The sequence below is a fragment of the Oncorhynchus nerka genome, linkage group LG24, assembly GCF_034236695.1.
Source record: "Oncorhynchus nerka isolate Pitt River linkage group LG24, Oner_Uvic_2.0, whole genome shotgun sequence".
Taxonomy (NCBI): domain Eukaryota; kingdom Metazoa; phylum Chordata; class Actinopteri; order Salmoniformes; family Salmonidae; genus Oncorhynchus; species Oncorhynchus nerka.
In genome coordinates, this window is record NC_088419.1 from 72505249 (window position 1) to 72577337 (window position 72089).

A 72089-nucleotide genomic window follows, 5' to 3' on the forward strand; every position below is an offset into this window, starting at 1 on the left:
TGATTTCAACAAGGATTGAACCTTCCCCTGGTGACAAAGTGTTAATCTGTTTTTGAGTTTTGTATATCTGGAACTCTGATAATAATTAACTGGTTTAACCCTTCACTTTGACTGGTTGTGTGTGTTTTTGTATGTGTAAACCCTGCCTTACAAAGATCTTGTTGCCGAAACCGTCGCATACTGTATAGTTAATCAATTTTGAGTTAAGGCTGTAACACAACAAAATGTTGAATAAATCAAGTGGTATGAATACTTTCTGAAGGCACTGTATGCCCTTTCTTCCTCCATTTATATCTCCTTCCCATTGCCCTTTTTCTATTGTTCTCCTCCCCACCCATTATAAAAGCAACATTTACCATTACACAGTAGTTAATTTTTTTATTTCACCTTTATTTAACCAGGTAGGCTAGTTGAGAACAAGTTCTCATTTACAACTGCGACCTGGCCAAGATGATAAAGAATAGCAGTGTGAACAGACAACAACACAGAGTTACACATGGAGTTAACAATAAACAAGTCAATAACACAGAGTTACACATGGAGTAAACAATAAACAAGTCAATAACACAGTCGAAAAAAATGGTCTATATACATTGTGTGCTAAAGGCATGAGGAGGTAGGTGAATAATTACAATTTTGCAGATTAACACTGGAGTGATAAATGATCAGATGGTCATATGCTGGTAGAGATACTGGTGTGCAATATAGCAGAAAAGTAAATAAATAAAATGAGTATGGGGATGAGGTAGGTAAATTGGGTGGGCTATTTACCGAGTAGTAGGGGCACCGATAACAGTAATCAGTTCTGTCAATGTCAAAATGCAAGTATATATGATTATTTAGAACGAATCTGTCTGCCAAATCAACCCTTTATATGTATCTTTTGTAAAGGGACGAAAAAAAATATCCATTGTTCATTATCCAGTATCAGTAAAAAGAGGTGGAAAGACACAGGTCAGAGAGCTGGAAAGTGCATAGAAAAGGTATCATCTTCCCAGCATGACCCCAGTGCACAGCTTGAGGACATAGCTCCAATGTTCACGAACACATACACACGTACATTAGAGGTCTACTTTGCCAAACACACACAACTACCTCAGAGTGAGCAGTGTGGAGTGGCATGAAACTCAAGTCCACAAGAATAATATCCCAGGTGTTGTGGAGGGGGAACTGTGGCACAGGGACTTCATCTACCTCTTAAAGGGGAAATTATGTACATGTCTATGATCATATTGCCTTTCACAGGACCAGCTGGTAATATTTGGATAGAAGACATAATGATGAAATATCTACGAGAAGATTAAAAAGTAATAATTTTCCTTTGGAAGAACATAGTGGCCTCAGGAATCTCTGCCTTAAGCAGGCAGAAATCTATAAGGGAGATCTGATGTGGAACAATTTACAGACGACACATCACTCATCACTTTGATATTGGAAAACATATCACCAGATCCTCCTCTCCAGTGAGATCGGCCTCCCTGACAAGAGTAATGTGGCATAATGTTTTATAGATTTGATGGGGGAAGCTGAACTCTGAAGAAATGTAATCAGAGAACATCAATAGCTAACTTTTAATATAAACTTTAAGCATTCAGAGCTTGGAGAGAAGAGGGAAGAAAAGAAGCCTTTATTTCCTCCGGTATTTGTAATATTGATTCGCCAATAGTTTTCATCCAGCCTCCTCCCTCCATTAATTCATTTGCCTCTCTGTTTGACTTTAGTTTATTTAATATCTGTACAACCAAATCCCACACTCCCACACAGCCAGAGAGCGAGAGAGAGAACCAAAAGATTTAGGGGAGGAGATAGAAAGAGCGTGTGAGTGGGAGAGAAGGAGAGCGAAATAGAAAGGGTGAAGGGACATTAATATTCACACTTCCAAAGACAGATTTAAGAAATCCCATTTTATAGGCATTAGATTTTGAAAGACATCTGCTAAATGGGTATTTCTGTCCGCTTCAGCGTTAAAATAGTGCTAATGTCAACGAACAAAGGCCTGCTGTGATTGGAGAAACTGCTCTAAAGGCTTTGAATGCATAAACAGCTTTTCCGCCTCACCGCAGACTTTGTGTTGCTGTCAATGCTCCTTACAGGCTATAGCTTCCTTTTCAATATGTTTAACAAAACGATAAGAAACGAGTCAAAAAGACCTCAATTATGGTAAATGTCAGAGTACAGAGTTGTGTTAATCACAAGACAATTGATATGCATTTCCTACATCCATTATCATGGAAATATTTTTATTTTTAATTAAAATGTAAAATTGCTTTCCTCACAACTTCACCCTTTGAATTGGTGGTGAATGCAATCAGATTTCACAGCTTTTCTATGGAAGGGGACGGGGTTGTGTGAGGCTGGAGTTGAGTTAGCTAACTTCACCATGAGCTCTCTCAGCTTTCATTATGTAGACAACTTCCAAGGCTATATTTGGATAAATTAGTTGTACAATGCTTCATGTGACATTTGGTGGCCCTGTTCTAAGTCTGACAGGTGAATTTTTTTGAAATACATTAAATTACAGATAGGTACAGTAGCTAAGAGGACATTGATTTGAAAGTTTGCCATTGTCAAAATGAAAGACCTTCCCAGGTAAAGAAATTATAAATTACAAACACTGGAAAAAGGCAGCAATCCTCTCCAGAAAAAAATGTATTACCTTTTACACTACAATAACATCTAGTCTCATTAAACTACAGTACTTTCAATTATCACATTCACTGTAAGGCTGTGACTCTTGCAGATGGTAGAATCCAGAATAAAATAATATGTACTGCAGCAGTATTCCTTCGTGAATACCATACTGAGAAGAATCTGTTTACTCTAAGAACTCTTTCAGCTTTAATTAGATTCAGTTAAAAAACATCCAAACTATTGTCTTCATGAACTTAGTGGTAGGTGAGGAGTCAGGGGAGGGTAGGTGCTATAGATGTTCTCATCAGAACAAACGCGTCTAAGTCTATAACTTGCTACACACAGTAACCTCAAAGAAGGTGGTCCTCCCTGGCGAATACACTGTTTTCCTGCTCCAGCTCTACTCAGCATCCTCAGCTCCCGCTCCTCAAAACAAAACAAAGCACACTCACTGACTCCCCACTCCATCCGCTAGCTCCCCGTCCTCCTCCCCCTGCAGACAGACAGACAGGCCCAGGTAGCGGTTGTGGGGTGCGGAAACTAGCGGTCGCGGTAAACAAGCTTGACAGATATTCCTACTTGGCCAGTCTAGGAGTGGGCAGCACGCCCACAGCACCTGCTACGGAGTGGGGTGTTAAGTCACAGTGTGTGTCACCTGTAATAAAATTCCCTGACTGAGGAGAGGGAGGGTTGCTGTGTTTGGGAGAGAGGGTGGAAATAGCAAGAGGGGGGATGAGGGCTATCTCAGCAGGTTTCAAGTAGTTTACCATACAACGAGATCATCACTCCCACAATGCATTTTTAACCAGAGGAATTCACACATCTGACAGCAGCTTCTGAGGGGCATGGGCACATAACGTATCTGAATGAAGAACGATGAGAATGTTTTTCTCACTAATTCACTTGTTCTCTGCATCAACTGTCTGTCTCTCTGCCATTGCTGAAAATTCACACTGGAGACTAAAATTATTCCATTGTTTTGAAGATCCAAAAACAGTTCACCATGAGCATCTGCGGTGAAAGGTGACAGAGCTAGAGAGGTGTTTGTCAGACCACGAGACATCCAGAAAATCTGTATTTTCACAAAATGTTCTGTTGCGTCCGAACAGTTTGGGCAATGACCCTTCTGTGGAAAGGTAAGACTCTCACGAACATGTCAGTTGTTTTACTGACATGTACGTTATTTTGCTCTAGGACACCCACAGGCCTGACAAGACTCGTCTGAAGGTCCCCTGGTACCATTTGAATATGTTTTTATTAAGTACTGCAGTGCATCTCCTCCTCATGGACTGCACCAGATTTGCCAGTTCTTGCTGTGAGATGTTACCCCACTCTTCCACAAAGGCACCTGCAAGTTCCCAGACATTTCTGGGGTGAATGACCCTAGCCCTCAACCTCCGATCCAACAGGTCCCAGACATGCTCAATTGAATTGAGATCCGGGCTCTTTGCTGGCCATGGCAGAACACTGACATTCCGGTCTTGCAGGAATTCAAGCAAAGAACGAGCAGTATGGCTGGTGGCATTGTCATGCTGGAGGGACATGTCAGGATGAGCCTGTAGGAAGGTTACCACATGAGGGAGGAGGATGTCTTCCCTGTAACACATAGTGTTGAGATTGCCTGCAATTACAACAAGCTCAGTCTGATGATGCTGTGCAACACCGCCCCAGACCATGACAGACCCTCCACCTCCAAATATTTTTAGCCCTTTTTTCTTCCCAATGGTAGTTACAGTCTTGTTTCATCTCTGCAACTCCCGTACGGACTCGGGAGAAGCTAAGGTGGAGAGCATTGTGTCCTCCGAAACACGATCCAACCAAGCTGCTCTGCTTCATCACACAATGCCCACTTATCCCAGAAGCCAGCCACACCAATGTGTAGAAGGAAACACCATACACCTGGCAACTGTGTCAGTGTGCATGCGCCTGGCCCACCACAGGAGCCGCTAGAGTGCAGTGGGAAAAAGTGGGTTAAATACATGTTTAAAAAATATATAGAATGTTTCCTGATCTTTGATATATCTCATGTTTTTGTATACTTCAAGGGGTCTGAAAACTCCAAATAAAATAGGAAAATGATCCTTGGTATGACCTTCTTAAAACAATTGCATATAGCTTAGGACCCCCCCCCCCGTCTTAGACTCTTATGGGTTAAGGAAAGTAACTTTGGAGACAAAGTGTCAAGGACACCATAAGGTTCTGAGGATCCCCACCCCATTGGGACTGACAGACAATTAAATCCAAACTTCATCAGGGTGAGTCAATAGACAGGGATTTCGAGGGAATGGGGAGGACAGTAAAGCCACAGTGCATATTACTGCTTCTCATCAGGATCACATCACACTACCCTGATTACTGCTGACAGCGCAGGCCTAGAATAAAGAGCAACTTCACTGTCCCCTGACTGTGTGTGTGTGTTCTACTATCCTTCTACCATGGTGTGGATGGCTGTGTCTGTCTCTAGAGAACATAGTTTGGGCAGAATGAAGGGAGAGGAGCGATAATAAAGATTCATCACTGCAGTTTGTCCTCAAGGCACCACAACTCATCTCAGGAGGGAGTAGGACATGATTCCTGTGGTGTGGATGACTTGCTGATGTTCAGTGTATCTCGGTAGACTCTCTAAGAGCTTTTCAATGGAACCCCACAGCATGTATGATTAGCTTCCTCTTTGCAATACTGTGATATGGTTTTCTGTGGAGCAAATCTATTTCCTGAGGCAAATCATTTGGAAGGCAAAGCAGTGATTTAATTTAATTCATTAAAAAAATATAGAAATCAACAGTCTAGTCAATAAAATCATTACACCACACAAAATAAATCATGTGATCTGTGATTTGGCAAGCCTTTAACACAATGGGGTTGAATAACAAAGGTTGCACTGATTCTTTGCTGTATACATTGTCATGACTTTACTTTCTTTAATCTGATGACTTATTTATTTAATCAACTAACTATGTTTAATTGTTACCTGATTTAAATTAATAATGTAACAATTAACTCATTAGGATTTGGGGCACCACGGAAGAATTTGTTTAACCTTTTGTGACTAGGGGGCAGTATTTTCATTTTTAGATAAAAAACGTTCCCGTTTTAACCTGTTAGTCCTATAGGGGCAGTATTTTATTTTTGGATAAAAAGACGTGCCCGTTTTAAGCGCAATATTTTGTCACGAAAAGATGCTCGAATATGCTTGGAATTGATAGCTTTGGAAAGAAGACAGTCTTACGTTTCCAGAAATGCAAAGATTTTCACTGTGAGTCCCTTAGAACAAATGTTTCGGGCAAAACCAAGATGTATGACCGACCAGGAAATGCACAGGATTTCTGAGGCTACGTTTTCCATGATCGCCTTATATGGCTGTGAATGCGACAGGAATGAACGGACTCTTTCTCTTGTTTCCCCAAGGTCTCTGCAGCATTGTGACGTATTTGTAGGCATATCATTGGAAGATTGACCATAAGAGACTACATTTACCAGGTGTCCCGCTAGGTGTCTGCGTGGCAATTGGTGCGCAAAAGTCAGGTCCCGGTATTTTTCCATTCAAATCTCAGAACAAACCAGGCTACAAGGACGGTGCTTTCAATGGAGAGAAATATGACAAACCACCTTCAGGATTGATTCAAACAACGTTTTCCATGTTTCAGTCGATATTATGAAGTTAATTCGGAAAAAAGTTCGACATGTAGGTGACTGAATTTTCGGTTATTTTCGGTAGCCATATGCATAGTAACAAAAGGGAACGATGTGTCCTACACAAGAATATTTCAGGAAAAACTGGACATCTGCTATGTAACTGAGAGTCTCCTCATTGAAACATCTGAAGTTCTTCAAAGGTAAATTATTTTATTTGATTCCTTGGCTGGTTTTTGTGAATATGTTGCGTGCTAAATGCTAATGCTAACGCTAAGCTAGCTATCACCACTCTAAGAGGTTAAACGGGATATTTTGTCACGACAAGATGCTCGACTATGCATATAATTGACAGCTTTGGATAGAAAACACTGACGTTTCCAAAACTGCAAAGATATTGTCTGTGAGTGCAACAGAACTGATGTTACAGGCGAAACACAGATAAAAATCCAATCAGGAAGTGCCCCATTTTTCAAAAGCGCTGCATGCCAATGACTCCTTATATGGCTGTGAATGGGCTACGAATGAGCTTACGCTTTCTACGTATTCCCCAAGGTGTCTACAGCATTGTGACGTCTTTTTATGCATTTATGTTGAAGAATAGCTGTAAGGGACCACATTGAGCAAGTGGTCACATGATGGCTCCCACAGAAAATCTTGCTTAAAGTACAGAAGTAGCCATTTTTCCAATCGCTTCTAATGAGAAACCAATTGTCCCGGCAGATATACAGTGGGGCAAAAAAGTATTTAGTCAGCCACCAATTGTGCAAGTTCTCCCACTTAAAAAGATGAGAGAGGCCTGCAATTTTCATCATGGGTACACTTCAACTATGACAGACAAAATGAGAAAAAAAATCCAGAAAATCACATTGTAGGATTTTTAATGAATTTATTTGCAAATGATGGTGGAAAATAAGTATTTGGTCAATAACTGTCACACCCTGGTCGAAGTATGTATGTTTGTCTTCATTTATTTGGTCAGGCCAGGGTGTGACATGGGTTATTGTGGTGCGTTTTTGTCATGGGGTTTTTGTGGGGTGTCTAGCATAGTCTATGGCTGCCTGAGGCGGTTCTCAATCAGAGTCAGGTGATTATCGTTGTCTCTGATTGGGAACCATATTTAGGCAGCCATATTCTTTGAGTATTTCGTGGGTGATTGTTCCTGTCTCAGTGTTTTGTATTTTCACCAGATAGGCTGTATAGGTTTTCACGTTCCATTTGTTATTTTGTATTTTCGTGTGTCATCTTCATTAAAGATGTATCGTAATAACCACGCTGCATTTTGGTCCGACTCTCCTTCAACGGAAGAAAGCCGTTACAGAATCACCCACCACACCAGGACCAAGCAGCGTGGTGACAGGCAGCGACAGCAGAAGCAGCGAAAGGAGGAATGGACATGGGAAGACGTTTTGGATAGCAAGGGTTGTTACACTTGGGAGGAGATACTGGCTGGAAGAGATCGCCTCCCATGGGAACAGGTGGAGGCACTTAGGAGTGCAGAGGCAGCCGGAGAGAGGAGCCGACGATACGAGGGAACACGGTTGGCAAGGAAGCCCGAAAGTCAGCCCCAAAAATGTATTGGGGGGGCTCACAGGGAGTATGGCTACGCCAGGTAGGAGACCTGCGCAAACTTCCTGTGCTTACCGGGGGGCTAAAGAGACCGGGCAGGCACCGTGTTATGCTATGGAGCGCACAGTGTCTCCAGTGCGGGTGCATAGCCCGGTGCGGTACATACCAGCTCTTCGTATTGGTCGGGCTAGAGTGGGCATCGAGCCAGGTAAGGTTGGGCAGGCTCGGTGCTCAAGAGCTCCAGTGCGCCTGCACGGTCTGGTCTATCCAGTGCCACCTCCACACACCAGTCCTCCGGTGGCAGCTCCCCGCACCAGGCTTCCTGTGCGTGTCCTCGGTCCAGTACCACCAGTGCCAGCACCACGCACCAGGCCTTCAGTGCGCCTCGCCTGTCTAGCGCTATCAGAGCCTTCCTCCTCTACAGCGCTACTGGAGTCTCCCGCCTGTTTAGCGCAGCCAGAGCCTTCCTCCTCTCCTGTGCTGCCGGAGTCTCCCGCCTGTTCAGCGCTGCCAGAGCGTTCCTCCTCTACAGCGCTGCTGGAGTCTCCTGCCTGTTCAGCGCAGCCAGAGCTTCCAGCCTGCATGGAGCAGCCTGAGCTGTCAGTCTGCATGGAGCAGCCAGAGCTGCCAGTCTGAATGGAGCAGCCAGAGCAGCTAGATCCGCCAGTCAGCCAGGATCCGCCAGTCAGCCATGATCTTCCAGATCTGCCAGTCAGCCAGACTCTTCCAGATCTGCCAGTCAGCCAGACTCTTCCAGATCTGCCAGTCAGCCAGACTCTTCCAGATCCGCCAGTCAACCAGACACTTCCAGATCCGCCAGTCAACCAGACTCTTCCAGATCCGCCAGCCAGCCAGGATCTGCCGGAGCCAACTACCTGCCTGAGCTCCCTCTCAGTGCTGAGCTTCCTCTCAGTGCTGGGCTTCCTCTCAGTGCTGAGCTTCCTCTCAGTGCCGAGCTTCCCCTCAGTGCCGAGCTTCCCCTCAGTCCCGAGCTTCCCCTCAATCCCGAGCTGCCCCTCAGTCCCGAGCTGCCCCTCAGTCCAGTGGGGTTCTGAGTGAGGACTACTAGGCCATGGTCGGCGGGGCGAGGGTGGACTATCCTAGGACGCGAGGGGGAGGAACTAAGACATTGATGGTGTGGGGTCCCGCCACCATGGCCAGACGCCCACCCGGACCCTCCCTATTGTTTTGATGTGCGTCCGGGAGTCCGCACCTTAGGGGGGGTTCTGTCACGCCCTGGTCAAAGTATGTATGTTTGTCTTCATTTATTTGGTCAGGCCAGGGTGTGACATGGGTTATTGTGGTGCGTTTTTGTCATGGGGTTTTTGTGGGGTGTCTAGCATAGTCTATGGCTGCCTGAGGCGGTTCTCAATCAGAGTCAGGTGATTATCGTTGTCTCTGATTGGGAACCATATTTAGGCAGCCATATTCTTTGAGTATTTCGTGGGTGATTGTTAGTGTCTCAGTGTTTTGTATTTTCACCAGATAGGCTGTATAGGTTTTCACGTTCCGTTTGTTGTTTTGTATTTTCATGTGTCATCTTCATTAAAGATGTATCATAATAACCACGCTGCATTTTGGTCCGACTCTCCTTCAACGGAAGAAAGCCGTTACAATAACAAAAGTTTATCTCAATACTTTGTTATATACCCTTTGTTGGCAATGACAGAGGTCAAACGTTTTCTGTAAGTCTTCACAAGGTTTTCACACACTGTTGCTGGTATTTTGGCCCATTCCTCCATGCATATCTCCTCTAGAAAAGTGATGTTTTGGGGCTGTTGCTGGGCAACACGGACTTTCAACTCCCTCCAAAGATTTTCTATGGGGTTGAGATCTGGAGACTGGCTAGGCCACTCCAGGACCTTGAAATGCTTCTTACGAAGCCACTCCTTCGTTGCCCGGGCGGTGTGTTTGGGATCATTGTCATGCTGAAAGACCCAGCTACGTTTCATCTTCAATGCCCTTGCTGATGGAAGGAGGTTTTCACTCAAAATCTCACGATACATGGCCCCATTCATTCTTTCCTTTACACGGATCAGTCGTCCTGGTCTCTTTGCAGAAAAACAGCCCCAAAGCATGATGTTTCCACCCCCATGCTTCACAGTAGGTATGGTGTTCTTTGGATGCAACTCGGCATTCTTTGTCCTCCAAACACGAAGAGTTTTTACCAAAAAGTTATATTTTGGTTTCATCTAACCATATGACATTCTCCCAATCTTCTTCTGGATCATCCAAATGCTCTCTAGCAAACTTCAGACGGGCCTGGACATGTACTGGCTTAAGCAGGGGGACACATCTGGCACTGCGGGATTTGAGTCCCTGGCGGCATAGTGTGTTACTGATGGTAGGCTTTGTTACTTTGGTCCCAGCTCTCTGCAGGTCATTCACTAGGTCCCCCCGTGTGGTTCTGGGATTTTTGCTATCCGTTCTTGTGATAATCTTGACCCCACGGGGTGAGACCTTGCGTGGAGCCCCAGATCGAGGGAGATTATCAGTGGTCTTGTATGTCTTCCATTTCCTAATAATTGCTCCCACAGTTGATTTCTTCAAACTAAGCTGCTTACTTATTGCAGATTCAGTCTTCCCAGCCTGGTGCAGGTCTACAATTTTGTTTCTGGTGTCCTTTGACAGCTCTTTGGTCTTGGCCATAGTGGAGTTTGGAGTGTGCCTGTTTGAGGTTGTGGACAGGTGTCTTTTATACTGATAACAAGTTCAAACCGGTGCCATTAACACAGGTAACGAATGGAGGATAGAGGAGCCTCTTAAAGATGAAGTTACAGGTCTGTGAGAGCCAGAAATCTTGCTTGTTTGTAGGTGACCAAATACTTATTTTCCACCATAATTTGCAAATAAATTCATAAAAAATACTACAATGTGATTTTCTGGAAAAAAAACATTTTGTCTGTCATAGTTGCAGTGTACCTATGATGAAAATTACAGATCTCTCTCATCTTTTTAAGTGGGAGAAATTGCACAATTGGTGGCTGACTAAGTACTTTTTTGCCCCACTGTATTATCGAATAGATACAGTGCCTTGCGAAAGTATTCGGCCCCCTTGAACTTTGCGACCTTTTGCCACATTTCAGGCTTCAAACATAAAGATATAAAACTGTATTTTTTTTGTGAAGAATCAACAACAAGTGGGACACAATCATGAAGTGGAAGGACACTTATTGGATTTTTCTAACTTTTTTAACAAATCAAAAACTGAAAAATTGGGCGTGCTAAATTATTCAGCCCCCTTAAGTTAATACTTTGTAGCGCCACCTTTTGCTGCGATTACAGCTGTAAGTCGCTTGGGGTATGTCTCTATCAGTTTTGCACATCGAGAGACTGACATTTTTTCCCATTCCTCCTTGCAAAACAGCTCGAGCTCAGTGAGGTTGGATGGAGAGCATGTGTGAACAGCAGTTTTCAGTTCTTTCCACAGATTCTCGATTGGATTCAGGTCTGGACTTTGACTTGGCCATTCTAACACCTGGATATGTTTATTTTTGAACCATTCCATTGTAGATTTTGCTTTATGTTTTGGATCATTGTCTTGTTGGAAGACAAATCTCCGTCCCAGTCTCAGGTCTGTTGCAGACTCCATCAGGTTTTCTTCCAGAATGGTCCTGTATTTGGCTCCATCCATCTTCCCATCAATTTTAACCATCTTCCCTGTCCCTGCTGAAGAAAAGCAGGCCCAAACCATGATGCTGCCACCACCATGTTTGACAGTGGGGATGGTGTGTTCAGGGTGATGAGCTGTGTTGCTTTTATGCCAAACATAACATTTTGCATTGTTGCCAAAAAGTTCAATTTTGGTTTCATCTGACCAGAGCACCTTCTTCCACATGTTTGGTGTGTCTCCCAGGTGGCTTGTGGCAAACTTTAAACGACACTTTTTATGGATATCTTTAAGAAATGGCTTTCTTCTTGCCACTCTTCCATAAAGGCCAGATTTGTGCAATATACGACTGATTGTTGTCCTATGGACAGAGTGTCCCACCTCAGCTGTAGATCTCTGCAGTTCATCCAGAGTGATCATGGGCCTCTTGGCTGCATCTCTGATCAGTCTTCTCCTTGTATGAGCTGAAAGTTTAGAGGGACGGCCAGGTCTTGGTAGATTTGCAGTGGTCTGATACTCCTTCCATTTCAATATTATCGCTTGCACAGTGCTCCTTGGGATGTTTAAAGCTTGGTAAATCTTTTTGTATCCAAATCCAGCTTTAAACTTCTTCACAACAGTATCTCGGACCTGCCTGGTGTGTTCCTTGTTCTTCATGATGCTCTCTGCGCTTTTAACGGACCTCTGAGACTATCACAGTGCAGGTGCATTAATACGGAGACTTGATTACACACAGGTGGATTGTATTTATCATCATTAGTCATTTAGGTCAACATTGGATCATTCAGAGATCCTCACTGAACTTCTGGAGAGAGTTTGCTGCACTGAAAGTAAAGGGGCTGAATAATTTTGCACGCCCCATTTTTCAGTTTTCGATTTGGTAAAAAAGTTTGAAATATCCAATACCAATAAATGTTGTTCCACTTCATGATTCTGTCCCACTTGTTGATTCTTCGCAAAAAAATACAGTTTTATATCTTTATGTTTGAAGCCTGAAATGTGGTAAAAGTTCGCAAAGTTCAAGGGGGCCGAATACTTTCGCAAGGCACTGTATGTGAAAAACACCTTGAGGATTGATTCTAAACAACGTTTGCCATGTTTCTGTCGATATTATGGAGCTAATTTGGAAAAAAGTTTGGCATTGTAGTGACCGCATTTTCCGGTCGATTTCTCAGCCAAACGTGAAGAACAAACGGGAGCTATTTCGCCTACAAAAATTATATTTTTGGAAAAAAGGAACATTTGCTATCTAACTGGGAGTCTCCTGAGTGAAAACATCCGAAGTTCTTCAAAGGTAAAACATTTAATTTGATTGCTTTTCTTATTTTCGTGAAAATGTTGCCTGCTGCTAGCAGGGCATAATGCTATGCTAGGCTATGATAAACTTACACAAATGCTTGTCTAGCGTTGGCTGTAAAGCATATTTTGAAAATCAGAGATGACAGTGTGATTAACAAAAGGCTAAGCTGTGTCTCAATATATTTCATTTGTGATTTTCATGAATAGGAAGATTTTCTAGGGATATTTATGTCCGCTGCGTTATGCTAATTAGTTTGAGGCGATGATTACGCTCCCGGATCCGGGTTTGAGAGTCGCAAGAAGTTAGAGTTTCCATCTCCCAAATTAAACTCTATAAGATATACAGTATATGACAAAAGTGAGTACACCCCTCACATTTTTGTAAATATTTGAGTATATCTTTTCATGTGACAACACTGAAGAAATGACACTTTGCTACAATATAAAGTAGTGAGTGTACAGCTTGTATAACAGTGTAAATTTGCTGTCCCCTCAAAATAACTCAACACACAGACATTAATGTCTAAACCACTGGCAATAAAAGTGAGTACACCCCAACGTGAAAATGTCCAAATTGGGCCCAAAGTGTCAATATTTTGTCTGGCCATAATTGATCAAATTGAAGATGGGATGATCTGTGTTCAATACAGGAAGAAAACAAACTGTAGCTAGCTTTCTGGTCACGCGCCTAACAGTACACTTCAAGTGACCCTCGTTCAAGATGCCCGTACTTCTTTATTACACAAAGGAATAACCTCAACCGATTCCCAAAGACTGTTGACATCCAGTGGAAGCGATAGGAACTGCAAGAAGGTCCTTTAGAAATCTGGATTCCCAATGAAAACCCATTGAAAAGAGTGACCTCAAAACAAAAAAATCTGAATGGTTTGTCCTCCGTGTTTCGCCTGCAAAATAAGTTCTGTTATACTCACAGACATGATTCAAACAGTTTTAGAAACTTCAGTGTTTTCTATCCAGATCTACTAATAATATGCACATCTTATCTTCTGGGGATGAGTAGCAGGCAGTTGAATTTGGGCATGCATTTCATCTGGACGTGAAAAAACTGCCCCCTGTCACAAATAAGTTAACAAAAATACTTTAATCATTTTTAATATTATATGCACAACGTATTGGAAGGAAACTTGACGGATGAAGGCGATATACTTTCCAAGTTACAGTATTTTGTCCATACTATTTTTAATGACATCACAAAATAAAAACCAATATGACATTAGTTTTCTATAGCTCCCCACCATATGGTTCCAGTATTCACTTTTGAATGGGTTAGAATTTCGGCAGGAAAAAGTCTGTTAAAATTAAAACTTTTTTTTCTTCTTTTAAAAAAAATGACTGGCGCTGGAATCCTACGAAAACTTATGATATTATTCAAATAGTGAAATCATTTCAAATGCCCATTCCTACAAGAAACTGCAATCACTCATTGCTTTGTTGGGTTTACTAGTAAGTAATCAGAACCACAACTGTTAGTCTGTTTGTGCCTGAGTTTGTGCATGTGTGTGCGTGCATATTTGTGTGTATTGGGCAAGAGGACAAATCCTCTCTCCCTGAAACAGAAGCAGATGACAAAATCACACAGAAAGAGTCCCAGCAAGGCTATGGTAGCCGAGTGCCTATATGCCAAATGGCAAATAAAAGCGAGGCGGTAATGGACTGGAGTAGGGACATCAATCTGTCAGGCAGGGAAGCCTTCCACTATGCCTGTGTAGTGTAACCAGGCCCAGATTGGAAAGGAGTGGAGAGGAGGACAGCCCTGGCATCTGGACCTTGTCTCAGACCCTCCGGCCTAAGTGGTGGTGACTTCACACGTGCCAGAGTGAGATGGGAATACAATCACAGCTCAACAGCTTCACAGAGTTGAAGTCAAGGTTACAGTGTTATGAACAATGCTCCTCCGGCAAACCTTACACAGTACAGCAATGTTTCCTAACCAAGTCCTCAGGGACCACCAGCCATTTCAGATTTGATATATTTCAATATAGCCACACATTCAACTAATGAAGGAATTTGTGATTGGTTTAATACCAGTAGTTAAATCAGGTATGCTTGTCTTGGGATATATACAAAAGTTTAGCTGTTTGGTGATCCCCGAGGACTGGATGGAACAGTACTGATATTAAGGTATAGGTGTTATTACAAGGTAACGATGAGGTTGTTACCTATAAAATTGTGTACATGGCATGAATGGTTAGCAGGTAGCCTAGTGGTTAAGAGTGTTCAGTCAGTAACTCATGGGTCCCTGGTTTGAATCCTTGCGCACTAATTGCTCCTGTAAGTTGCTCTGGAAATAAGTGTCTGCTAATTTACTAAAATGTAATGTAAATGTAGTTAGTACATTGAAAAAGTATCACAATTTTTTCCAAGAAAACCCTGAGATGTTCTTGTACATTATACTTGATCACCCCATACATGCGTGCACTTACCAGCCTATTACAGGGTAATCATTACACTGGTTCTTTCTTACTCAGTACAACCATGGTACGTGTGTCTATTCCTCCTCTCCAGTCCCACAGACATTCAACTAAATGAGAGTCTTAGTCTCAATGTGATTCTTGGTGTAATAAAAGCTAATGCATGTTCAGAAAAGGCATGGGGAGATAACAAGATGGAGTACATTTAAAACTAGATTATGCTGCTGTTGACAAGGATAGGATGACATAAATCTACAGATGATTATATAGTAATAATCTTAGCTTGGTAAGTGGCAGACCATGAGAGGTGGGGCTCCCAAGTGGTGCAGTGGTCTAAGACACTGCATCTCACTGCTAGAGGCGTCACTACAGACCCTGGTTTAATTCCAGGCTGTATAACAACCAGCTGTGATTGGGAGTCCCATAGAGCGCCACGCAATTGTGCCAGGGTTAGGCCGGGGTAGGCCGTCATTTTTATTAAGAATTTGTTCTTAATGAACTTGCCTAGTTAAATAAAGGTTAAATAAAGGTGCCAAAGTTGACACAACAATGACAGAGTGGCTCTTTGAAGAAGTTGAAGTGTTTTTATGATTTCACATCACCTGTTTAAGAACTTGCCATCTCCCATCCTCTCCTCTCTCTCTTTTCTCTTCTCTTCTCCTCTCCTCTCTCTCATCTCTCCTCTCTCTCTCCTCTCTCCTCTCCTCTTCACTCTCTCTTTTCTCCTCTGCTTGACTCCCTGGAGAGTGAAACAGAGGTGTAGTTTTGCTTCAGCGCTCACAAAGCAACCTCTCTGCTTCCATTTAGTGATTTGTTCCCTCTCAAATGATGCAGAAAATTACCTCATCCAAACCTCTCATGTTAAATGCTTGTTTGCTGAAAAGTGCTGCTGTTGTGAATAGTGAGTAGTGGGGAAGTTTAGGTCTATAATGAAGTGCTGATTATGCTGAAGCTTGAGTTGTTGCTGCATATTTACGATGTCTCACTCAGAGGGCTTGCAGACAGAATGGTGGTCAGTTGCCAACTGTTTGTCTCATATCTGCCTTGTAACACATTGTATTTTGTGAGTCCCTTGCATATGTACTGTCAATCTGGACTCAGGGGTAGACTCAACATAGTAAAAGTAAATCCAGGACACCCCAATTAGTATGTTATGTTTCATATGGTATGTATCAGGGGCGCAACTTTCACTGGGGATGGGGGGGGCATGAAATCCCCCTCACATTCTGATATTGGATTTTTGTCCACCCCCAGTTTTATCATTGTAATACAAAACACAGCAGCGGTGTGATTTAGGACCATACGGATGCCTCCGAGCATTCGGGTAGGCTGTTTGGAGTGTTTATCCGACTGGATTTAGGATGGGGCAGACACAACAGTGTGCTGGCAGGCTGTGAGAAGGCAAAGCTTCTAAAGGCTTGCTGGACCAGCACAGGGGAGTTAAACATAGTGTGTACGTGTTGCGCTCTTTCACCGAGTTGTAAAAGGAAGCAGAACAGAAACTGCCTACTCTTTAGTTGACTGATGTAGCTGGCAAGGTAACTTTTGTTTAAAACTTGTTAGGGATTAGCTCCCGCTGTGGGGATCAAATCAGCGGAAATTTCAAGAGCGCCACGTATAGTTTTTGATAAAAATCAAACTTTCATTAAAATACACATACAAGGTACTGAATTAAAGCTACACTCGTTGTGAATCTAGCCACCGAGTCAGATTTGTAAAATGCTTTTCGGCTATTATCTGATAGCAGGCACCCCCAAAGTACTGGAACTTCATCTAAAACGACAGATTTTGCGATAGCCGGCGCTACCCAAAACGCAGAAATAAAATATAAAACATTCATTACCTTTGATGAGCTTCTTTCTTGGCACTCCTATATATCCCATAAACATCACAATTGGGTCTTTTTCCCGATTAAATCCGTCATTGTATAGCCAAAATGTCATTTTCTGAAGACCGTCTGATGCAGGAATATTCTGTTTTCCAAGACGCAACATCACTTTTTAAAATGACAAAAGGTGCCTATATACTTTTACAAAGCACTTCAAACTACTTTTCTAAACCAACTTTAGGTATTAATAAACGTTAATAATCTATACATTTCATCACGGGGCGATCTGTATTCGATAGCAGCTAGTCTAGAAATCAGCGGCCATCTTTTCCATTTTAATAACATCCTGTTGAGAGACTGAAACAGGATACGGTAAAACGTCATACAACCAAGGATTAAGTCTGCTCGAAATGCCAGCACTGGCGACATCGTGTGGAAGCTGTAGGCGTTTACATAACATCTCCATGTATTTGCAATCGCCTTGAACAATTCATTGACTGGCGGATTAATATATTTTTTGTGTTTTTAGAGAACAGTTTTTCGAGGGATTTTTACTGCTAAACACGTTGTGTTATAGCCACAGACACGATTTAACCAGATTTAGAGACTTCAGAGTGTTTTCTATACACACATACTTATTATTTGCATATACTATATTCCTGGCATGAGTAGCAGGACTTTGAAATGTTACGCGATTTTTAACAAAAAGCTGCGAAAATGCGCATGATCCATAAGAGGTTTTTAACGTAAAAAAAAATATAACAAAACTAGTGTTTATTCGCATTGCTGAGCTAGTATTGTAACTGACATGTAACGTTAGCTAATGTTTCATCCCCTCTTGACTGAGGTGAATGAATAAGCTACGCTAGTGAGTAGCTAACACAGCCAGCTGTAGCCTCTAGTTATCTGTGAGATAGCGAAATGAGGTGGCTATTTATTACTATCTAACAGCAGTTGTTTGTATGCAAATGTTTTGTAGAATTTGTTTTGTCACGTTTCAGAAGTAAATTAACTTGGCATTCACCAGTTGATGTACCATAAGAGAGAGAGCTGGCCAAAAGTTGACTTACGTTAGATATTATTTTTTCCTCAATCAAACTAGACCTGAATCAAACGATGAAACCATCGGCCCTCGCGATTGAGGTCTTAAGTCAACTTTTTCAGTGTAATGTGAGTTGGGTTGTCAATGTAACGTTATTGATCTAGATAATTCCCTACTTTTCACATAATAAACACCTCTAAAGTTACAGGCTTCACTGTCATGGTGCACAGTAGAGGTCTGTACGGGAACGATTTCTTCATCCCGCTTCAGCCTGCAACCACTGGCTTTCTGACTCCCACCTGACACTGCAGGAACTGCTCCCAAACCTAACTGCAGTCCCGCAATGTTATTTCAGGCATGTGACCGCTCACTTGCCATCTATAGTCCCATCAATTTTGCGCCCTACAGGCAATATCAAATGTGCAAAAATAACTTAATAAGAAATATGTTAAATTACCAGAGATTCTTACATGGCCCTTAAGTTGTTTTACTGGGCTATATCAGCCAATATTCTAGATGTAGTTTGAAGAGAGCAGAGTTGGAGAGACTTTTTATAGCCTACCTTTTACGAGTGGGAAGATTTTCAGACAGAGAAATATGGGTGATCCATATTTAGGCCTATTTATTAGGCAATGTAGTGAACTATAGCCTAATCATAGGCCTATTTAAGAAGTACATTTTTGTGGAAAGATAACTGCCCGTGCTTCTCTGTCCATGTATACATAGGCTATAGCCTACTCTATTTAATTGAGACCACACGCTCACCTGGTATGGCTACTGAACCGGAAGCAGCAAGAATGATGACAGTGACTCTTGCTATGTTTTGCATAGTCCTATAGGATTTTGCCTACCTTTTAGGTGGATGATTTGCAGGCAGAGGCAAATAAATGGGTAATCCATAAGGCGCAACGCCGCTAAGCGTAGTAGCATCACCTATGTGCACGTTGGACCTTTTCCTTTTCAATGATGATTACATTTTTGGATTACACTTCGACTCACGTTGGTTGAGCGCCCTCCACTTCTTTTCATTATCAATATTTATTTACAGACACTGTAGTTAGCTACAGTCTAACCGTATTTAAGTTAATTTCATATTCAAGTTAACTGCCACATGATTCTCTGTTTCAAAGAAACAACACATACTAAGCACACTTGAACTCACTCCCAACTAGGAGAGGTAGGCAACTAATGTTGAAGCAGTGAATTCTGACTGTGTGAATAATGTGAAAAATATGTGCTTTTATTACAAGAGGTAGGCTAACGCATATAATGCAGAAAGAGGACCTTTTCAAAATGATCTGTGGGACAACAAAAATACTTTTATCCCAAAGTCCCCAGTGGGCCGCCTTCGGCAGTATTACTTATGGCTAGGATGCAAGGATTGAGCTCAGGCTGATTCCGGTGTGAGTTATCTGGCTCAAATGTATTACTTGGGGCTCTGGCCGATTGGGGCTAATCTCTGGCAGATGATAACACGGGCTGCTTTATATAATTAGCTTTTCATTATTTATTTATTTTTTCTCCATATTTTCCAAGTTGATTCTGTGATTAAAAAATACATTTAACATTTTAATGAAATTCTTTAAGAGTCCTGTGTAGTATTTTAGTATTTTGATACTTTGTGCAAGGCAATTGATAAGCATTAAAAACTTTGTGGATGGAACCTCCCGAGTGGCGCAGTGGTCTAAGACACTGCAAGCAGTGCAAACTCCATTTCTAGAGATGCTAGTTTGAGACCCAGGCTGACCGCAACCGGGAGACCCGTGCTTGTGTAGTCCGCCTGGATGTCCTTGTCCTATCGCGCTGTAGCGACTCCTCGGTCACCAGGTGTATGGTGTCTCCTCCAACACAATTTGTTTTTGTGGATGGGTATAATTTGTATGTATAAAATGTATAATAGACATATCTAAAATGACTAAATCAGGTAATTTTGTATACATTTATTTACATTTGCATCAGGCCGCTTCTGTGGGGATTCTGATAAAAAGTTGGCTGAATTCCAGTAGATGGAAACAGCCCGATGTACTTGGGCTGATTCTGGGCAATCATTCATGTTGATTCCTGGCAAGTCTGACACCCGATTCCAGGCCGATTCAATCAGTTCCGGCCCTAAAATTCAGACTGTGGCCGCAATGATCTGTCATCCTGCAGGAATGCAGCCCTCTAGTCCAGTCAGTACACAACACTATGCTCATTATGTCTTAGCAGGATCAGATGGTGACAGGGGTCCCAGCAGGGTCAGACAGGGAAGAGCAGTCTATGGAGCTCAGGTGAATTTGCAGTATATTCAGTGAATGATATAAAGTACCATCTTGAATTGATGGCTAGATCTACAGAAGCTACAGGACAGCAGCTTAAGGATAAAGCTACATTCTGGGATCTAGGAATGAGGTAATTTTGATTATTGAAGCATTGATTCTATTCTTAGATAATATAATATATACATGTACACCAAGGTAATTCTTTGTCATGCCTCATTTTAGGAGGATCAGACTGTGACACAGGTCTCAGCAGGTCCAGGCAGCCAGGGAAGACCAGTCTGTGACAGTGGTGAGGTAAATTTTTGCAGGTACAGTTGAAGTCGGAAGTTTACATACACTTGGGTTGGAGTCATTAAGACTCGTTTTTCAACCACTCCACAAATTTCTTGTTATCAAACTATAGTTTTGGCAAGTCGGTTAGCACATCTACTTTGTGCATGACACAAGTAATTTTTCCAACAATTGTTTACAGACAGATTATTTCACTTATAATTCACTGTATCACAATTCCAGTGGGTCAGAAGTTTACATACACTAAGTTGACTGTGCCTTTAACTTCTCTAGGGTAGGGGGCAGCATTCGGAATTTTGGATGAAAAGCATGCCCAAATTAAACGGCCTGCTATGATATGCATATAATGGGTAGATAATGGGTAGACAATGGGTAGATTTGGATAGATAGATAGATGTAACAGTTATCTTGTGGTGAAGGAGAGTCGGACCAAAATGCAGCGTGTAGATTGCGATCCATGTTTATTCAACAAACGTAACACGAATCTATATTAAACACTACAAAACAATAAACGTAACGAAAACCGAAACAGCCTAATACTGGTGCACATACACACAGAACAAGGACATCAAGACACTAAGGACAATCACCCAACGAAACACTCAAAGAATATGGCTGCCTAAATATGGTTCCCAATCAGAGACAACGATCCACACCTGCCTCTGATTGAGAACCACTCCAGACAGCCATAGACTTTGCTAGATAACCCCACTAAGCCACACACCCAACACCCCACAAAACCCCAAGACAAAACACACCACAATAAACCCATGTCACACCCTGGCCTGACCAAATAAATGAAGAAACACAAAATACTTCGACCAGGGCGTGACAGAACCACCCCCCCCCCCCCCCTAAGGTGCGGACTCCCGAACGCACCTCAAAACAATAGGGAGGGTCCGGGTGGGCGTCTGTCCATGGTGGCGGATCCGGCGCGGGACGTGGACTCCACTTAAACACTGTCTTAGTCCCTCCTCCTCGCGTCCTTGGATAGTCCACCCTCGCCGCCGACCATGGCCTAGTAGTCCTCACCCAGAACCCCACTGGACTGAGGAGCAGATCGGGACTGAGGGGCAGCTCTTGACTGAGGCAGCTCGGGACTGAGGGGAAGCTCGGGACTGAGGGGAAGCTCGGGAGTGAGAGGAAGCTCAGGAGTGAGAGGAAGCTCAGGAGTGAGAGGAAGCTCAGGCAGGTTGATGGATCTACCAGATCCTGGCTGGCTGGTGGTTTCGGCAGATCCTGGCTGACTGGCAGATCCTGGCTGACTGGCAGATCCTGGCTGACTGGCGGATCCTGGCTGACTGGCGGATCCTCGCTGACTGGTGGATCTGGAAGAGTCTGGTTGACTGGCAGATCTGGAAGAGTCTGGCTGACTAGCAGATCTGGAAGAGTCTGGTTGACTAGCAGATCTGGAAGAGTCTGGTTAACTGGCAGATCTGGAAGAGTCTGGCTGACTGGCAGATCTGGAAGAGTCTGGCTGACTGGCAGATCCTGGCAGACTGACGGATCTGGCTGCTCCATGCTGACTGGCGGCTCTGGCTGCTCCACGCTGACTGGCGGCTCTGGCTGCTCCATATAGGCTGACAGCTCTGGAGGCTTCTTACAGACTGGCAGCTCTGGCGGCTCCGTGCAGACTGGCAGCTCCTTGCAGACTGGCAGCTCCTTACAGACTGGCAGCTCCTTGCAGACTGGCAGCTCCTTGCAGACTGGCAGCTCCTTGCAGACTGGCAGCTCCGTGCAGACTGGCAGCTCCTTGCAAACTGGCAGCTCCTTGCAGACTGGCAGCTCCTTGCAGACTGACAGCTCCTTGCAGACTGACAGCTCTGGCTGCTCCATGTAGACTGACATCTCTGGCTGCTTCATGCAGACTGACAGCTCTGGCTGCTCCACGCTGACTGGCGGCTCTGGCTGCTCCATGTAGGCTGACAGCTCTGGCGGCTTCTTACAGACTGGCAGCTCTGGCGGCTCCGTGCAGACTGGCAGCTCCGTGCAGACTGGCAGCTCCTTGCAGACTGGCAGCTCCTTGCAGACTGGCAGCTCTGGCTGCTCCATGCAGACTGGCAGCTCCGGCTGTTCCATGAATACTGACAGCTCTGGCTGCTCCATGCAGACTGGCAGCTCTGGCTGCTCTATGCAGACTGGCAGCTCTATGCAGACTGGCAGCTCTATGCAGACTGGCAGCTCAGGCTGCTCCATGCAGGCTGGCAGCTCTGGCTGTGCTGAACAGGCAGGAGACTCCGACAGCGCTGTAGAGGAGGAAGGCTCTGGCAGCGCTGAACAGGCGGGAGACTCCGGCAGCACAGGAGAGGAGGAAGGATCTGGCTGCGCTAAACAGGCGGGAGACTCCAGCAGCGCTGTAGACGAAGAAGGCTCTGGCTGCGCTGAACAGGCGGGAGGCTCCGGCAGCGCTGTAGAGAAGGAAGGCTCTTGCTTGCACTAAACAGGCGGGAGACTCCAGCAGCGCTGTAGAGGAGGAAGGCTCTGGCTGCGCTAAACAGGCGGGAGATTCAGACAGCGCTGGAGAGGAGGAAGGCTCTGATAGCGCTAGACAGGCGAGGCGCACTGAAGGCCTGGTGCGTGGTGCTGGCACTGGTGGTACTGGACCGAGGACACGCACAGGAAGCCTGGTGTGGGGACCTGCCACCAGAGGGCTGGTGTGTGGAGGTGGCATAGGATGGGCTAGACCGTGAAGGCGTACTGGAGATCTTGAGAGCAGTGCTGGCACAGGACGTGCAAGGCTAGGGATGTGCACAGGAGGCCTGGTGCGTGAGGCTGGCACCAACTTCACCAGCCGACTAACACGCACCTCAGGACGAGTATGGAGCGCTGACCCAGGTGCCATCAAATCCCTGACACGCTCCGTCGGGCGAATTCCATGTTTAAAACACCAACACAGCAACTCCCTCATTACTCTCTCCTCCAATTTCCCCATTAACTCCTTCACAGTCTCTGCTTCGCTCACCTCCAACACCGGCTCTGGTTCTGGTCTCCTCCTTGGTTCCTCATGATAAGCAGGGAGAGTTGGCTCAGGTCTGACTCCTGACTCTGCCACACTCTCCCTGAGCCCCAATACATTTTTGGGGCTTCCTTCCGCGCCGCCGTGCTTGCTTCGCCAACCTCATTCTCTCGTAACCTTCTGCACACTGCTCCATCGAATCTCAGGCGGGCTCCGGCACTCTCCCTGGGTCCACCGCCCACCTGTCTATCTCCTCCCAAGTTGTGTAGTCCAGATATTGTTGCTCCTGTTGCCGCTGTTGCTTCTCCTCATACCAGCGCCTCTCAGCTCTCGCCGCCTCCAGTTCTTCTTTGGGGCGGCGATATTCTCCAGGCTGCACCTTGGGGCGGCTACACTCCCCTGGTTTAGCCCAGGGTCCTCTCCCGTCGAGGATTTCCTCCCAAGTCCAGAAATTCTTGTCGCGCTGCTCCTGCTGCTGCTGTTGCCTGTTACCACGCCGCTTGGTCCCGTTGCGTTGGGTGATTCTGTAACGGTTCTCTTGTGGTGAAGGAGAGTCGGACCAAAATGCAGCGTGTAGATTGCGATCCATGTTTATTCAACAAACGTAACACAAATCTATATTAAACACTACAAAACAATAAACGTAACGAAAACCGAAACAGCCTAATACTGGTGCACATACACACAGAACAAGGACATCAAGACACTAAAGACAATCACCCAACGAAACACTCAAAGAATATGGCTGCCTAAATATGGTTCCCAATCAGAAACAACGATACACACCTGCCTCTGATTGAGAACCACTCCAGACAGCCATAGACGTTGCTAGATAACCCCACTAAGCCACACACCCAACACCCCACAAAACCCCAAGACAAAACACACCACAATAAACCCATGTCACACCCTGGCCTGACCAAATAAATGAAGAAACACAAAATACTTCGACCAGGGCGTGACAATAGAAAACACTCTAAAGTTTCCGAAACTGTTACAATAGTGTCTGTGAGTATAACAGCACTGATTTGGCAGGCGAAAACCTGAGAAATATCCATTGTTTTTGTTTTGTAGTTTTCTATTCAATGCCATTACCGTATCAATTGACTTAGGACTCAAATTGCAGTTCCTATGCCTTCCACTAGATGTCAACAGTCTTAGAAATTGTTTCAGGCTTGTATTCTGATAAATGAGGGAGTAAGACCAGTCTGAATGACTGGACCCTGACCTGTCACAGAGCTTTTTCATGCGCAATCCCGAGAGATTGCATTTCTTGTTTACTTTTTATATTGACCTGCCTCTATCCCTAGATTGTAACTGTGGTGTGTTATCCCAGGGTGCCTGTTTGCTTAATCCAATTTTTTGTGTTTTTCAGGCACTGAGAAATATCTTGTTTAGTCTCTATTCACCTGCCAGTCAGTTTGCCTGTTCCCTTCATGCACCTTACAAATACATACTGTAAGTTTAGATAAGTGGCCATACAAGCCTGTTTTATTGATGGGAGAAACATGCCCTTAAATTCCCCCTCACAGTCACAAATGCAATTGTGTGTGTGTGTGTGTGTGTGTGTGTGTGTGTGTGTGTGTGTGTGTGTGTGTGTGTGTGTGTGTGTGTGTGTGTGTGTGTGTGTGTGTGTGTGTGTGTGTGTGTGTGGTGTGGCTGCCTCTGCTGCCTTTTGTGTTCTACAAAACAGCTAAGCAGACTGTTATGATAAAACACTTTCATCAGATTAAACAAATTACGCTAAAATAAAATGTATTTTCACCCCATTTGAATAGCCGTCACTGGTGAATAGCCTACACAACAATTGAAACCATTTTGGGATTTTCATGACCTTGCCATTGTTCACACCAGTTTAGTCAAATTGTATAGTTCATCGCATGCAAACAAAATACACAATAGAGACATTTGAAAGAGCAAATAACCATGTCGTATACACTGAAGTACAGGAGGTACAAACAATGTAACTAGCTCAAATAAGGGAGAAATAATTGTTTGTTTTTTCATTATCCAAAGTCATAAGAGTACCAGCATCAGGTCTGATTTGACCTTCACGTTGTGGAAGAGTTTTTGACAATTCAGACTGTGCTGTCGAGTGATGAAGGCAGACACAGCGACTAATGACTGGTGCAGGAGTTGGCTGGAGGGCTTTTTCAGGGGACCATCACAAATGTCTACAAGCATGGCGCTGTTGGCAGTGCTTTTCCATGGCAACTCTCAGGGGCAGGCATTCTGTAGTCATATAATTACCCAGGATCCAACAGTGTTTCGAGTTCTGTGGTGGGGGGCGAGGGGAAGTGTTACATTTGATTAACATTAACATAGTGGCGAAAAAGTTTTAGAAAATGTTTCAGAAACTTCTGTGTGACATTGATATGTAGCTATGTAAGTGAAATTACTTTTCAAATTATCATGAAAACAAATATTTCAAAGTTAAGCCTGCATCCATTTTCAATGTATGTTATCTTCATCACCTGCTGTATTTCAGGGCCCCTCTGTCAAGCGGTAGACATTTTGACACCACAGATTGCTTCAACTTATTCAACATTTCATGGGCATGACTTAAAAAATGTGGATGGCAGTGTTCCCAATTTCGATTTCAGAAGTCCAACAGTAAGCAATCTCTTCTCTCGCTGCTGTGATCTCGTGGATCCACGGCTCGCTGGCCAACTGTCTGCTAAGCAGATCTGAAATAATATGCGACCCGATAGCCAGGAGCCTGATCCTTGTACCGCTATGGCTACATGACCATTTCCATTCCCATTGACTGCTTGTCTCCTTTAAGCCTGTGTAAGCATTGTGTGCCTTCACCACTGAATCAGCTGATGCTCCTTGATGAGGCTCTGTTCTAGAATGTTCTGTGTTCCATGGCTGATGATGATCATTCTGGAAGCTTTGCTCAGATCATCTAAACAGGAGATTCGTGTTCCATTAGAGTCTGAGAGGCCAGGCAGGGCTAGACAGGGCCCTGTGTGAGGCTGGCTGACACACTGTCTGTCTGAGCAGGAGAAAGAGCAGTCCTGCTAGGCTAGCTAAGCTGTCAGCCATCCCCAGTCGGAGATCTGCTATGCACACTGACAGCCCTAGGACTCCCTGCAGCAACACTCAGCAGCATGTAGTTAGTTGGTGCCTGTCACATCCTGCTCTGACAGCTCTGATGGTGTTAAAAAAAATTACAATTTGGAAAGGCAAAGCCATATTTGGAATGGTGGAAGTATTCTGATTTGATGTCCAGGAGAAGTACACAGTATCGAGGATCTCCATTTGAATTCTCTGTCTTGTTTATAGGACCATAGGACATGATGATCAGATATGCATGTTGACAAAAGGCAAGAGTTCTCTCTAGATCATTGTATTGCTCCAGTACCTAAAACCACATAGACTCTGTGGTCCAACTCATCCCAAACCATCTCAATTGGGTTGAGGTCGGGTGATTGTGGAGGACAGGTCATCTGATGCAGCACTCCATCACTCTCCATCTTGGTCAAATAGTGTGTTAGGTCATTGCCCTGTTGAAAAACAAATGATAGTCCCACTAAGCGCAAACCAGATGGGATGGCGCATTGCTGCAGAATGCTGTGGTAGCCATGCCAGATAAGTTTGCCTTGAAATCTAAATAAACACCAACACTGTCACCAGCAAAGCATCCCCACACCATCACACCTCCTCCTCCATGCTTCACTGTGGGAAACACACATGCAGAGATCATCCGTTCACCTACTTTGTGTCTCCCAAAGACACTGCGGTTAGAACAAAAAATCTAAAATTTGGACTCATCAGACCAAAGAACAGATTTCCACTGGTCTAATGTTCATTGCTTGTTTTTCTTGGCCCAAGCAAGTCTCTTATTCTTATTGGTATCCTTTAGTAGTGGTTGCTTTGCAGCAATTTGATCACAGTGTCTGCTCTGAACAGTTGATGTTGAGATGTGTCTGTTACTTGAACTCTGTGAAGCATTTATTTGGGCTTCAATCTGAGGTGCAGTTAGCTCTAATCAACTTATCCTCTGCAGCAGAGGTAACTCTGGTTCTTCCTTTCCTGTGGCAGTTTTCATGAGAGCCAGTTTCATCAAAGCATTTGATGTTTTTTGTGACTGCACTTGAAGAAAGTTTCAAAGTTCTTGAAATTTTCCCGATTGGCTGACCTTCATGTCTAAAAGTAATAATGGCCTGTCATTTCTCTTTGCTTATTTTAGCTGTTCTTGCCATAATATGGACTTGGTATTTTACCAAATAGGGTTATCTTCTGTATACCCTTCCTACCTTGTCACATCAAACTGATTGGCTCAAACTCATTAACAAGGAAAGCAATTCCAAAAATGAACTTTTAACAAGGCACACTTGTTAATTGAAATGCATTCCAGGTGATTTCCTCATGATGCTGGTTGAGAGAATGCCTTTTGTGCAAAGCTGTCATCAAGGCAAAGAGTGGCTAGTTTGAATCATCTCAAATATAAAATATATTCTGATTTGTTTAACACTTTTTTGGTTACTACATGATTATATATGTGTTATTTCATAGTTTTGGTACATTAACTATTCTACAATGTAGAAAATAGTAGAAATAAAGAAAGAACAAAGAAAAACCCTTGAATGAGTAGGTGTGTCCACAAATAGTGTGGTTGTGTCCCAAAATGGAAAGACCAGTGAAGAAAGTGTCTGTCACGGTCAGTGAAAAGACAGTATTCACATTATTTAATTACTCTCTTTTTGATGACTATTTCATGTGTGATCGTTTGAATGGGCCCTAAGAGATTGGTGAAATAACATATGTTTCATTGACTGTGTGTGTGTGTGTGTGTGTGTGTGTGTGTGCATTCTATAGGCATTTGTGAGGGTGTGGGTATGTTTGTACGTGTGCCTTGCAAAGTGAGACAATGAGTATGAACACACTAGTGTCAATATGACATGAGGCTTCTTGAAAGAGAAAATAATGAAAAAAGAAAATCAAGCTCTGGGTTTTTGAAAAGGAATCACCTTTTTAATTTGCCATAGGATGTCTCCCAGCACAGAAGGATTTCCTCATGCTTTTATGCTTCCTTTCAAGCTCTGCTTTAATTTCTGGAAAACTCATAATATGTGGCCATGTCAAAAGCTCATTCTTTCTATTGGATTCTCTGGCAATAGATTTTCTATTTACGATAACAGAATGCTTCTAGTTTCTAAAAACTGGAGTAAATGGTGATGGGGAAGACAGAACTCAGATGCTTTGCACGGCTGGTCCTGCCTTATAAATTGTTAGTACTCACATTGAATGCAATATCCAATATTCTACTTTTTGTCACAATTTATTTGGATAGTACGCATAGTCCATCTGTCCAACTGCTTCCTAAGGTTACGGTTAGGGTTAGGTCTAAGTTTAGGGTTAGGGTAAGGGTTAGGACAAGGGTTAGGGTTAGGGCCAGGAATAGGGTTAATAGATAGTTAGTTGAAAGGTTACTGATTGTCTGTAGAGCATCTGCAGATCCAAATAAAGTGATGCCACAGTTGAATGCAACCAAGGGCTACAAATAGTGTGATGAGAAGGGAGCATTATCAACAGTAGCTCCAAGTATTTTGATTTTGTTGAGATGTTACTCTAGGTTAAGATTATAAACTAAATACTTGGATTAAAACATGACCCTAACAGAGCTGTGCACATTGATCACTCAGTAACAGCAAGGACACAATAGTTATACTGCCACAGTTGAGCCAAATGTCAAAGCAATCAAAAATAACTACCTGTACATCAATAAAACATAGCCATCTATTCATCTAGTCTCTGGTCATCCATCCATCTCTCTGAAACTATGATGGATTGACACACAAGTTTAATTAAAGGATGAAATATTAACACTTGGAGATGGATTTGGTTTAAATTCCTCATCCATCTCTCATCCTACACCTTCAAGTCTTCAATATAGCCAAGAATGTACAGTAACATGTAAAGTAACATAGGAAGTCATACTAGACTGGAAATGGTGACTAACATGTCTTTATTAGTCTTTTTTCATCTCACAACTTTGTCTCCTTCAGAGACAAGCTTCTAGCCTCATCCAGTTCCCAGGCATGGTATTCTCGGCTCATCTGAATACATACAATTTGAGGAAAATTGAATAGTTGTAGAACAAACACAGTAGCTAATATGTCACAGTGGATCCTCAGCTAACATTCCCTGTGTGTATGTATGGGTGCGTGTGGGTGCGTGCGGATGTGTGTGTGTGTGTGTGTGTGTGTGTGTGTGTGTGTGTGTGTGTGTGTGTGTGTGTGTGTGTGTGTGTGTGTGTGTGTGTGTGTGTGTGTGTGTGTGTGTGTGTGGGGGTGTGTGTGTGCTGAAGACTCTCAGGATGAAGCTAGGAGCTGCCCCATGGAAGCTAGCCTATGTTTACAGTGTTAGCAAGCTTGTGATGTTCCCAACAATTCACCACACTAGGCAAGGACATGAAAAGGCCTGCTTCAAGGTCTTTGCACAGCATTGAAACAGATCTATGCATGGCTTTAGAAACAGAGAGACATCAATATTTTCTGTTGAGTGAGAACACTATGCTGTTTGTAACACAATCCGTTGAGCAGATATTGATCAGTGTTCCAGTGGTTCTGTCTTTGTCAGGAGGACATGGTGTTTGAAGATGGCGATAGTAATGAGCGGCTGTCACACTGCTCAAACAAGACAATCAGCGTGCGTAACGACTCACTCAGGTTCTCATCAATTCATGTCCACTACATTCCACATTACACAGTGATGAAAAAAAATTGTGTGTGTGTTCCAACATTCATGTTTGCGTATTTTGTGTATGTGGTTTGAAAATGCTCAGGTATTTGATTGTGCACTCGTATTTTTGTGTGTGTAAGTGATTGTGTATGCATGCGTGTGAGTTTTTCAATATTCATGCATGAGCTTCTTGGTGTATAAAGAGGGAAATCTATTAAGGGGAAACAAGGCTCTATGGCACAAACAGGAGACGGGAGAGGAGCAGAGCACCCCAGGCTCAGAACGCTTACATTGGTAGGCCTGTTTAATGGAGTCAAGTGCACTGTGACGGACCACTGCAGTCTTTTTCCAAATGATATCTAAAAGACAACATGTTTTGCTTACAAATGCAGTTTCACTCTGTCGGTTGTCAAAGTGGGCTAGGCCTGACTAAAGGTAGTCAGGGACATTTTGAGGACACTGTATATGTCATAGTATTATGTGGCTGTGTTTATAATCATTAGTAAAACGCTGTCGACTAAATCAAGTTTGATTTCACAGTAGCAGTTACCTCAACCATCAGGTCAACTCTAACAAAAACATATTGCGGTTTTGGAATAATCACTGTGTACGTGTTTACTTTATTGCGTAGCAAAAGAAACAACTTAGATACTCAGCAGAAGCCTTATTCTAGGCTGACATATAACACAGAGTTAAAATGCATCATGAGAATGCCTTGGATATTATCACAATTAGCATTTAATTTGTTTGCGTATAATTCATTTATTGGTAAATACAACAACATTCAGTAATCAGTCGCACTTAATAATAAAACAAGGCTGTCACTTGTGCTTGTTTTACTGGGACCCTTTTATTCTGTAGTGTCGTTGAGTTTAAAATGATGGGGGGGTGAAAATTAATAAAAGTGTCATTTCTCTCCCATTACTGTGTTGAATATCTCTCAGGGAATGACAGTGGGTGGCTTTAGAGTGAGAAGGGATTGAGCTGGAGTATCTAACGGTATATACTAGCTAAGAGGGCTGTCCACTAGGTTGTGATGTTTATCATGACCTCCCTAATGAATCTAATCTCAGTTTCGTGCATGGACTGCCATATATGCACACACATTTTTTCTCTCTAAATAGTACCAGATATGGGTTATTTGGCTTGTAACCATAGCGGAACCCTTTTTGGTGCTACATAGGACCCCTTTTCGAAGGTTCTGTAAAGAACCGTGCTCATGACATTCTAAATGGAACCTGTATGCTGCTATAAAGACCCCTCTCCTAAGGTTCTATGAAGAACCATTAAAAAAGGTTATAGATAGCACCAAAACAGGGTTTCCGCTATGGTCGCAAAAAATTATGTTTCTTTAAAAAACCTTTTTGAAGAATGGTTCTATAAACAACATTTCTCAATTTCAAAGATTCTTTGTAGATGCTTTTGAAGAGCCATACAGAGTTTTTATTCTGGTCAGCCATATTGTAAAAATGTCATAGGTGTTATTATTGGGTTTATTGACAAGTTGAATCAAGTGAGCTACATCTGGAACAGCTGGAGGTCCCAAAGGAGAGAATTGACAACCACTGACTGATTTAGTCAACCGTTCTCAATTGAGGCCATACCTGAGACAGCGTCACAGGCCATAGTCAAACATAATATGTCATGGCGTAACACAACACATTAGATATAATGGAATCTGGCTCTCACTCACACTTGCACAAAAGCGAGCGAATCATGTGAGCAAATCTTGACCCAAAATAGTCTAATGAGCCACCTCCCTAAATGTTTTATTATCACTAAAATAGCAAATAACCATTTTGTGAACTGTAAAGAACCATTGAAGAGCTCTAGGGGTTTTTGAGTCAATATGGTTAGACATAGAACCATCAGCCTTCCCAAAGAACCCTCTTTTTTATGTGTGTGGAGTGGTATGGATCAACAGCTATTTGCTCACTGAGATAAACTTTCTCTCACAGAGACAAGAGAGAGAACATAGTTTGTACTTAAATATTCACTGGGATAAATAAGATGTGTTGTGATATTTAACTCATTCAATGTGTGGTGGGCAGGAATCACTATAATCTGAATGTTATAGAGGAGCCACTGGTATTTCCATAAAAAGCAGGATTTTGTCTTGATGCTTGGTAGCTCTGCTCTGTTCAACTCTGTAGTTTTATTTAACATTTACATTTACATTTAAGTCATTTAGCAGACGCTCTTATCCAGAGCGACTTACAAATTGGTGCATTCACCTTATGACCTCCAGTGGAACAGTAGTGCATCTAAATCTTTTCAGGGGGGGGGGGTGAGAGGGATTACTTTATCCTATCCTAGGTATTCCTTAAAGAGGTGGGGTTTCAGGTGTCTCCGGAAGGTGGTGATTGACTCCGCTGTCCTGGCGTCGTGAGGGAGTTTGTTCCACCATTGGGGGGCCAGAGCAGCGAACAGATTTGACTGGGCTGAGCGGGAACTGTACTTCCTCAGTGGTAGGGAGGCGAGCAGGCCAGAGGTGGATGAACGCAGTGCCCTTGTTTGGGTGTAGGGCCTGATCAGAGCCTGGAGGTACTGAGGTGCCGTTCCCCTCACAGCTCCGTAGGCAAGCACCATGGTCTTGTAGCGGATGCGAGCTTCAACTGGAAGCCAGTGGAGGGAGCGGAGGAGCGGGGTGACGTGAGAGAACTTGGGAAGGTTGAACACCAGACGGGCTGCGGCGTTCTGGATGAGTTGTAGGGGTTTAATGGCACAGGCAGGGAGCCCAGCCAACAGCGAGTTGCAGTAATCCAGACGGGAGATGACAAGTGCCTGGATTAGGACCTGCGCCGCTTCCTGTGTGAGGCAGGGTCGTACTCTGCGGATGTTGTAGAGCATGAACCTACAGGAACGGGCCACCGCCTTGATGTTAGTTGAGAACGACAGGGTGTTGTCCAGGATCACGCCAAGGTTCTTAGCGCTCTGGGAGGAGGACACAATGGAGTTGTCAACCGTGATGGCGAGATCATGGAACGGGCAGTCCTTCCCCGGGAGGAAGAGCAGCTCCGTCTTGCCGAGGTTCAGCTTGAGGTGGTGATCCGTCATCCACACGGATATGTCTGCCAGACATGCAGAGATGCGATTCGCCACCTGGTCATCAGAAGGGGGAAAGGAGAAGATTAATTGTGTGTCGTCTGCATAGCAATGATAGGAGAGACCATGTGAGGTTATGACAGAGCCAAGTGACTTGGTGTATAGCGAGAATAGGAGAGGGCCTAGAACAGAGCCCTGGGGGACACCAGTGGTGAGAGCACGTGGTGTGGAGACGGATTCTCGCCACGCCACCTGGTAGGAGCGACCTGTCAGGTAGGACGCAATCCAAGCGTGGGCCGCGCCGGAGATGCCCAACTCGGAGAGGGTGGAGAGGAGGATCTGATGGTTCACAGTATCGAAGGCAGCCGATAGGTCTAGAAGGATGAGAGCAGAGGAGAGAGAGTTAGCTTTAGCAGTGCGGAGCGCCTCCGTGATACAGAGAAGAGCAGTCTCAGTTGAATGACTAGTCTTGAAACCTGACTGATTTGGATCAAGAAGGTCATTCTGAGAGAGATAGCGGGAGAGCTGGCCAAGGACGGCACGTTCAAGAGTTTTGGAGAGAAAAGAAAGAAGGGATACTGGTCTGTAGTTGTTGACATCGGAGGGATCGAGTGTAGGTTTTTTCAGAAGGGGTGCAACTCTCGCTCTCTTGAAGACGGAAGGGACGTAGCCAGCGGTCAGGGATGAGTTGATGAGCGAGGTGAGGTAAGGGAGGAGGTCTCCGGAAATGGTCTGGAGAAGAGAGGAGGGGATAGGGTCAAGCGGGCAGGTTGTAGGGCGGCCGGCCGTCACAAGACGCGAGATTTCATCTGGAGAGAGAGGGGAGAAAGAGGTCAGAGCACAGGGTAGGGCAGTGTGAGCAGAACCAGCGGTGTCGTTTGACTTAGCAAACGAGGATCGGATGTCGTCGACCTTCTTTTCAAAATGGTTGACGAAGTCATCTGCAGAGAGGGAGGAGGGGGGAGGGGGAGGAGGATTCAGGAGGGAGGAGAAGGTTGCAAAGAGCTTCCTAGGGTTAGAGGCAGATGCTTGGAATTTAGAGTGGTAGAAAGTGGCTTTAGCAGCAGAGAGAGAAGAGGAAAATGTAGAGAGGAGGGAGTGAAAGGATGTCAGGTCCGCAGGGAGGCGAGTTTTCCTCCATTTCCGCTCGGCTGCCCGGAGCCCTGTTCTGTGAGCTCGCAATGAGTCGTCGAGCCACGGAGCGGGAGGGGAGGACCGAGCCGGCCTGGAGGATAGGGGACATAGAGAGTCAAAGGATGCAGAAAGGGAGGAGAGGAGGGTTGAGGAGGCAGAATCAGGAGATAGGTTGGAGAAGGTTTGAGCAGAGGGAAGAGATGATAGGATGGAAGAGGAGAGAGTAGCGGGGGAGAGAGAGCGAAGGTTGGGACGGCGCGATACCATCCGAGTAGGGGCAGTGTGGGAAGTGTTGGATGAGAGCGAGAGGGAAAAGGATACAAGGTAGTGGTCGGAGACTTGGAGGGGAGTTGCAACGAGGTTAGTGGAAGAACAGCATCTAGTAAAGATGAGGTCGAGCGTATTTCCTGCCTTGTGAGTAGGGGGGAAGGTGAGAGGGTGAGGTCAAAAGAGGAGAGGAGTGGAAAGAAGGAGGCAGAGAGGAATGAGTCAAAGGTAGGCGTGGGGAGGTTAAAGTCGCCCAGAACTGTGAGAGGTGAGCCGTCCTCAGGAAAGGAGCTTATCAAGGCATCAAGCTCATTGATGAACTCTCCGAGGGAACCTGGAGGGCGATAAATGATAAGGATGTTAAGCTTGAAAGGGCTGGTAACTGTGACAGCATGGAATTCAAAGGAGGCGATAGACAGATGGGTAAGGGGAGAAAGAGAGAATGACCACTTGGGAGAGATGAGGATCCCGGTGCCACCACCCCGCTGACCAGAAGCTCTCGGGGTGTGCGAGAACACGTGGGCAGACGAAGAGAGAGCAGTAGGAGTAGCAGTGTTGTCTGTGGTGATCCATGTTTCCGTCAGTGCCAAGAAGTCGAGGACTGGAGGGAGACATAGGCGGAGATGAACTCTGCCTTGTTGGCCGCAGATCGGCAGTTCCAGAGGCTACCGGAGACCTGGAACTCCACGTGGGTCGTGCGCGCTGGGACCACCAGATTAGGGTGGCCGCGGCCACGCGGTGTGGAGCGTTTGTATGGTCTGTGCAGAGAGGAGAGAACAGGGATAGACAGACACATAGTTGACAGGCTACACAAGAGGCTACGCTAATGCAAAGGAGATTGGAATGACAAGTGGACTACACGTCACGAGTGTTCAGAGAGTTAAGCTTACGTAGCAAGAATCTTATTGACTAAAATGATTAAAATGATACAGTACTGCTGAAGTAGGCTAGCTGGCAGAGGCTGCGTTGTTGACTAAGTAGGCTAGTTGGCATTGGCTGCGTTGTTGACACTACACTAATCAAGTCGTTCCGTTGAGTGTAATAGTTTCTACTGTGCTGCTATTCGGGGCTAGCTGGCTAGCTAGCAGTGTTGATTACGTTACGTTGCGTTAAAAGAACGACAATAGCTGGCTAACTAACCTAGGAAATCGCTCTAGACTACACAATTATCTTTGATACAAAGACGGCTGTGTAGCTAGCTATGTAGCTAGCTACGATCAAACAAATCAAGCCGTTGTACTGTAATGAAATGAAATGAAAAATGTGATACTACCTGTGGAGCGAAGCGAAATGCGACCGGATTGTTGAGTGCAGAAGTTCTGTTCGGTAGACGTTGGCTAGCTGTTGGCTAGCTAGCAGAGTCTCCTTAACCTTTACAGCTCTCCATTGCTGTACAGCAGAAACAGACTCTAAACAGGCTCTCAGGGAGTGCACTCGCACCAGGAACGCCTGGACTGCATACTTCATTGCTGGTTGTTGTAGAGCTAATGTGTTTACAGAGCTTCCACACTCACAGATAATGCCCTGGATATGTATTGTTGGCTGTTGCCTACCACTGCTTTGGTTTAGCACATTGTCATGGGCGATGTAAAAAAGGTTAATACATTTGAACCCATGTCTACAGCCCCATTATGAAGGCTAGTTTCATATCTGAGTATGCATGTCTTATAGAACCTTGTAAGGCATCTTCTGTGAGATGTGTGTGTGTGGTCAACAGTGCTCTCACAATTGAGTTATCGTAGCTGAACCATGTTCATCCACATACAGTCTCTCTCTCTCTCTCTCTCTCTCTCTCTCTCTCTCTCTCTCATCCATTACCATGACTTGTTTATCTCTTCATCTCTCTGTGAGGTGGTCAAAAGTTGCAAGTTTCTCGGCTGCACATCACTGGCAACCTAAAATGGTCCCTTCACACAGACAGTGTGGTGCTCCGTACTGGGAACTGTCGCCGGAAGCTCCGGACTGGGAACTGTCGCCGGAAGCTCCGGACTGGGAACTGTCTCCGAAAGCTCCGGACTGAAAACTGTCTCTGAAAGGTGCGGACTGGGAACTGTCGCCGGAAGCTCCGGGCTGGGAACTGTCGCTGGAAGCTCTGGACTGGGGATCGTCGCAGGAAGCCTAGTGTGTGGGGCCGGCACTGGTGTGTCATTACGTTGCCCTCTTTGGGTATAGCAAGCCCCTTCCCCCTCTCCCTGCCTCCCCCTTGCCTCCTTCAACTAGGCTGCTGTGGTCAGAGAGAGGTCATAAATTCCTGAGGAGAAGACCCTGCCACATGGCCACAGAGTATAAGAGGCAGTGTACATTTTCATAGAGAACAAAGGAATTTCTTCCACCTCACAGAACTTGAGGTACGAACAAATTTCATCTTCCGGAGAAAGTATAAAAGATCGGTGAAGAATCCAGCTACGAACTGGTCCGTTTGTTACAACTTGGGCAAGCTCATGGGAGAATGTGTGTCTACATTACAATAACCCTGTTTATTTAATAGCCTCAGATATGAGGTTTACATCTAATTGTTGTATAAGATGAATGAGTGAGTATGATACTGTTTACACAATTTTACAATGTGATTTTGGACTGTTTAATGAAGGAAAACTCAAAAAGGGAATTGGAGTTAACTAAATCAGAGGACCGCCCCTGAGCCCAGTTAGGGTCAGGCTTCCTGGGACAGCCCTTTTCTGCAATTCCGAATAAAACCCAACTTTGAGAAATTATCAGCAGACCATGTTTTTCTCCATTAGGAGAGGACAAAGGTTGTAGACCATGGCTGAATCTTTCAACCATACCACGTGGTTAAACTCCTAGACTATCGATACTGACAGAATAAGAACAAGTCTTTGATATTAATTACTAGTCTGCAGCTAGGACTTCGGTATCATTGAACGCGAAGAATGACAACTGCCAAAACATCCATTCTATAACAAATAGATCAATATCTCTCTGAACTATCCCCTCTAACAAAGAGAGAGAGAGAGAGAGAGAGAGAGAGAGAGAGAGGACGAAACTCTCCAACAGAAAAACTTTTCACCAGCGATCAAGACGACACACTGAGAGTAAATGTATATATTGATTGCAATTGTTCCCCAATGAGGGAGCATTAATGTGCAAAGGAGTAGCATTTCAATTGGTATAATTATCACTCTGTGGTAACTTTTTAGTCGACCCCCACTTCCCGTTTTGTCTAACAAGCCGCCATGCTGGTTTAGCCCACTAGGGCACATTCTCCTATCATTTCTTGTAACCATATTTACTGTTTGTTTATGCATTTCTGTGAATTACTTAGTTAGTAATAAATAAATGATTTAAGACAATTGATGTATGGATGACTCATGGTGAAGACTGGGTTCCTGCAGATAACCAACAATTTACGACGTTTGGAATGAGACTAATGTGAGGTAAAGCGAATAATTCATTAATTTGAAAAGTAATTGATCAGATAAAATATCGGAAAAGTTATTTTAGGAAATTGATAATTTTGTATTCTGAATATTTTTCCTTCGTGCCCCGACTTCCTAGTTAATTACAGTTACATGATTAATCAGTTGATCCCGTAATACTAATTACAGAGAATCTTTGACAATAACTATGTCTTCAATTTAATGATAGTAAAGACACGACAGGTGGTACTGGACTGTTGACACCCACCTCAGGGTGAGCGCGAGGAGCAGGCACAGGACGTACCGGACTGGGGAGGCGCACTGGAGGCCTGATGCATGGGGCCGGTACAGGTGGCACTGGACTGGTGACACACACTTCAGGGCGAGTGCGGGGAAAAAGAACAGGACGTACTGGGCTGGTGCGTACAGTCTGCATCAATGGCACCGGTCCGATGACATGCTTCGCATGGCGAGTGCGAGGAGCTAGCACAGGACGCACTGGGCTGTGAATGTGCACCGGAGACCTGGTGCGTACAGTCTGCATCAATGGTACCGGTTCGATGACACGCTTCGCATGGCGAGTGCGAGGAGCTAGCACAGACCGCACTGGGCTGTGAATGTGCACCGGAGACCTGGTGCGTACAGTCTGCATCAATGGTACCGGTTCGATGACACGCTTCGCATGGCGAGTGCGAGGAGCTAGCATAGGACGTACTGGGCTGTGGAGGCGTATATCTGTGTGAGTGCGAGGAGCAGGCACAGGACGTACTGGACTGGGGAGGCGCACTGGAGGCCTGATGCGTGTAACCGGCATAGATTGCACCAGACAGGTAACACGCTCCTCCAAACGCCTGCGTTGCCGCATTCTCCTCGCCAACTCCATTCTCCGGAATCCCTCCTCGCACTGTTCCATTGACTCCCAGGTGGGTGCTGGCACCCTCCCTGTGTCGACCGACCACCTCTCTACCTCCTCCCATGTTGTCACTGGTTCACACCTCGGCTCCACCGACCACCCCGTGTAACCGACCCCCAAATGTTTTTCGGGCTGTCTTTTGTGCTTTCCTTGTGACTGCGAACCCCGGCGTCGTCGTTGTTCGCCTTTCTCTCCTTGCGTCTCCCGCCATGGAAGGCGATCCTGTCCTGCCAGGATTTCTTCCCAAGTCCAGGATCCCTTCCCGTCCAGAATCTCCTCCCATGTCCATGTTACCCTCTCCTCCTGGGCACGCTGCTTGGTCCTGTTGTGATGGGATATTCTTTCACATTCGCTAGAAAAAATGTCGGACCAAGGCGCAGCGGATGTTGAGTTCAACATTACTTAATTAAAAGTCAAACTAAGCAAAGACAAAAACAAATAAACAAACTAACAACGAACCGTGACAACAGAGATGCTACGTGCACTAACTCTAAACAATATCCCATAAACACAGGTGGGAAAAACAGCCACTTAAATATGATCCCCAATTAGAGACAACGATTACCAGCTGCCTCTAATTGGTAATCATTCACAATCACCAACATAGAAAAACAAACCTAGAACCCCACATAGAAATAATAAACTAGACTAACCACCCAGTCACGCCCTGACCTACTCTACCATAGAAAATAAGGACTCTATTTGGTCAGCATGTGACAGTGTATTGCTTTTGTTTTATTGCTAGGTATTAATGCACTGTTGGCGCCTGAAACACAAGCATTTAGCTGCACCTGTGATAACATCTGCAAATCTCTGTACGTGACCAATAAACTTTGATTTGATTTAGATTAATTTTGTATAGAGAGAATGTGGAGCGGAGGACAGACAAGCTCGAGTTCTCTGATGACAGTGAGTGTATTGACAGGTGCCTTGATAAAAATGAGGGAGAGTTAGGAGGCAGATGGAGAAGAAAGTCAGAGTTAATGAACTGTATCCTTCACAATCTATCAGCTGTCTGGCGACCACTATCGGGTGACAAAATCAATAGTGATGTGGTCAAAGATTCAGCAGCGCTTGAATGGGTGCGCTCACCTCAATCTATCTGTGCCATTACCTCCACAGAAGGAGATGGGGATATGAAATAAAGCAATAGGATATTGTTTGTCAGGCGGGATGCTGCTCACCTCTTCCCTGGCTAGTTTGGTTAAGGTTGTGAGTGGGAAAGTCAGAAGCAGTGGGAAAATCAGGAGCAGTAGGAAAGTTCTGTATACGCATGAGCTTACAAGGTTCTCACCTTGGTGCCCTGTGTGTGCTTAGTGGTGCAATATGTGCTTAGTGGTGAAATGCAAATAGTACTTTTGTCCAATGAGATAATAAAGAGATAAAACCTTGAAATACTCACATCCAAACACAGGTAATGTACAGCCTATTTTACTGTGAGTATTCTCATCATCGAAATTCTCAGAAATCACTTTAACGTTTCTATTCCAGTTGATGAACACAATCAATGCATGACTCAAAACGTACCCTTTTTATCAAGCACACTGTACTACTGTCAGTAGATTATTTGTTGTGTGGACCTTGTCTTTCTTGTTATCTGATGTTTATTGCCTAGTGTCACAAGGTTCACTCAGTTTTAAACTAACAGGATGATGATTGAATATTGCTTCAATAGGTGTCAAATTCAACAGTTTGGTACATGCCATAGATAGAAAAACATTTGTATAGTCCCACAACCTAGAAACCCCCCAGGTGTCCTTTCTGTAAGAATATTATTATATACCAGTGATTGTATGCTCCAGAGGTTTCAACCAGACATTGAACTAATAGTAACAGTACAGTATTTCTTAGTGCTTCATTGTGTATCGTGGAAATTCTATGGCCCAAAGAGACAATCTACAGGCCACCATCACTCACATGTCATCAGGATGGTTCCACAGTATCAGATAAGTCTTATACAGCTGCCCAAAGAGACAAATGCTACCAGAGCTCCCATCTCTCAGAGCAGGAAAATAAAATATACTATTTTTTATATCAGAATGTGAACTTTCCTTTTGATAACAGAGGCTGGGAAAAAACTCTTAAGATAAGTTCAACTCCGATTAAAAAAGAAAGAGAAATAAGATAGGCAAAGAGGAAATCATTACACATTTTAAAAGGCAGTCTGTGACAGTTGTAATTGTTATTTTTCCCCTCTCGACAGATTTCCTCTTAATATACCCTGGAGGTAGGCATATTTGAAATTGGGCTGTAATCATTTCCATCATATCACTAAATTAATTAAACTCAAACAGAAATCAAGCTTTTCCTTTTAGCAAATACACTGAAATAACCTGCACATAGAAAAAAATGGAATATCATGCGGTGGTTGATGGCAGAGACAGTTTTGAATGGATTCTCCACGTCTCTGTCTTCCAGCTCTGTTATCAACTCCTGCTGAATTATGGCCATCTTGCGCGTGCCCATGCACACACACACATACTGTACACATGCACGCACGTGTGCACACACACTAACACACACAGTGCATTGTGTCTTGTATATTATTATTCATTCCTACTGGAATATTTTACACCAAGGAAGATAAAATAAATGATAGGCATCTCGGGTGTTAATTTTCAGTGGCAGTGTCTGTACTGACATTACATTTCTCTTTTCTTTCTCTTTTTCTGCTGGTTGAGAAAGCAATTATTATTAGCCTCACAAAGGCTGCCAGATAATAGAGGCTGTGTGTCTAAAGTGTGTATACTGCCAAGCCTTTCCCCAATCCCCTTTTTAACTGTAATCTTTATTCAGACCGGTAAAAATAGGTCTGCACTGATTTATTCTAAATGAGACCAGACCCAGTATGAAACAGAGGGTAATCATTCTGTACATTTCGGAGAAACGGTCAAATACAAACAATGCAAATACATAAGCTTGGGAAGAGTTTGACATTTTGTTATTATGCTAACTCCCTAACCACTGGGCACACCATGTTATTTCAAAGTATAACAATTACATTGTGGTTGAAATATTGATCAATGAGATTACAACCTATATTCACCTACTCAAAAAGGCAGCCAAAAGTTAGTTGAACTTTCAAAGTGTTTGACTATGCTTTCAACCATTTAAATGCTCAATCTAATTCCAATGGAAAAACAATGTCTGATTTTTGGTTTAGTTGTCACCTAAATCACTGCGCTTTCAACTATTTAAAAGCACAACAGATTAATGTGTTACCAGTGTGCTTCATCTGATAACAGAACCAAATGAAATGCATTGCAATTGAGATTACATTAAAAGTACATGGTCAAGTGATCAATGCCGTTGTAGATTCTGCGCAGATAATTACAGTGAATCTCTCCAAAGACTTACAATGACCTATATATGCAATCTTGAACATGCACACTGTACATGATTACATAAGAAAAATGTAGTTACAGTAAACTCAAAATGTTAAGGTTGAATTTTACATTATTTTGTCAAACTTAACTTTAGGCTATTTACTGTATTACAAAAGTAATATTGAATTGAGTTTGTATGAAAAAGCAACCAAATATCAACATTTAAGGTCATGTATTAACTGCTTGGATAATTCCATCTGAGCCACTAAATTAATCACATTATTTCACTTTTATTTTTGTTTGAGTTGGAGACTTCAATCCAACATATAGTTTCTTAACTTGTCGACAAGTTAATAGGCAATTCATTGTATTTCAAAAGTGATATTACATTTTATTTGGTTGTCAAGGCAACCAAATATCAACATTTATAGGATATGTATATTCTGCTTGGATAGTTCCATCTGTGCCACTGAATTAGTCTGCTTTAATTCCAGTTTGTCTGCAAATGAATGAATAATTTTTTGGGATTCAGATCTCCATCCCAACCAAAAATCTAAGTTAAAGAATAGGATCAAATCAAACTGTAAAGGCACTTAAAATAAAAATATGTTTTTATTCAGTCATATTCTTCAATTTAGATCTTTGGTTAAAACCAGTTATGCATTAGGTGACGCTATTAAAATTTTGGGATGAAAAACGTTCCCGTTTTAAACAAGATATTTTGTCACGAAAAGATGCTCGACTATGCATATAATTGACAGCTTTGGAAAGAAAACACTCTGACGTTTCCAAAACTGCAAAGATATTGTCTGTGAATGCCACAGAACTGATGTTACAGGCGAAACCCAGATAAAAATCCAACTAGGAAGTGATTTTTTTCTGAAACCGCCTCATACCAATGACTCCTTATATGGCTGTGAATGAGCTACGAATGAGCTTACATTTTCCATGTATTCCCCAAGGTGTCTACAGCATTGTGACTTCTTTTTACGCATTTCCCTTGAAGAATAGCCGTAAGGGACCATATATAGCAAATGGTATTTAAATATTTACTTCCGGCGCCGACAGAGATGGCCGCCTCGCTTCGCGTTCCTAGGAAACTATGCAGTTTTTAGTTTTTTTACGTGTTATTTCTTACATTAGTACCCCAGGTCATCTTAGGTTTCATTGCATACAGTCGAGAAGAACTACTGAATATAAGATCAGCGTCAACTCACCATCAGTACGACCAAGAATATGTTTTTCGCGACGCGGATCCTGTGTTCTGCCTTTCAAACAGGACAACGGAATGGATCCCATGCAGCGACCCAAAAAAACGACTCCGAAAAAGAGGGAAACGAGACGGTCTTCTGGTCAGACTCCGGAGACGGGCACATCGTGCACCACTCCCTAGCATTCTTCTCGCCAATGTCCAGTCTCTTGACAACAAGGTTGATGAAATCCGAGCAAGGGTAGCATTCCAGAGGGACATCAGAGACTGTAACGTTCTTTGCTTCACGGAAACATGGCTCACTGGAGAGACGCTATCCGAGGCAGTGCAGCCAGCGGGTTTCTCCACGCATCGCGCCGACAGAAACAAACATCTTTCTGGTAAGAAGAGGGGCGGGGGCGAATGCCTTATGGCTAACGAGACATGGTGTGATGAAAGAAACATATTCTGTTCACCTGATTTAGAATTCCTCACAATCAAATGTAGACCGCATTATCTACCAAGAGAATTCTATTCGATTATAATCACAGCCGTATATATCCCCCCCAAGCAGACACATCGATGGCTCTGAACGAACTTTATTTGACTCTTTGCACTGGAATCCATTTATCCGGAGGCTGCATTCATTGTAGCTGGGGATTTTAACAAGGCTAATCTGAAAACAAGACTCCCTAAATGTTATCAGCATATCGATTGCGCAACCAGGGGTGGAAAAACCTTGGATCATTGTTACTCTAACTTCCGCGACGCATATAAGGCCCTGCCCCGCCCCCCTTTCGGAAAAGCTGACCACGACTCCATTTTGTTGATCCCTGCCTACAGACAGAAACTAAAACAAGAGGCTCCCACGCTGAGGTCGGTCCAACGCTGGACCGACCAAGCTGACTCCACACTCCAAGACTGCTTCCATCACGTGGACTGGGATATGTTTCGTATTGCGTCAGATAACAATATTGACGAATTCGCTGATTCGGTGTGCGAGTTCATTAGAACGTGCGTTGAACATGTCGTTCCCATAGCAACGATTAAAACATTCACTAACCAGAAACCGTGGATTGATGGCAGCATTCACGTGAAACTGAAAGCGCGAACCACTGCTTTTAATCAGGGCAAGGTGACTGGTAACATGACCGAATACAAACAGTGCAGCTATTCCATTCCGCAAGGCTATCAAACAAGCTAAGCGTCAGTACAGAGACAAAGTAGAATCTCAATTCAACGGCTCAGACACAAGAGGCATGTGGCAGGGTCTACAGTCAATCACGGACTACAAGAAGAAATCCAGCCCAGTCACGGACCAGGATGTCTTGCTCCCAGGCAGACTAAATAACTTTTTTTGCCCGCTTTGAGGACAATACAGTGCCACTGACACGGCCTGCAACGAAAACATGCAGACTCTCCTTCACTGCAGCCGAGGTGAGTAAGACATTTAAACGTGCTAACCCTCGCAAGGCTGCAGGCCCAGACAGCATCCCCAGCCGCGCCCTCAGAGCATGCGCAGACCAGCTGGCCGGTGTGTTTACGGACATATTCAATCAATCCCTATACCAGTCTGCTGTTCCCACATGCTTCAAGAGGGCCACCATTGTTCCTGTTCCCAAGAAAGCTAAGTTAACTGAGCTAAACGACTACCGCCCCGTAGCACTCACTTCCGTCATCATGAAGTGCTTTGAGAGACTAGTCAAGGACCATATCACCTCCACCCTACCTGACACCCTAGACCACTCCAATTTGCTTACCGCCCAAATAGGTCCACAGACGATGCAATCTCAACCACACTGCACACTGCCCTAACCCATCTGGACAAGAGGAATACCTATGTGAGAATGCTGTTCATCGACTACAGCTCGGCATTCAACACCATAGTACCCTCCAAGCTCGTCATCAAGCTTGAGACCCTGGGTCTCGACCCCGCCCTGTGCAACTGGGTACTGGACTTCCTGACGGGCCGCCCCCCGATCCTCAACACTGGGGCCCCACAAGGGTGCGTTCTGAGCCCTCTCCTGTACTCCCTGTTCACCCACGACTGTGTGGCCACGCACGCCTCCAACGCAATCATCCAGTTTGCGTACGACACAACAGTGGTAGGCTTGATTACCAACAACGACGAGACGGCCTACATGGAGGAGGTGAGGGCCCTCGGAGTGTGGTGTCAGGAAAATAACCTCACACTCAACATCAACAAAACTAAGGAGATGATTGTGGGCTTCAGGAAACAGCAGAGGGAACACCCCCCTATCCACATCGATGGAACAGTAGTGGAGAGGGTAGCAAGTTTTAAGTTCCTCGGCATACACATCACAGACAAACTGAATTGGTCCACTCACACAGACAGCATCGTGAAGAAGGCGCAGCAGCGCCTCTTCAACCTCAGGAGGCTGAAGAAATTCGTCTTGTCACCAAAAGCACTCACAAACTTCTACAGATGCACAATCGAGAGCATCCTGGCGGGCTGTATCACCGCCTGGTATGGCAACTGCTCCGCCCTCAACCGTAAGGCTCTCCAGAGGGTAGTGAGGTATGCACAACGCATCACCGGGGTTAAACTACCTGCCCTCCAGGACACCTACACCACCCGATGTTACAGGAAGGCCATAAAGATCATCAAGGACATCAACCACCCGAGCCACTGCCTGTTCACCCCGCTATCATCCAGAAGGCGAGGTCAGTACAGGTGCATCAAAGCTGGGACCAAGAGACTGTTAAACAGCCACCACTAACATTGAGTGGCTGCTGCCAACACACTGACACTGACACTGACTCAACTCCAGCCACTTTAATAATGGGAATTGATGGGAAATGATGTAAATATATCACTAGCCACTTTAAACAATGCTACCTTATATAATGTTACTTACCCTACATTATTCATCTCATATGCATACATATATAATGTACTCTATATCATCGACTGCATCCTTATGTAATACATGTATCACTAGCCACTTTAATCTTAGAACTCTCCCTCTATACTGCCCCTGTTGGAGAAAGTGCGTACCCATAGTAAACTGAAAATATTTTTTCCCAAAATTGCTAATATATGCATATAAAAATTATTATTGAATAGAAAACACTCGAAAGTTTCTAAAACCGTTTAAATTATGTCTGTATGTAAAGCAGAACTCTCAGGGCAGCCATTCTCCCAAACACTCTGTGAACAATAGAAAAGTTGGGTCAACTTTGACGTCATCGCCCCCACCCCTCCCAGGCAGCTACGGATCCAGGAACAGTCTTTATCTGTTCAGCGCGATGCCTGCTTTCAAATGGCGTGTTGTGAGAATTGTGAGAATCATTGTGAGAATCCCACGAGCCCTGCACGTTTGGCGGGCGAAATTGCTCGTGTCCCTCTGAAATACATGCACTCTATTGCGCGCGGCCGATTTGGAGTACGTTCCTTTTCCAAGATCAAGCATTTGAAGCCGGTTTGTCTGTTAGCGCTGTCCTTTGTTCTACATGCTAAAAACCTCATAAAGTTCGATTTTGCACATCGTTTGACCAGTTTAATCGACATATAATATGTAAATTGGAAGTTTTAATGCGCAAGAGTGCTGGACCAGAAGTCATTTTTGATGCATTTCAGCTGAAGCTGTTAGCATATGCTAATACAGGGACACACACAACGTGAAACCAAACGATTTATTGGGTAAGTATGACTCCTTCTACGTCTTCTGATGGAAGAACATCAAAGGTAAGGGAATATTTATGTGGTTAATTTGGGTTTCTGTGGACTCCAAACGTAGAGGAGACATATGCTAATATCTGAGCGCCGACTCATAGTATAGCCCAGTGAACGATGTCTGTAACGTTAAAAATAAATGTAATACAGCGGTTGCATTAAGAAGAAGTGTATCTTTGTAAATATATGTAGAACATGTATATTTAGTCATGTTTATTGCTTGTTATCTGACGTTATCTGTCGGAGCTATCATCATTTCTCCGGACATTTGAGTAGCATGTTTTTTTTTTAAATGTCGTCAACCGAGATTTATGGATATAAATGGCATATTATTGAAAAAAAATGAAATGTACTGTGTAACATGTAATATTACTGTCATCTGATGAAGATTTTCAAAAGGTTAGTGAATTATTTATTTTTTAATCCTACTTTTAAATTTTATTTTTTCTGGGACAAAATGGCCGCCGCTTGCCTTTTGTTTCGGTGGTGATCTAATATGTGCTATGTTTTCGCCATAAAACATTTTAGAAATCTGACTTGCTGGGTAGATTAACAAGATGTTATCTTTCATTTGAGCTATTGGACTTGTTAATGTGTGGAGGTTAAATATTTTTAGGAATATTTTTTCGCATTGTGCGTAATGCTAATGAGCTTGAGCCGTAGTCACGATCCCGTATCTGGGATGGGGAGCTCTAAGAGGTTTTAACTATGCCACTTTGTTTACATACTCATCTCATATGTATATACCCAATTTGTAAGTCGCTCTGGATAAGAGCGTCTGCTAAATGACTTAAATGTAATGTAAATGTATACTGTACTTGATACCATCTACTGTATCTTGCCTATGCTGCTCTGTACCATCACTCATTCATATATCCTTATGTACATATTCTTTATCCCCTTACACTGTGTATAAGACAGTAGTTTTGGAATTGTTAGTTAGATTACTTGTTGGTTATTACTGCATTGTCGGAACTAGAAGCACAAGCATTTCGCTACACTCGCATTAACATCTGCTAACCATGTGTATGTGACAAATAAAATTTGATTTGATTTGATTTGGTCACATGGTGTCTCCTGCAGAAACTCTTACGTAAAATACTGAGGTAGCCATTTTTCCAATTGCTTCTTATGAGAAACCAATTGCCTCGACGGATATATTATCGAATATATATGTTAAAAACACCTTGAGGATGGATCCTAAACAACGTTTGCCATGTTTCTGTCGATATTATGGAGTTCATTTTGAAAAAACTTTGGCGTTGTAGTGGTAGCATTTTCCGGTCGATTTCTCAGCCAAGCATGATGAACAAACGGGAGCTATTTCGCCTACAAAAATAATATTTTTGGAAAAAAGGAACATTTGCTATCTAACTGGGAGTCTCCTGAGTGAAAGCATCCAAAGTTCTTCAAAGGTAAATGATTTAATTTGGTTGTTTTCTTATTTTCGTGAAAATGTTGCCTGCTGCCAGCAGAGCCTAGCATAGCATTATGCCATGATAAACATACACAAATGCTTGTCTAGCGTTGGCTGTAACGCATATTTTTAAAAACTGAGATGACAGTGTTGTTAACAAAAGGCTAAGCTTGTGTTTGAATATATTTAATTCATTTCGTAATTCGTTTGAGGCTGTGATTACGATCCCGGATCCGGGATTGCTCGTCACAAGAGGTTTTAAGATGGAGATGTGAATCCAATATATTAATTATTAATTTGAAGACAAACTGGAATTGAAGCCAGTGGAACAGATTAAACTATCCCAGCAGAAGATAAATGTCCTTCAAATGTTGATATTTCGTTTTGTTGACAACCAAACGCAATTCAATATCACATTTGAAATCAACCAGAGCTTGAAACCCTAGGCCTACATGTTTTGTAAATGTTTTTGTGTACTTTAGATTGAATTGAAACAATAGCTGTTGATGACATTGCAAATGCTGTATAGGGTAGACGTCAATTAACTGAACAAAAATATAAAAGTGGAAATAAAAGATCCCAGGAATGTTCCAAAGGTACAAAATGCGTATTTCTCTCAAATGTTGTGCACAAATTTGTTTACATCCCTGTGTGCATTTCTCCTTTGCCAAGATAATCCATCCACCTGACAGGTGGGGAATATAAGGAAGCTGATTAAACAGCATGATCATTACACATGTGCCTATGGTGGTGTCACGTTTGTCGTATAGAGGAGGCCAAGGCGCAGCGTGATATGAATACCAATAAAATGCAAATTAATTACTTAAAAATCATACGATGTGATTTTCTGGATTTCTGTTTTAGATTCCGTCTCTCACAGTTGAAGTGTATCTATGATTAAAATTGCAGACATCTACATGCTTTGTAAGTAGGAAAACCTGCAAAATCGGCATTGTATCAAATACTTGTTCTCCCCACTGTATATGAAAAGTTGGTTTGACCAGTTTATTCAACCTGGAATATAACTTTTTGAAGTTTTCGTCCCGAGTTCGCCTGGGCCAGCGCCAGGTTTTGGACATGTGATCTAAACCTGCTAGCAAAAGCAGCTAATTGGACACCAGTAATGGATATTATGGAACAAAAAAAGGATTTATTGTGGAACTAGGACTCCTTGCACTGCATTCTGATGAAAGATCATCAAAGGTAAGGGAATATGTATGATGTAATTTCGTATTTCTGTTGACTCCAACATGGCGGAGAAATATTGTTACGTCTTAGCGCCGGTTTAGATTATTGCATGGTTTGCTTTATTCGTAACGTTTTTTTTAAAATCTGACACAGAGGTTGCATTAAGAGCCATCTTTAATTATATGTAAAACATGTATCTTTCGTCAAAGTTTATGATGAGTATTTCTGTTATCTGGCTTAGCTCTCTGTAATTACTCCGGATATTTTGGAGGCATTTCTGAACATGGCGTCAATGTAAACCGAGATTTGTGAACATAAATATGCATATTATCGAACAAAACATAAATGTATTGTGTAACATGATGTCATATGAGTGTCATCGGATGACGATTATCAAAGGTTAGTGATTAATTTTATCTCTAATTCTGCTTTTGTGACTATCTTTGTCCGGGAAAAATGGCTGTTTTTTTGGATTTGGTGGTGATCTAACATAAATATATGTTGTGTTTTCGCTGTAAAACATTTAAAAAATAGGACACGATGGGTAGATTAACCTCTTGCCTCTACTTGGGACGCTTGCGTCCCAACTAGAGCTCTGGAAATGCAAATGCGCTACGCTAAATGCTAATAGTATTAGTTAAAACTCAAAAGTTCATTAAAATACACATGCAGGGTATCAAATTAAAGCTACACTCGTTGTGAATCCAGGCAACAAGTCAGATTTTTAAAATGCTTTTCGGCGACAGCATGAGAAGCTATTATCTGATAGCATGCACCAATACACTACAACACAAAAGCACAGCAGGGGACGTAAACAAAATAATTAGCATTTCGGCGTTACACAAACCGCACAATAAAATAGAAAACAGTCATTACCTTTCACCATCTTCTTTGTTGGCACTCCTAGATGTCCCATAAACACTATTGGGTCTTTATTTCGATTAAATCGGGCCATATAAAGCCAAGATATCGTTATATGTAGACTGTGTGATAAACGAAAAAAACAGCGATTTCACAACGTAACGTAATTTTTTAAAATTCAAAAAGTAGACGATAAACTTTCACAAAACACTTCGAAATATGTTTGTAATGCTACTTTAGGTATTAGTAAACGTTAATAAGCGATAAAAATCATCCATAGGCGATGTAAAAATCATTAGCTGTCGTCTTGGAAAAAATTTCACGAGAGAGCTCTTCCGGAATGATCTGGGCGGAGACCGGAGGTAAGTGGTGCCCCTGTTTCGGTTCAACCAAGAATCAAAGATGATTCAATTCACAAGACTCTAGACAACATGGGGATGCTGTGGGAGTTGAATGCTCGGTCTTATCTAATTCGGCTCACTGTTAACAATTGCTGGAAGTGGCGCAAGGATATTTATTTCCATTTTCTGTGATCAGGTTTTCCTGCGCTTTCCGATGTAACGCACGTTATGTAATAGCCACAGTCGTGATTTAACCAGTTTTAAAAACGTCCGAGGGTTTCCTATCCACACATTCTAACCATATGAACGTACTATATTCCTGGCATGAGTAGCAGGGCGCTGAAATGTTGCGCGATTTTTAACAAAATGTTCAAAAAAGTAGAGGGTAGGAGCAACTAGTTAACAAGATGTTTATCTTTCATTTGCTGTATTGGACTTGTCAATGTGTGAAAGTTAAATATTTCTAAAAAATATTTTTGAATATCACGCACTCCCTTTTTAGCGGAATGTTGGGGGGGGGGGCGCTAGGGAACCCCTAGCCATAATTAAGGATTATTCAACGCTGGTCTGACCAATCGGAATCGACACTTCAAGATTGTTTTCATCACGCGGACTGGGACATGTTCCGGGTAGCCTCAGAAAATAATATTGACGTATACACTGATTCAGTGGGTGAGTTTATAAGGGAGTGTATAGGGGATGTTGTACCCACTGTGACTATTAAAACCTACCCTAACCAGAAACCGTCGATAGATGGCAGCAGTCGTGCAAAACTGAAAGCGCGTACCACAGCATTTAACCATGGCAAGGCGACAGGGAATATGGCAGAATACATACAGAGTAGTCATTCACTACGCAAGGCAATCAAACAAGCAAAATGTTAGTATAGAGACAAAGTGGAGTCGCAATTCAGCGGCTCAGACACAACACATATGTGGCAGGGTCTACAGATAATCATGGACTACAAAAGGAAAACCAGCCACGTCTTGCTTCCAGACAAACTAAACACCTTCTTTGCCCGCTTTGAGGATAATAGTACCACCGACGAGGCCCGCTACCAAGGACTGTGGGCTCTCGTTCTCCGTGACCGACGTGAGTAAGACATGTAAACGTCTAAACTCTCGCCAGGCTGCCAGCCCAGACGGTATCCTTAGCCGCATCCTCAGAGCATGCGCAGACCAGCTGGCTGGTGTGTTTACCAACATATTCAATCTCTCCCTATCCCAGTCTATTGATCCTAAAAGCTTCAAGATGGTGACCATTGGATCCTGTACCCAAGAATGCAAAGGTAACTGAACTTAATGACAATTGCCCCATATCACTCACTTCTGTCATCACGAAGTCCTTTGAAACGCTAGTCAAGGATGATATCACCTCCACCTTACCTGTCACCCTAGACCCACTTCAAATTGCTTACCGCCCCAATAGGTCTACAGATGATGCCATCGCACTTCCCTATCCCATCTGGACGAGAGGAATACATATGTATGTAAGAATGCTGTTCATTGACTATAGCTCAGCATTCAACACTATAGTACCCTCCAAGCTCATGGGCCTCAAACCCGCCCAGTGAAAATGGGTCATGTTTATTTATTTAACCTTTATTTAACCTGAAAGGGCTCATTGAGATTAAAATCTCTTTTTCCAGAGTGCCCTACCGGACTTCCTGACAGGCCGCCCACCAGGTGGTGAAGGTAGGATACAACATCTCCACTTCGCTGATGCTCAACATTGATGCCCCACAAGGGTGCGTGCTCAGCCCCCTCCTGTACTCCCTGTGACTGTGTGGCCATGCACACCTCCAACACAATCATCAAGTTTGCAGACGACACAACAGTCATGGGCTTGATTACCAAAAACGACGAGACAGCCTACAGAGAGGATGTGAGGGCCCTCAAAGTGTGGTGTCAGGAAAACAACCTCTCACTCAACATCAACAAAACAAAGGAGATTATTGTGGACTTTAGGAAACAGTAGAGGGAGCACCCCCTATCCACATCGAAGGGACAGCAGTGGAGAAAGTGGAAAGTTTTAAGTTCCTCGGCATTCATATCACAGACAAACTGAAATGGTCCACCCACACAGACAGTGTGGTGAAGAAGACGCAACAGCACCTCTTCAACCTCAGGAGGCTGGAAATTCGGCTTGTCCCCTAAAACCCTCACAAACTTTTACAGATGCACAATTGAGAGCATCTTGTCGGTCACCACCTGTTTCAGCACCTGCACCGTCCACAACCGCAGGGCTCTCCAAAGGGTGGCACATCACCGGGGGCAAATAACCTGCCCTCCAGGACACCTACAGCACCCAATGTCACAGGAAGGCCAAAAAGAACATGAAGGACAGCAACCACCCGAGCCACTGCCTGTTCACCCCGCCACCATCTAGAAGGCGAAGTCAGTACAGGTGCATCAAAGCTGGGACCGAGAGACTGAAAAACAGCTTCTATCTCAAGGCCATCAGAATGTTAAACATCCATCACTAGCACAGTGAGGTTGCTGCCTACATACAGGCTTGTAACCATTGGCCACTTTAATAAATGGAACACTAGTCGCTTTAATAATGCCACTTTAATAATGTTTACATATCTTGCATTACTCATCTCATATGTATATAATGTATTCAATACTATTTATTGCATCTTAGCCTACGCCGCTCTGACATTGCTCATCCATATATTTATATGTATTTATTCTTATTCCATTCCTTACTTAGATTTGTGTGTATTAGTTATTTGTTGTGGAATTGTTAGATATTACTTGTTAGATATTGCTGCACTGTCGGAACCAGAATCATAAGCATTTCGTTACATACCATCTGCTAACCATGTGCTTGTGACCAATAAAATATGATTTGATGTTTTTACACTTCTTATGGTATAGGGAAAAAAACAGGGAAAATGCAGTGCGGCATATTCAAATAATTATATAAAATCAAACATTCATTAAATCACACATGTAAGATACCCAATTAAAGCTACACTCGTTGTGAATCCAGCCAACGTGTCAGATTTTAAAAAGCTTTTTGGCGAAAGCATAAGAAGCTATTATCTGATGATAGCACAATGTCAACAAAGAGGGTAGCATAATTTATACCCTGCAGGCGCTACACAAAACGCTGAAATAAAATATAAAACATGCATTACCTTTGACGAGCTTCTTTTGATGGCACTCCAATATGTCCCATAAACATCACAATTGGTCCTTTTGTTCGATTAATTCCGTCCATATTTATCCAAATGTCCATTTATTTAACGCGTTTGATCCAGAAAAAAACAGCTGCCAAAAAACGCAACGTCACTACAAAACATTTCAATAGTTGCCTATAAACTTTGCCAAAATATTTGTAATACAACTTTAGGTATTTTTAAACGTTAATAATCGATCAAATTGTAGACGGGGCTATCTGTGTTCAATACAGCAAGTAAACAAACCATGCTCCTTTTTACGTCTTGCTTAACTCTCAATAGTGTAACATTGTTCCAGGATGTGCTTCTTCTTTGTTGCACAAATGAATAACCTCAACCAAATTCCAAAGACTGGTGACATCCAGTGGAAGTGGTAGGAACTGAAAACAGGTTCCTATAAAATATCCCTTGGCAAAGAAATGTCAGGGGACAGTCAGAGGCAAAAAAAAAAATCTGAACAGTTAGTCCTCAGGGTTTTGCCTGCTACATAAGTTCTGTTATACTCACAGCCATGATTCAAACAGTTTTAGAACCTTAAGAGTGTTTTCTATCCACATCTACTAATAATATGCATATCTTATATTCCTGGCATGAGTAGAAGGAAGTTGAAATTGGGCACGCTATTTATCCAAAAGTGAAAATGCTGCCCCCTATACCTTAAGAGGTTTAACAAAAACAAATTCAACGTGCAACAATTTAATTGATTTTACTGAGTTAAGTCATTTTTTAAAATCAGTCAATTTAAATAAATAATTAGGTCCTTATCTATGGAATTTACATGACTGGGAATACTGATATGCATCGGTTGGTCACTGATATGTAAAAGTAGGGGCATGGCTCAGATAGCCACCATTTGTCTCATGCAGCAGGACACATGTCCTTTAAATCAAATAAAATAAAATAAAATGTATTTATATAGCCCATCGTACATCAGCTGATATCTCAAAGTGCTGTACAGAAACCCAGCCTAAAACCCCAAACAGCAAGTAATGCAGGTGTAGAAGCACGGTGGCTAGGAAAAACTCCCTAGAAAGGCCAAAACCTAGGAAGAAACCTAGAGAGGAACCAGGCTATGTGGGGTGGCCAGTCCTCTTCTGGCCGTGCCGGGTGGAGATTATAACAGAACATGGCCAAGATGTTCAAATGTTCATAAATGACCAGCATGGTCGTATAATAATAAGGCAGAACAGTTGAAACTGGAGCAGCAGCACGGTCAGGTGGACTGGGGACAGCAAGGAGTCATCATGTCAGGTAGTCCTGGGGCATGGTCCTAGGGCTCAGGTCCTCCGAGAGAGAGAAAGAAAGAAAGAGAGAATTAGAGAGAGCATATGTGGGGTGGCCAGTCCTCTTCTGGCTGTGCTGGGTGGAGATTATAACAGAACATGGCCAAGATGTTAAAATGTTCATAAATGACCAGCATGGTCGAATAATAATAAGGCAGAACAGTTGAAACTGGAGCAGCAGCACGGCCAGGTGGACTGGGGACAGCAAGGAGTCATCATGTCAGGTAGTCCTGGGGCATGGTCCTAGGGCTCAGGTCAGTTGAAACTGGAGCAGCAGCACGGCCAGGTGGACTGGGGACAGCAAGGAGTCATCATGGCAGGTAGTCCTGGGGCATGGTCCTAGGGCTCAGGTCCTCCGAGAGATAGAAAGAAAGAGAGAAGGAGAGAATTAGAGAACGCACACTTAGATTCACACAGGACACCGAATAGGACAGGAGAAGTACTCCAGATATAACAAACTGACCCTAGCCCCCCGACACATAAACTACTGCAGCATAAATACTGGAGGCTGAGACAGGAGGGGTCAGGAGACACTGTGGCCCCATCCGAGGACACCCCCGGACAGGGCCAAACAGGAAGGATATAACCCCACCCACTTTGCCAAAGCACAGCCCCCACACCACTAGAAGGATATCTTCAACCACCAACTTACCATCCTGAGACAAGGCTGAGTATAGCCCACAAAGATCTCCGCCATGGCACAACCCAAGGGGGGGCGCCAACCCAGACAGGATGACCACATCAGTGAATCAACCCACTCAGGTGACGCACCCCTTCCAGGGACGGCATGAGAGAGCCCCAGTAAGCCAGTGACTCAGCCCCTGTAATAGGGTTAGAGGCAGAGAATCCCAGTGGAAAGAGGGGAACCGGCCAGGCAGAGACAGCAAGGGCGGTTCGTTGCTCCAGAGCCTTTCCGTTCACCTTCCCACTCCTGGGCCAGACTACACTCAATCATATGACTCACTGAAGAGATGAGTCTTCAGTAAAGACTTAAAGGTTGAGACCGAGTTTGCATCTCTGACATGGGTAGGCAGACCGTTCCATAAAAATTGAGCTCTATAGGAGAAAGCCCTGCCTCCAGCTGTTTGCTTAGAAATTCTAGGGACAATTAGGAGGCCTGCGTCTTGTGACCGTAGCGTACGTGTAGGTATGTACGGCAGGACCAAATCAGAGAGATAGGTAGGAGCAAGCCCATGTAATGCTTTGTAGGTTAGCAGTAAAACCTTGAAATCAGCCCTTGCTTTGACAGGAAGCCAGTGTAGAGAGGCTAGCACTGGAGTAATATGATCAAATTTTTCGGTTCTAGTCAGGATTCTAGCAGCCGTATTTAGCACCAACTGAAGTTTATTTAGTGCTTTATCCGGGTAGCCGGAAAGTAGAGCATTGCAGTAGTCTAACCTAGAAGTGACAAAAGCATGGATTAATTTTTCTGCATCATTTTTGGACAGAAAGTTTCTGATTTTTGCAATGTTACGTAGATGGAAAAAAGCTGTCCTTGAAATGGTCTTGATATGTTCTTCAAAAGAGAGATCAGGGTCCAGAGTAACGCCAAGGTCCTTCACAGTTTTATTTGAAACGACTGTACAACCATTAAGATTAATTGTCAGATTCAACAGATCTCTTTGTTTCTTGGGACCTAGAACAAGCATCTCTGTTTTGTCCGAGTTTAAAAGTAGAAAGTTTGCAGCCATCCACTTCCTTATGTCTGAAACACATGCTTCTAGCAAGGGCAATTTTGGGGCTTCACCATGTTTCATTGAAAGGTACAGCTGTGTGTCATCTGCATAGCAGTGAAAGTTAACATTATGTTTTCGAATAACATCCCCAAGAGGTAAAATATATAGTGAAAACAATAGTGGTCCTAAAACGGAACCTTGAGGAACACCGAAATTTACAGTTGATTTGTCAGAGGACAAACCATTCACAGAGACAAACTGATATCTTTCCGACAGATAAGATCTAAACCAGGCCAGAACTTGTCCGTGTAGACCAATTTGGGTTTCCAATCTCTCCAAAAGAATGTGGTGATCGATGGTATCAAAAGCAGCACTAAGGTCTAGGAGCATGAGGACAGATGCAGAGCCTCGGTCCGATGCCATTAAAATGTAATTTACCACCTTCACAAGTGCCGTCTCAGTGCTATGATGGGGTCTAAAACCAGACTGAAGCATTTTGTATACATTGTTTGTCTTCAGGCAGGCAGTAAGTTGCTGCGCAACAGCCTTTTCAAAAAAAATTGAGAGGAATGGAAGATTCGATATTGGCCAATAGTTTTTTATATTTTCTGGGTCAAGGTTTGGCTTTTTCAAGAGAGGCTTTATTACTGCCACTTTTAGTGAGTTTGGTACACATCCGGTGGATAGAGAGCCATTTATTATGTTCAACATAGGAGGGCCAAGCACAGGAAGCAGCTCTTTCAGTAGTTTAGTTGGAATAGGGTCCAGTATGCAGCTTGAAGGTTTAGAGGCCATGATTATTTTCATCATTGTGTCAAGAGATATAGTACTAAAACACTTGATCCTAGGTCCTGGGAGAGTTGTGCAGACTCAGGACAACTGAGCTTTGAAGGAATACGCAGATTTAAAGAGGAGTCCGTAATTTGCTTTCTAATAATCATAATCTTTTCCTCAAAGAAGTTCATGAATTTATCACTGCTAAAGTTAAAGTCATCCTCTCTTGGGGAATGCTGCTTTTTAGTTAGCTTTGCGACAGTATCAAAAAGGAATTTCGGATTGTTCTTATTTTCCTCAATTAAGTTAGAAAAATAGGATGATCGAGCAGCAGTAAGGGCTCTTCGGTACTTTCCAAGCTAGTCGGAAGACTTCCAGTTTGGTGTGGCGCCATTTCCGTTCCAATTTTCTGGAAGCTTGCTTCAGAGCTCGGGTATTTTCTGTGTACCAGGGAGCTAGTTTCTTATGAGAAATGTTTTTAGTTTTTAGGGGTGCAACTGCATCTAGGGTATTGTGCAAGGTTAAATTGAATTCCTCAGTTAGGTGATTAACTGATTTTTGTCCTCTGGCGTCCTTGGGTAGACAGAGGGAATCTGGAAGGACATCAGGGAATCTTTGTGTTGTCTGTGAATTTATAGCACAACTTTTGATGTTCCTTGGTTGGGGTCTGAGCAGATTATTTGTTGCAATTGCAAACGTAATAAAATAGTGGTCCGATAGTCCAGGATTATGAGGAAAAACATTAAGATCCACAACATTTATTCCATGGGACAAAACTAGGTCCAGCGTATGACTGTGACAGTGAGTGGGTCCAGAGACATGTTGGACAAAACCCACTGAGTCGATGATGGCTCCGAAAGCCTTTTGGAGTGGGTCTGTGGACTTTTCCATGTGAATATTAAAGTCACCAAAGATTAGAATATTATCTGCTATGACTACAAGGTCCGATAGGAATTCAGGGAACTCAGTGAGGAACGCTGTATATGGCCCAGGAGGCCTGTAAACAGTAGCTATAAAAAGTGATATAGTAGGCTGCATAGATTTCATGACTAGAAGCTCAAAAGACGAAAACGTCTTTTTTTTTTTTGTAAATTGAAATTTGCTATCGTAAATGTTAGCAACACCTCCGCCTTTGCGGGATGCACGGGGGATATGGTTACTAGTGTAGCCAGGAGGTGAGGCCTCATTTAACACAGTAAATTCATCAGGCTTAAGCCATGTTTCAGTCAGGCCAATCACATCAAGATTATCATCAGTGATTAGTTCATTGACTATAATTGCCTTTGAAGTAAGGGATCTAACATTAAGTAGCCCTATTTTGAGATGTGAGGTATCATGATCTCTTTCAATAATGACAGGAATGGAGGTGGTCTTTATCCTAGTGAGATTGCTAAGGCAAACACCGCCATGTTTAGTTTTGCCCAACCTAGGTCGAGGCACAGACACGGTCTCAATGGTGATAGCTGAGCTGACTACACTGACTGTGCTAGTGGCAGACTCCACTAAGCTGGCAGGCTGGCTGGCTAACAGCCTGCTGCCTGGCCTGCACCCTATTTCATTGTGGAGCTAGAGGAGTTAGAGCCCTGTCTATGTTGGTAGATAAGATGAGAGCACCCCTCCAGCTAGGATGGAGTCCGTCACTCCTCAGCAGGTCAGGCTTGGTCCTGTTTGTGGGTGAGTCCCAGAAAGAGGGCCAATTATCTACAAATTCTATCTTTTGGGAGGGGCAGAAAACAGTTTTCAACCAGCGATTGAGTTGTGAGACTCTGCTGTAGAGCTCATCACTCCCCCTAACTGGGAGGGGGCCAGAGACAATTACTCGATGCCGACACATCTTTCTAGCTGATTTACACGCAGAAGCTATGTTGCGCTTGGTGATCTCTGACTGTTTCATCCTAACATCGTTGGTGCCGACGTGGATAACAATATCTCTATACTCTCTACACTCGCCAGTTGTAGCTTTAGCCAGCACCATCTTCAGATTAGCCTTAACGTCGGTAGCCCTGCCCCCTGGTAAACAGTGTATGATCGCTGGATGATTCGTTTTAAGTCTAATACTAATAATGTAATGGAGTCACCAATGACTAGAGTTTTCAATTTGTCAGAGCTAATGGTGGGAAGCTTCGGCGTCTCAGAACCCGTAACGAGAGGAGTAGAGACCAGAGAAGACTCGGCCTCTGACTCCGACTCGCTGCTTAATGGGGAAAACCAGTTTAAAGTTTCTGTCGGCTGAATGAGCGACACCGGTTGAGCGTTCCTACAGCATTTCCTTCCAGAAACCGTGAGAAAGTTGTCCGGCTGCGGGGACTGTGCCAGGGGATTTATACTACTATCTGTACTTACTGTTGGCACAGACGCTGTTTCATCCTTCCCTACACTGAAATTACCCTTGCCCAACGATTGCGTCTGAAGCTGGGCTTGTAGCACAGCTATCCTCGCCGTAAGGCGAGTACAGCGACTGCAATTAGAAGGCATCATGTTAATGTTACTACTTAGCTTCGGCTGTTGGAGGTCCTGACGAATCGTGTCCAGATAAAGCGTCCGGAGTGAAAAAGTTGAGGAACAAAAATATATATATATAAACGGTAATTTAAAAAGTAAAAACCGTAAAGTTGTCAGGTAGCAAAATATGTTGGCAACAAAACGCACAGCAACTTGAAAACAAGTCTGCAAGTTGTGACCGGAAATGACGTCAACACGCTCAACACGTTCACTGGGTCATACTACCAGGCTGTTGATTGTGGGGTGTGGAATGTTGTCCCACTCCTCTTCAATGGCTTTGAGAAATTGCTGGATATTGACGGGAACTGGAATATGCAGTCGTACGCATCAATCCAGACCATCCCAAACATGCTCAATGGGTGACATGTCTGGTGAGTATGCAGGCCATGGAAGAACTGGGATATATTCAGCCTTCAGGAATTGTGTATAGATCCTTGTGACATGCGGCCGAGCATTATCATGCTGTAACATGAGGTGATGGCGGCAGATGAATGGCACGGATGAATGGGCCTCAGGATCTAGTCACCGTATCTCTGTGCATTCAAATTGCCATCAATAAAATATAATTGTGTTTGTTGTCCGTAGCTTATGCCTGCCCGCCCATACCATAACCCCACCGCCACCATGGGGCACTCTGTTCACAACGTCGACATCAGCAAATCTCTTGCATACACGACGCAATACACACTATCTTTCATCTGCCCGGTACAGTTGAAACCGGGATTCATCTGTGAAGAGCACACTTCTCCAGCGTGCCAGTGGACATCAAAGGTCAGCATTTGCCAACTGAAGTCGGTTACTATGCTGAACTGTAGTCAGGTCAAGACCCTGGTGAGGATGAAGAGGACACAGATGAGCTTCCCTGAGAACATTTCTGACAGGTTGTGCAGAAATCTTTGGTTGTGCAAACCAACAGTTTCATCTGCTGTCTGGGTGGCTGGTCTAAGACGATCCCACAGGTGAGGAAGCCGGATGTGGAAGTTCTGGGCTGGAGTGGATACACATTGTCTGCGGTTGTGAAGTCAGTGGTACTCTGCCAAATTCTTAAAATCAACATTGGAGGCGGCTTATCGACATTGGAGGCGGCTTTTTACCATAAAATGATCTGGCAACAGTTCTGGTTGACATTACTGCAGTTAGCATGCCAACTGCACGCTCCCTCAAAACTTGAGACATCTGTGGTATTGTGTTGTGTGACAAAATGCAACATTTTAGAATGGCCTTTTATATTCCCCAGTACAAGGTACATCTGTGTAATGATCATGCTGTTTAATGAGCTCCTTAATATGCCACACTTGTCAGGTGGATGGATTATCTTGACAAAGCAGAAATTGTCACTAACAGGGATGTAAACAAATGTATGCACAACATTTGAGAGAAATAAGCTGTTTGTGCCTATCGAACAGTTTTGGGATATTTTATTTCAGCTCATGAAACATGGGACCAACACTTTACATGTTGTTTTATATTTTTTCTCAATTTTAAGTGGCGATCTCTCAAATCATTCTCATGATAGCACAATTGTGATAGTCAGTGACAAATATTATAGCTAAGCTTGGTAAAATCCCTGGATGGGAGAAGAAAGGATAGCTGTAGGTGATACTGTACATTTTCCAGAAGGAGGTGATGTCTAGACTTTTTTTCTGATAGTGGATATAACATTGAAATCTGACATTGTTTTAAAGGTACAAATTCAACATATTTTATACAAAGTTTGTCTATGTTGAAATGTAGTTACCATGATGACATAATCCCGTGATTGAAATTTCACCCTCAAAACAAAAGTTTTCAAATCCAATGTATTTTCCATGTAGATTCCACGTCACAATACGTTGACATATTATGTTGCAACAACGTTGATTCGACCAGTTTGCGCCCAGTGTGATCTGAAACAGTGTATGAATCAATGGATAAGTAGTTGAAGATGACCAGAAATCATTTGTTTTCTGTCATATGCACCAGTCAGTGCCTTGGAGATAAGTGAGCTAGTGAAAGATCTGAGTAACACTGTAACAGAAACTACTTAGCCTGAAAAACAATACAAATGCCCACTCAGCACCAGCCAATACATTCCTGTCATTATAAAATCAAAAGCAAAGCTTTTTATTAAGTGATGCTACAATCCTGTTGGGAATGTTATTTAAACAAGTGAACATAACATGACCTATGTTATGACTTGGCTTTAGCACTCTGCTTTGATAACTGCTATGGTACATCAGTCCACCTTAAACAATAGGGGAAGCTACTGAGAGCCATGGCCCCTTTTTTCTCCACTTCCTGTCTGAATGATGTGCCCAAATTAAACTGCCTGTAGCTCAGGCCCTGAAGCCAGGATATGCATAGAATTGGTCCCATTGGAAAGAAAACACTGACATTTGTAGAAATGTTAAAATAATGTAGGAGAATATAACACAATAGATATGGTAGAAGAAAATCCAATGAAAAACCACCTGGAAATATTTATTTGAGAACGACCACCCTCTTAGAATGGCAAGTATAAGGTCATATTGAAAATTAGCTCCCTGGATGCAATTCCTATAACTTCCACAGGGTGTCAGCAGTGTATGTTCAAGGTTTCAGGCTTGTAACTTTAAAAATGAATAAGAAATATCAGTTTTAGTAGAAGGACACAGTCTTGGAAATTCGTGTTTGCTGTTTGCTATGTTTCCTATTGTTTCCTATTGAACAAACTTCTTTCCAAAATAAATGTTATAGTTTGATTACATTTTAGTGTATCAGAGGAGTAAATAGAAACATATTTTGACTTGTTGAACCAATGTTTATGGGTAGATTTTCGGATTCCTTTCTCTGTATGTTGAACGAGTGGATTACTCAAATCAATGGCACCAACTAAACTTACTTTTTAGGATATAAAGAAGGATTTTATCTAACAAAACGACTCTACATGTTATAGCTGGGACCCTTTGGATGACAAATCAGAGGAAGACTTTCAAAAAGTAAGTGAATATCTAATCATTATATGTGAATGAATGAAACCTGTGCCGGTGGAAACATATTTTGATGTGGGGCGCCATCCTCAAACAATCGCATGGCATGTTTTCGCTGTAATAGCTACTGTAAATTGGACAGTGCAGTTAAATTAACAAGAATTTAAGCTTTCAACCGATATAAGACACTTATAAGTACCTAAATCTTTAAAATCCATAATATTTATGATTATTTAAACAAGTGAACATAGCTTGACAACTGCTATGGTACATCTGTCCACCTTAAACAATAGGGGAAGATACTGAGAGCCATGTGTCCTTTTTCACTCACTGAGAGCTGCATTTTTCAGGTTGGTTTTTCTGATGATTCAATACAGAAAAGCTCAGTGTACAGGTTAATTTCAGGAGCAGTAATGTAACACATATAGATTTGATCACCCTGTTGCAGGAAAACGCTACTGTATTGCAAGAAACGTAAAACCTGTAGTATCTTTGAGGTTTAAAAAGGCTTCTGAACTTTGTAATTTCCACTTTAAAATTTCAGAATTGTTTTTCCATTAAGAAAAATATATTAACCCTTACAAAAAAGTCCATCAATTATAATCTACATAATAATTTCACGTTTCCTATAGCTGCAAGATTGTTTTCTTGCTTTTTTTGAAAACTGGCTCAAATTAAGATCCTACATCTGTGGATATAAGTGCTTGGCAGGTTATGAGAACCTTTTGATAGGTACCATGGCCTTTTTCCATTTAACGTTTCTATTTTAGATCACAATAATTAGATTGTACCTAGCTCTTATTCAAGAACCTCATAATTCTGAAATTCTCTATAAAATGTAAAAGGACAGAAATGATCACAAAAGTGATCATTATGGATTTGTCCCTGAAAACTGTCAGGAAACAGGAAGCAAATGTTTAGCTTTTGACAAAGTCTGTAACAGAAATCTGACTTTGGCTCTTTGTATAATTGAGTGCTTGGGACTATAAGGTCCTATCTGCATTTTTGTAAAACTTTAGTTATATGACATAGCCTTGTTCAATGTTCTCTACCTTTATAGTACTCTAAATACCCCCAATTAATGTTATGTTCAAAATAATGCAATATACAAATTACTGATACCATCAAGCCATTTATCTCAGAATCATCTTTTTGCAGATAGAACCTTAATCCCAAGCTCTCGTAATATGAAGCCTGACCTTTTCTGAAAACACATCACTTTTCTAGCCAAGCGAATTACTTAATGGACTTGATATTTGAAACATAAAAGGCTGTGTACATTTCCTGAAGGAAGTAATGATTCATAAAAAAGTGTGTTTGTGTTTTCTCTGCGTTGTTTGGTTCCCCAGGTAATTACCTTGTCCTAGTCCTCAGACATGACTTCAAATTCCTCTGAGGACTAACAATGGAAAGGTGTAGGTTATGAATGTTTCATTGTGCTGTGACAGAAGAAGAAGCGTTGCTTATAATTTAGAAGCAGAGAAAAAACTGCTGATCACACACACACACACACGCATTTCTGAAGGGGCTTTCAAATCACTTTCTATTGTACCTATGAATCGTCCCCTTGAATAACAAATGCTTCATCAGCTCAGAATAATAATGCCAGCATTAAATCTTAAAGGCTATGACTGCATATGTAAATTACATGTCAGCACAACACAATTTCACTGGTGAACATTTTTATGTTGCCTCCAATATGCCTGAGCTGTTGTTTTGAAGGCAAAGATATTCCTAGAGCACTATACAGTATCATAGAAACAAGTGCTATTTGCATATGTGAAAATGTCACGGAATGCAGAATTGTAATATTGATGCATTGATGCATTGTTTTAGTTTTTGTTGGTGCATATCTTACAAACTGTGTTTTTTCCATGAATGAATGTCCTTGAAGAAGCCATTAGTGCTGTTGACAGGGGTTGGCTATCTTTCAAGTTTCAGAGTTTATTTACTACAGGCACAGGATACAACAGGTGTAAACAGAACAGTGAAATTCTTACTTGCGAGTTGTTTCCAAACAGTGCCGCAATAAAAGTAATAATACAGATAGTAAAAAATAGAATATAAACCTACAAGAGATACCACATAAGATACAGAAACAGGAGAATGCAGCTAAATACGGGTCAGTGCCAGTACCATACTCAATGTACTGCAGGGGTTAAACTAGGTACAGTACCAGTCAAATGTTTGGGCACACCTACTCATTCAAGGGTTTTTCTTTATTTTTACAATTTTCTACATTGTATAATAATAGTGAAGACATCAAAACTATGAAATAACACATAAGGAGTCATGTAGTATCCAAAACAGTGTAAAATATTTTATATTTGAGATTCTTCAAAGTAGCCACCCTTTGCCATGATGACAGCCTTTCACACTCTTGGCATTATCTCAACCAGCTTCATGAGGTAGTCACTTGGAATGCATTTCAATTAACAGGTGTGCATTGATAAAATTGAATTTGTGGAATGTATTTATTCTTAATGCGTTCGAGCTAATCAGTTATGTTGTGACAAGGTAGGGTGGTATACAGAAGATAGCCCTATTTGGTAAAGACCAAGTCCATATTATGCCAAGAACAGCTCAAATAAGCAAAGAGAAATGACAGTCCATCATTACTTTAAGACAATAATAAGAAGAGACTTGCTTGGGCCAAGAAACATGAGCAATGGACATTAGACCACCATGTCTTTGTAAGATACAGAGTAGGTGAACGGATGATCTCCGCATGTGTGGTTCCCACCGTTAAGCATGAAGGAGGTGTGATGGTGTGGGGATGCTTTGCTGGTAACAGTGTCAGTGATTTATTCAGAATTCAAGGCACATTAACCAACATAGCTACCATAGCATTCTGCAGCGATACGCCATCCCATCTGGTTTGCGCTGAGTGGGACTGTCATTTGTTTTTCAACAGCACAATGACCGGACACACCTCCAGCCTATTTAAGGGCTATTTGACCAAGAAGGAGAGTGATGGAGAGCTGCATCAGATGACCTGGCCTCCACAATCACCTGACAACCCAATTGAGATGGTTTGGGATGAGTTGGACTGCAGAGTAAAGGAAAAGCAGCCAACAACTGCTCAGCATATGTGGGAACTCCTTCAGGACTGTTGGAAAAGCATTCCAGGTGAAGCTGATTGAGAGAATGGCAAGATTGTGTAAAGCTGTCATCAAGGCAAAGGGTGGCTACTTTGAAGATTATATTTAGATTTGTTTAACACCTTTTGGGTTACTACGTGGTTCCAAATTATTCTACAAAGTAGAAAATAGTAAAAATAAAGAAAAATCCTTGAATGAGTAGATGTGTCCAAACTTTTGACTGGTACAGTACAGTATATACAAACAAAGTGACTGATATTAGGATAAATACTAATGGTATGAAAAGCCTTCCACCAAGACTAATATAATTATCTATTTCCTCCCATTTCGCCAAACACCTTATCTGTGCCTGAATCATTGCAGTCTCTCCTAACTGAAGTGTTAGAGGAGTGAAAGCTGAGGACAGGTGTTTTCAGTTGTCGGTATAATCTTCCTGTCAATTCCTGTTTTCTAACTTTTTCTTCAAGTAGAGTTGATAAGTGTAGTTGATTAACAGAAGCAGCCGTGTGATAAGATAAGGGGAAACTGTGACTAAATCTCTGTTATCAGTGATATGTGGTCTCACGCTGTTCAGTATCTATGCAGTCAATGATAGTGTCACAGAATGTCTTGAATTCAAGAAAATCTCTGCTAATATGGTGCTGGTCTTGTTAATACACTTAAGCCATCTATGTCTGTTAGCTTAAAACTTGTAATCACATTATCATACAATACTTCCTCTCAATCATCAAACATGACTTATGTTCGCACAACAGAATACATTTACACAGGTTTGTCTAATTGAGTGTCTGTGGAGAAAAGAACAATAGGATTATGTCAGAATTGCTCAATTTGTTGTTCACTTAACAAATGCGTATTCACACAAAAAGGGGATAAGCACTATGTTCAAGAAAATACTCAACAAAGGATGAATAAATATGAAATGCTGTCTACTACCAAGTTCTCCAGCTTCTAAACTTTATAGGTTCTAGGTCAAATGTCTGGCTCCTGTCCAATTTGCTCACAGATAACCATGCATATTTGTTTTTACATATACCACCCACATTGACTATATCCATTTTGAGGTTTTGAAATTGACCCATCTCCCAATTTGGGTTTCACTATGGTTCTCATTGCATCTTGGATTTGCTTGTAAATACAGTTCTCTCATCCACCCACCAAACATACACTCTCTTACTCCCTCTCGAACACACACACATGCACGCACGCATGCATGCACACAGACACACACACACCTTATTAAGTATTGAGTACCATTAGCTGGCTCTCCCTCCTCATACATAAAGCCTCCATTTCCAGGTGTACATTTTTTCATTAGGGCTGGAATTGAAAAGGAGAAGGGGACCAGTTTTGACTTTCTCTCCCTGATGAGTTCATACTTTTGAAGTGGAGCTTTGTGGACTGGGAATTAGCACACAGCACATGCACTCTCTCTTAGCGGCCCAGACAGGCTTTAGATCATGCTCATCTGAGGCGGCTGAGGCAGAGCTGGGGATTCAGCTGCATGCTCCGCAGGAAGAGGCTGGGGAAAGGGAAAAAGCTTTCCTCTGACAGCTACATGGGAGTGTAATGACGAATTGAGCCATACTGTATGAGTAGTATTGATTAACCTTGTCTGGAAAAATGCAAATACATACATTTGTGTAATGTTTGGTTCATCTGCTTGTTCGCATTTTGATTTAATTTACCTTCAGAGAGATTGGACATGTGTAAGTGAGGACTGCTCTGGAGTGTTAAAGGGATTGAACACTGGGGAAATAGTAACTAAAAGATGTGCTTAGAGAAAATGTAAATGTTTTCTCCTCAAACGTTTTCTGCCCACATAGACTACCCACACACGTCACTGGTATATACAGTATCACTGATAATATACTTAAATTTTTTAATTGATGAAAATATATATAAGTTATCCTTTGATATTGGCCGGTTCTTGACTTTATCATTGGTTTCAGGGCCAAAGATGCCATTCTTTGCAACGATGAATAAAAATTAAGTACTATTATTTGCTATCTTATTCCATCCAGAATACTTTAAAACACATCTTTCAGCTGTGTAATGGATAAAGAAAGAAGGCAGGTGAGAGGTAAATGTTTGTGTTTATTCCCTAAATGAGGAGATGATATCTCTATTCCAACCAGAGACAGGGTCATGGTCAGTGTGAGATGCCTGGAGGGTATGAGAGATGCTCAAAGCCTGCTCTTTCATTTAACATTTTGATTATGAGTAGAGATGACACATACAGGTGAATCAGAAGTTCAGTTGTATTGAATGAGACAGTGTTGTTTTGGAGTGTGGTGTAATTTAGAGCTTTCCTGTGCGGGAGGGAAGTGGAATAGGTTCATTTTCATTATGTAATAGGCCAAACTGTTATTCTTTATGGGCTGAATAATACATGTAGATATACCTGCATAGATCAAACATTTGTGTGAAGCACTGATGTCAATGAAAGGCATGCAGGATTTTTGGGGTTAGAAATGCAAATGCCAAGGCTTCAGCTTTAATTATATAATTGTTCCAATGATATCAAACCCACAGCACTCAGAGCAAATGACTGCAGAGTCTCCTCCTTACCAGCCTTCACCACTCTTCCTACCACTGTCTTAGTGCAGCCAGGCAGGTGATGGCTGGCAGCATTAAAACCCAATAAATAAATAGAAAATGTGTGTGTAGGAGATTAATTCTCAGAAGGTAAGGCAGGTGTCAAAATGAGGCGTATGTCTGTGCTGGCGCCTCTCATTAGCTAGCTGTTAGGACTGCTTTAAATGCCTGCCAGGTCTAAAGGGACCCGCGCTTCAGAGGGGCTCAGAGCTGCTAATACAGAAGAGTGGCACCTGGAATAGTGCTAGGCAACTAGCTTTGCTTTGGGTACATATCTGACTGCTAGTGTGATGTGTCAGCGCCACTGTAGGGATTGAACAAGATAAGGTTTGTGTCACACCCTGATCTGTTTCACCTGTCTTTGTGATTGCCTCCACCCCCCTCTAGGTGTCGCCCATCTTCCCCATTATCCCTTGGGTATTTATACCAGTATTTTCTGTCTGTCTGTGCCAGTTCATCTTCTCTGTTCAAACCAGCCGCGGTTTGTCTCAGCTCCGCCTTTTCCCCAGGCTCTCGTTTTCCTCGCCCTCCTGGTTTTGACCCTTGCCTTGCTTGTCCTGTCTCTGATCCCGCCTGCCTGACCACTCTGCCTGCCCCTGAGCCTGCCTGCCGTCCTGTACCTTTACTCAACTTCTGGATTACCGACCTCTGCCTGACCTGAGCCTGCCTGCTGTACTGTACCTTTCCCCCACTTCTCTGGACTATTGACCCCTGCCTGCCTTGACCTGTCTATTTGCCTGCCCCTTTGGGATGTTTAAACTATTCGTTATCCGATGTGGTCTACATCTGGGTCTTATCTTCATATCTGATAGTTTGATGGAAACCAGTGTCATGACGTTGGCCTCTTTGGGTATAGCAAGCCCATCCCCCTCTCCTGCCAAATGGCCACATAGTAGAGAGAGAGTAGATTTTCATGGAGAACAAAAGAAATCCTTCCACAGAACTTGAGGTATCAACAAATTTCATGTTCCGGAGAAAGTATTAAAGAGGGGTGAAGAATCCAGCTACAAACTGGTCCGTTTGTCACAACTTGGGAGACGGTGTGGCCACATTACCATAACGCTGTTTATATAATAGCCCTAGATATAAGGTTTACATCTAATTGTTGTATAAGATGAATGAGTGAGTATGATACTGTTTAAACAATTTTACAATGCGATTTTGGACTGTTTAATGAAGGAAAACTCAAAAAGGGAATTGGATTTGAACTAAATCAGAGGACCGCCCCTGAGCCCAGTTAGGGTCAGACATCCTGGGACAACCTTTTCTGCCATTTCAAATAAAATCCCACTCGGGTTTTCGATCAGCAGACCGAGCTTACCTCAATTACGAGATGGTTAAAGGTTGCAGACCATGTTTTTCTCCATTAGGAGGACAAAGGTTATAGACCATTGCTGAATATTTTAACCATACCACGAGGTTAAACTCTTAGACTATCAATACCGAAAGAATAAGAACAAGTCTTTGATTTTAATTACTAGTCTGCAGCAACCGGCGAAACATCCATTCTATAACGAATGTCACTCTGAACAATCCCCTCTAACCACAACCGAGAGAGAGAGGGAGAGAGACGGACAATTCTAAAAAAGAAATTAGCATTTCAATCGTTATAATTATCACTCTGCAGTGACTTCTTGGTCGACCCCCACTTCCCCTTTTGTCTAACAAGCCTCCATGCCGGTTTAGCCCACTAGGGCACATTCTCCTATCATTTCATGTAACCACATTTACCTTGTTTGTTTGTTTGTATGCATTTTTGTGAATTACTTAGTTAGTAATAAATAAATGATTTAAGACAATTGATGTATGGATGACTCATAGTGAAGACTGGGTTCGTGCAGATAACCAACCATTTACGACGTTTGGAATGAGACTAACTTGAGGTAAAGTAAATAAATAATTTCATTTGAAGACTAATTGATCAGATAAATTATCTGAAAAGTTATTTTAGGAAACGATAACTTTGTAATCTGAATATTTTTCCTTGGTGCCTTGACTTCCTAGTTAATTAGTTACATGATTAATCAGTTGATCGTGTAATAACTAATTACATATAATCTTTGATAAAAACTATCAGTCTTCAGTTAATGATAGTAAAGACATGACACCAGCCTCACGTTCACTTGAAGGTTTTGATTGTGTGTAATTATGCATTTGGCATTTGGCAGAAGGACTTTGCAGTTCTAAGAACCATCCATCGGGCAGTTTAATATATTCAAAACACAAAACTATGTTTTAAGTGAGAAGTAGGCATTGGTCTGAAAAATAACACAAAATAACACAATAACATAAATAACACAATAACACAATGCCTGCTCTACCCATGTTCTACCAAGGTTTTCCAGCACACAGCTTTGACCTACTACAGAAGCTATGTTTGTCTATTGTACTTCAAACAATGTGCACGTGCGTTGCTTATGATTCAAATCATCTCCAACAGCCTAATTAATACTCTTAGAGGGGGAGCTCCAACAATAATGTGATTTGTACTGCATAAAATGTAAAGTATTGGATTTTATTTTATGGAAACAAGCTTTGCTTTTATACATACAAGACCACCATGCTTGATTGATCGCACTGTTTTGTTTTGTAGTAATGCAGTGCCTGCCTGTATTTCCTTAACCTTTTTATTTAGCAATACATGTTGGGCTCCCGAGTGGCGAAGCGGTCTAAGGCACTGCATCTCAGTGCTAGGGGCATCAGTACAGACCCTGGTTCGATTCCAGGCTGTATCCGAACCGGCTGTGATTGGGAGTCCCATAGCGTGGCGCACTATTGGTCCAGCGTTGTCCGGGTTAGGGTCATTAACCGTCGGTCCCGTTCTGTGAGCTTGTGCGGCCTACCATTTAGCATTTGAGCTGTTAGATATTTCCACTTCACAATAAAAGCACACAGTTGACCGCAGCAGCTCTAGAAGGGCAGAAATTTGACAAACTAACTTGTTGGAAAGGTGCCACGTTGAAAGTCACTAAGCTCTTCAGTAAGTCCATTCTACTAACAATGTTTGTCTATGGAGATTGCAT